Raw genomic sequence first — 72089 nt, 5'->3', positions numbered from 1 at the left:
CACAAGTGCAGCAGGTAATAGGGGAGACAAGTGGAATGTTGCCCCTTATTTTAAGGGGGTTGGAGTATAAAAAGTGAACAAGGCACCAGTGAGGCTGCATCCAGATACTTTGAAACATTTTAGCTCACCTACTGTATCTAGGGAAATATATATTTTATTGGAGATGATTCAGAGAAAATTCACCAGGATGATTCTGGGCATGGGAAGATTATCCTACATGGTACACAAGAAACAGATTGGGATTCTGCTCATCAAGTTTAGAAGAATGAGAGATGATCTCAGTGAACAGTATAAGATTTGTAGTGGCTAGACAGGGCAAATGCTGTGAGGATGTTTTTCTCTCATGGGAGGGTCCAGAATCCGAAGGCTCAAAATAAGGGGGCATGCATTTAAAACTGAGATGAGGAAGAATTTCTTCTGAGGGTCGTGAGTCGTTGGAACTCCTTGCCATAGAGAGTGAGCTGTTGGGGAAAAGCGTGGGCAGGATCCTTGAATAAGGCAGGAAAGTGGATTTGAAGAAGGTTGGAGCAGCCATAATCCTATTCAATGGCAGAGCAAGCTTGAGGGGCTGAGTGATCTATACCTGTTGCTGCTTCTTATGATCTAAGTGTTGTCCATGATATTGAATTTAGTGGATCTTACTTCAAATCTAATATCTCTCTTTCTATTTGCTCTGAAACTCAATCTGAACTTCACGAGTCCCAGAGCACTTACTAGGAAAAAAAACCTTTAACTCCAACTTTCTTCCATGTCACCGACAATTCCTCCAAACCCACACGGAGACCTAAGGATTTGTTTGCTCCAGACCTTCCTCTTCTTTCCCTCTCACTACTCACCTCACCACTAGGGGCATTTATTCAGGGTTCCCTTGACCCATCCACCATCCAAGTGATTCAAGTTTCTTCAGGCATCAGTATTTTAATTCATTGCTCACGCCATTGCCACATTACCAACTACCTCCCTCCCCCATCCACCCCTCACATATTGAAGGAGATAGAGAGCTTAGTAAAATGTGTCATCACAACAACCTTTCTCTCAATGTCAGCAGAACAAAAGAGCTGGTCATTGACTTCAGGATGGGCGGCGGTGCTCCTGTCTACATCAACAGTACTGAAGTCGGGAGGATTAAGAGTTTCAAGTTCCTAGGAGCGAACATCACCGATAGCCTTTCCTGGTCCAACACCTTAGACTCCATGGCTAAGAAAGCTCACCAGCACCTCTACTTCCTCAGGTGGCTAAAGAAATTTGGCATGTCCCCATCAACCCTCACCAATTTTTATCGATGCACCGGAGAAGGCATCCTATTTGGATGCATCGCAGCTTGGTGCAGGAACTGCTCTGCCCGTGACCGCAAGAAACTGCAGAGAGTTGTGGACACAGCTCAGCACATCATGGAAACCAGCCTCCCCTCCATGGACTCTGTCTATACTTCTCACTGCCTCAGTAAAGCAACCAGCATAATCAAAGACCCCACCCACTCTAGACATTCTCTCTTCTCCCCACTCCCATCGGGTAGGAGATATAAAAGCCTGAAGGCACATATAACCAGGCTCAAGGACAGTTTCTATCTCTCTGTTATAAGACTATTGAACGGTTTCCTAGTATGATAAAGTGGACTCTTGACCTCACAATCTATCTTGCTATGACCTTGCACCTTATTGTCTATCTGCACTGCACTTACTCTGTAGCTGTTACACTTTATTCTGCATTCAGTTTGTGTTTTACCTCGTACTACTTCAGTGCACTGTTGTAATGAATTGATCTGTATGAACAATATGCAAGACAAGTTTTTCACTGTACTTGGGTACAAGTGACAATAATAAACCAATTCCAATTCCAATCTGCCTTGCATTAAAATTGTGGACAGGGTCCCTGTAACAGTTAACCTGATATTTTTACAGATCTTGGTATCCCAACCTCTATACACTTCTAATTCATGAATAAGTACTGAGAAATCCAAAAAGCCCTAGCTTAATGGTTATTTTTACATGGTATATTCCTCTGGATTGAGGGAGGACTGTTATAATGAAACATAGATTTGTAAGTTGAAGATACCCACCTAAAGTGCGCATGGTGTTCTAGTGAAAATTTGCAGATCCAAATATGTATAGATGAATAATTTGCTTCAGTGTTCATGCAATAAACTTAGCCATGGTAGGATGCTGCCTTCCCCCAATGAATGGTGCAGAGGACTATTTAATCCATCTGAACAGAAAAGTGGGTTAATCTTTAAATCACCTCCCTGTTCATTCCTGGAGTAGATTTGGTGAAGTAATAAATGATATTGTTCAAGTCAGACTTTTCAAGTATGCTTTCTTTCAAAAAAAATTAAATATAGTTAAGATAAGATCTTTATTAGTCACATGTACATCGAAACACACAGTGAAATACATCTTTTGTGTAGTGATTTTGGGGGGCAGCCTGCAAGTGTCACCACGCTTCCGGCACCAACATAGCATGCCCATAACTTCCTAACCTGTACGTCTTTGGAATGTGGAAGGAAACCGGAGCACCCAGAGGAAACCCACACAGACACGGGAAGAACGTACAAACTCCTTACAGACAGTGGCCGGATTTGAAGCCGGGTGGCTGGCGCTGTAAAGCATTATGGTAACCACTATGCTACCGTGCCTGTATGGTATGTGGGCAGGCACGGTAGTGTAGCGGTTAGCGTAACGCTATTACAGCATGAGCTTCCCGGGTTCAATTCGGCTGCTGTTTGTAAGGAGTTTGTACGTTCTCCCCGTGTCGGCATGGGTTTCACCGGGTGCTCCGGTTTCCTTCCACATTCCAAAGACGTATGGGTTAGGAAGTTGTGGGCATGCTATGTTGGCACCAGAAGTGTGTTGACACTTGCGGGCTGCCCCCAGAACAATCTATGCAAAAGATCTATTTCACTGTGTGTTTCGATGTACATGTGACTAATAAGGAAATCTTATTTTATATCAGGGTCAAAATGTCTAATACTAGAGGACATGCATTTAAGGTGAGAGGGGGAAAGTTCAAAAGAGATGTGTGGGCAGGGCAAGTTTTTTTATATAGAGTGGTGGGTGCCAGGAACGTGCTGCCAAGGGTGGTTGGGGAGGCAGATACAATAGAGGGGTTTAAGAGGCACTTAGATAGGCACATGAATATGCAGTGAATGGAGGGAATATGGACCATGAGCAGGCAGAAGGGATTAGGTGTCATTAGCTTGGTTATTTTGGCACAACATCATGGGCTGAAGGGCTTATTCCTATGCTGCACTGTTCTGTGTTCTGTGTTCTATGTTCTAAGTCTACAGGACAGAAATATCTCATTTGGTATAAATGCTCTGTGTCTGTGCTTATGCTGCACGAGAAGATCACTCACTCTCCTTCGTCTAATGCTGTCAGAATATCCTTCTGTTCCTTCCTCTCTCATGTTTATCTAGATTTCCTTTTACATACAACTCAGAATGATTATTTATTGACAATTTACTTCTGGTGTTTCTGCAGAAAAATATTAGTATTTCTAGACCCTATTTGTAGCACTGAATTAAAAACAGGCTCTGTGTTATGCAGTGAGAAATTTGGGACATGGTGACTTGAGAGGTTTGTTTACTCAAGGAGATCCAGTTACAGGCAAAAGTATACACAGATGGTCAGTCAAGAGCTGTTTCACACTGAGTGCTTTCAGGCATTACTAAAGGTGGTTACAGAAATCTTGTAAAGTGGTGTGAGGGGATTAAAGGATCAAGTGGAAGGTCAAAGCATTTTGCGTGCTATTGTGTTCACACTGCTAATGGATGTCAGTCACAGTTAGAGAAGGTGTGAAAATACTTGTTACATGGACAGGACTGGTTGAACTGTTTCATTTGCAAGGGAGGGGTGTAACTAATGTTAAATTGGATATTCATCTCTAGATTTATGACCTCCTTTCCTGAGGGCACTGACTGGATCTGGGCTGTTATTCTGTCTGTGGTAATGGGCCAGATTGTACTGATTTTAGCTGCCAATTCCCTGGCCAACCCATTTGACCTGCTGCTCTGCTGTTGGACCAGGCATGGAGACAAAAGTCCCGAGCTGAGGATCAGACGCACTTCGCATCCGGCTTCTCAGCTTTATGCTGGGAATGCCTGGAAAATATATTATGGTCTCACTTTTTTGGATATGGTTGCTGATCTTATTTAAGTAATTGCAGGTAAGTGTTTTTTTATTGTATTTAATCTTAATTCTCTTAACTTATCTTTATCACTTAAGTGTTGTTAAGCACATTCATTTTTTAAAATTTATTTAAATCCATTTGGATGTTTAGAAATATTTAATTGTGTTGTGATCTGCTGCTCGAGACAACTGGCTCTGTTTCACAGGAGCCCAGCAGCAGCAGGTCAATCTGCAAAGCCAGAAAAGATAAGTGTGGCTTCAAGGACGTGTGGAAACATGGAATAGCTGCCTTGATGCAGGGTTTTGATCTGAAACATCAACAGTTTCTCTCCCACCCCCCCACTGATGCTACTTGACCCGCTGAGTTCCTCCAGCAGATAGTTTGTTGGTCCAGATTCCAGTATATGCAGTCTGTTGGAGGCACAAGAGACTGCAGATGCTGGAATCTGGAGTAAAAAAACAAAATGCAGGGGGAACTCAGCAGATCAGGCAGCATGTGTGGAGGGAAATGGATGGTCAATGTTTTGGGTTGAGAGCCTTCATCTGGACATTCTATTGTGTCTATATGGAATAAATGTTGGCCTTGCCTGTGATACCCTTGCACTATAAAATCTAAAGATACATAATAAAGTAGAATGTTCACATATCCCGCTCATAGCTCATTAATGAAACAACTTAGAAATCTGAAAGTTTGCTTTCCCTCTTCTCGTTCCTATCGTCAGGGAGGAGGCACAGGAACCTGAAGACCCAAACGCAACATTCAGAACAGCTTCTTCCCCTCCACCATCAGATTTCTGAGCGATTCATGAACACTACCTGATTATTCCTCCTTTTTGCACTATTTATTTATTTTTTATAACTTATAGATTTGTCTTTGTACTGTACTGCTGCCGCAGAACAGCAAATTTCATGTCACGTCAAGTTTCAAATGTCGGTGATAATAAATCTGATTCCGATAAGTTAGGTTTAGCATAAGGATGTGTACTACGCTCTTAGTTTTTCTAACACCCCTATAGGCAGCTCTTCATAGTCCAAAGGGGGCCTAATTTTATTTTTCCCCATTGAAAATTGATGAGAACTTTTTTCAGGTCTATTATGGAGGTACTAAATATTTGGATGGACCTGACCTAAGTACTTCTGGTCTACCTGAACCACAAAGGGAAACTAAAAAATTGTACACTGAGTTTCTATGGAAGACAGCTATGATTTAAGCCAGTGAGAGGATTTAAACCAGTTATCTGAGAGAGAGAACCAAGTTTAGTGAGACACCAAATAAATATCTTAGATACTATTACAGAGGCTGTTTACCAAGGAATCATTTTTTGGACGCTTCTGGTGGAACAAGAAAAACTTTCCTTATTGACCTGCATTTGGCTAAAGTTCGAAGACAAAAAGTGATGGTCCTACCTAAGGCATCATCAGGCATTGCTTCAACACTTTTGACAAGGGGGGAAACTGCACATTAGGCTTTTAAACTACCTTTCAATTTGACAAATGTGGAGACTCCAACATGTAACATTGGTCAGGGGACTGCAAAGGAAACAATTCTAAAAGATTGCAAACTTATTGTCTGGGATGAATGTACAATGGCTCACAAAGCAGCCATTGAAGCATTATATCAAATGTTGCAAGATCTTAGACACAATTATAAATTAATGGGAAGTGTACTTTAGTGGTTTGAGATTTTCATCAAATGCTCCCAGTAATTCCACGAGGTACCAAAGCAGATAAATTGAAAGCTTGTATTAAAGCATTATATATTTTGGAAAATGTTAAGCAATTACATTTGAAAATCAATAGAATCTGATCCATTTTTATTGGTAACTTCAGTTAAACTACATAATTTTACTCTCTTAATTGTATTATTCATGGATTAAATATATATTTGTAAGATTTTATTTCATTGACAAGGAATGTTATAAAACCCGATAGCATGGAAATAAATACAAACATTATGATTGCCAGCATAATAACCCGAGCGAGGCGGGGTATAGTAGCTAATATAAAATAATTTGCTCCATCAGTGACAACTGTGCCATTAGTTGCTTGGGCTTTTAGTTCTGGAATTCTTTCCTTGTGCTTCTGTTTGTCAGGCTCGCCACTTTTAAGGTGCTCTTAAAACCTTCCTCTTTGTCCAAGTTTTTGATCATCTATCCTAACATTTCACTATACAGCCTAGTATTGAATTTTGTTTGATTAGCACTCATGTTAACTGTCTTGAGGTGTTTTCAGTGTTAAAAATACTATATACATACAAATTGTTTGTGACCAATGATCTTTACAGAATTTGTCTTCATGGATGTGCACATTAAAATCATATGAGGCTTTATTTTTGGTTCAAATATAAGATAGCTTGAGATTTAACTAATTGGAGAATTTTGGTTGTTCAAGCGTTAAGTGTTTTTATATAACCTACTGATATGGCACTGTAAATTTGTAAATTCTGTGCAAGAAAATGAAAGAAACTAACAGGGCTTGAGAACATCTCAGCCACAATATTTGAATAAAGTGAGATTTTCAATATTTGGAATAGAGTGCATCTTCAAAAGGCTAATATGTAACTAAATTTTCAACTTGTTTCATTGCCCAGCTAATGCTCAACTAAAGTTGAATCTGTGGATATATGAGCATACAAACATATAAATTAGGAGCAGGAGTAGACCACTTAGTCCCTCAAGCTTGCACCACCTTTTATTTAAGATCATGGCTGAATTAACTTAACTCTGTCTTCTAGTCTACCTCGATAACTCCTTTGCTTATTAAATCTATAACTATCTCTGCCTTAAGATATTTAAAGAATTTGCTTCAAATACCCTTTGAGGAAGAGCATTCCAATGAATAATAACTTAGTGAGATAAAAAAAATTAATTTCCCCTCTGTCTTAGATTGGTGAACATTTCTTTTAACAATGACACTAGCTGTAAATTCTCCCACAAGAGGAAACATCCACCCTGTCAGACCCCTCAGGTTCTTATATATAATTCAATCAAATCCTCGTTCTCAAATGCAACTTAGCCTGTCCAACTCTTCTATGTTAGATATCCTGCCCATACCAATTATTAGTCCAGTAAACCCTTTCTGATATGTTTCTAAACTTTAACAACCTTTCTTTAAATAAGGATACCAATACCGTACACAGTACTCCTGATGTAGTCTCATCAGTTCCCTATACAACAGAGGCATCAAGTACCTATCTTTTAATCAATTCCCTTAGCAATAAATGGTAACATACTGTTAGCTTTCCTAATTAATTACAAACCTGCATACCAGCCTTTTGTGAATCATGCACCAGGACAGTTGGGTCCCTCTGCATGAAGAATTCTCAGTCTTTCACCTTTTTGATAATATGCTTGTTTCTTTAATTTTTCTGCCAAAATGGACAATTTCATATTGTCCCACATTAAACTCACTTTTCTCTCACTTGATCTATCTATATCCTTTATTGCCTCATAATGTCCTCTTTACAACTTTCTTTCCCAGCTATTGTGTCTTCAGTACACATAGCAACCATATCTTCATGCCCTCGTTCAAGTCATTCATATATTAAGTCCCCAGCATCAGTACCTGTGGAGCACCTTGCCTATTCTCTGTTACGCAGCCAATTTTCAATCCATGCCAATATTTTATCTCCTTCACCATGAGCTTATATATTTTCCTCAATAGCCTACAATGCAGCACCTTATCAAATGCCCTTTGAAAATGTAAGTCTACTACATCCACTGGATCCCCATTACCCACACCACATGTTACTTCTTCATGGAACTTCAATAAGTTAAACATGACTTTCCTTTCACAAAACCATGTTGAGTTTGCCTGAAAACTCCGGTTGTGCATCTTTAATTATAGTTTTGAACATTTTCCCTATGACTGATGTTGGGTTAACTGGCCAGTAGCTTCCTGCTTTTTGTTTCCCTCCCTTTTTGAATTCTATTTACCAATCTAAAGGAATGTTTACCGAATCTGTGGAATTTAGGAAAATTAAAACCAATGCATCAGCCAGCTCACTAGTCAATTTCTGTTTTCTGACTTATGGACGACCGTAAAAATGGAACTTGTTTGTTACCTGGGAATGGCCTGTATCTTTAAATTTTTTAATTAATGACAGATGGTGGGCCCTCTCCTTGGAATATTTTCTTTGTTGGAATGCACCTATTCTGTGTATTTTGAACAATCCCCTTGAATATCTGCCATTGCATCTCAAATGACCTATCCCTTGAGTGTTCAACCTTAGCTGGCTCAGCTTTAATGCCCTCATAATTGCCCTTATTTAAGTTTAAAATACTGGTCATGTACCCATACTTCTTGCTTTCATGATGAACACTTTACTTAGTGCTCTCTCATTGGCTCCAGAAGATGCTGCTCTAAGAATCCATCCTGAAAACACAGTATGAACACTTTTATCTCGGCAATCTATGCCCATTTGTTTTTCCCAGCCTATATGTAAATGGAGATACGACCTCTATAAAGCTATCAGAGATGCCAAGAGACAATACCAGTCCAAAATCAGGTCCCAGACCAGCTGTCAGTTGTGGCAAGGTTTACATGCTATAATGGCTACAAAATGAAGTTGGGCAGCATCATCGACAACAGCGCATCCCTTCACGGTGAGTTTAATGCATTCTATGCACAGTTTGAACAGAAAGGATTGGTATGTCACCACCTAGCCTGACAGACTCCAATGCACCCGAACCCATAGTCACTGTTGTGGATGTAAGGTTAGTCTTCTGAACCCCCAGAATCAGACCAGCAGATCAGCTGGCGGTCGTATTTGCAGATATTTTTAACATCTCCCTGCTTCAATCTGAGGTTCCCACCTGCTTTAAGAAGACCACTATCATCCCTGTACCCAAGAAAAAGAAGGCAACATGCCTTAATGACTCCAGCCCAGTGGCCCTGACATCCACCATCATGAACACTGCAAGAGAGTGGTCATGGTACACATTAACTCCAGCCTCTCAGGCAACCTCAACCCACTGCAATTTGCCTACCGTCGAAACAGGTCAACGGTGGATGCCATCTCCCTACACTCATCTCTGGAGCATCTGGACAGTAAAGGCATCTACATTAGACTATTGTTTATTGACTACAGCTCCGCCTTCAGTACTATAATTTCAAGCAAACTCATCACCAAGCTCCGAGACCTGGGACTCAACATCTCCCTCTGCAACTGGATCCTTGACTTTCTGACCAACAGACCACAATCAGTAAGGATAGGCAGCAACACCTCCACCATGATTATTCTCAACACTGGTGCCCCACAAGGCTGCATCCTGAGCCCTCTCCTCTATTATCTATGCACTCATGACAGCGTGGCTCTAACTCCATCTACAAGGTTGCGGATGATATCACCGTAGTGGGCCGTATCTGAAATAATGATGAGTCAGAATACAGGAAGGAGATAGAGAGCTTAGTAATATGGTGTTATGACAACAACCTTTCCCTCAATATCAGCAAAACAAAGGAGCTGGTCATTGACTTCAGGAAGGGGGACTGTGCTCCTGTCTACATCAGTGGTGCTGACATCAAGAGTTGAGAGCTTCAAGTTCCTAGGAGTGAACATCACCAATAGCCTGTCCTGGTCCAACCATATAGACACCATGGCCAAGAAAGCTCACCAGCACCTCTGCTTCCTCAGGATGTTAAAGAAATTTGGCATATCCCCGTCAACCCTCACCAATTTTTATTGATGAACCATTAGAAAGCATCCTATCTGGATGCATTATGGCTTGGTATGGCAACTGCTCTGCCTGTGACCACAAGAAATTGTGGAGAATTGTGGACACAGCTCAGCACATCACAGAAACCAGCCTCTCCTCCATGGACTCTGTCTATACTTCTCGCTGCCTCGATAAAGCAGCCAGCATAATCAAAGACCCCACCCGCCCCGGACATTCTCTCTTCTCCCCTCTCCCATCTGGAAAAAGATACATAAGCCAGAAAGCACGTACCACCAGGCTCAAGGACAGCTTGTATCCCGCTCTTATAAGACTATTGAACGGTTCCCTAGTATGACAAAATGGACTCTTGACCTCACAATCTACCTCGTTATGACCTTGCACCTTATTATCTACCTGCACTGCACTTACTCAGCAGCTGTGACACTTTACCCTGCTTTCTGTATTGTTTTACTTTGTATTACCTCAATGCACTGTGTAATGAATTGATCTGTACAAACAGTATGCAAGACAAGTTTTTCACTGTCCCTCGGTACATGTGACAATAATAAACCAATTCCAATTCCAAACTCCCCCATCATTATCCCTGCACTTTTCTTCCTTTATATCCTGTTGTACCACTTGGTTACTGTTCCAGGGCTTGCATACCATTCCCTAAAGTGACTTCTCGCCTTTGTCATGTTTTATCTTCACCCAGACCGCTTGTACGTTTTGGTTTCTTGAATTAAGATCACACCTCACTATTGTGCTAAGACTGCCAATTATTAACGGAGCCACTCCTACACTTTTTCCTAGCTTCCTGGCTGCTCTGAATGTCATGTATCCTTCATTACTTAACTAGTAACAGTGGAATCCTGCTGAGGAAGGACATTTTAGTGAAAGGATACAAAAGCAGCCTTCCTCACAACAGTAAACAATTGAGTACCTCAGAGTTCTAAAGCAAGATTTCCCAGTATCTCTGCACTAACAAATGGCGCAATGTGCCAATTAAGTTTAGGCTCTCTGTTTTACTGAAACACAATGTTCTATCTAAGCTGCCAGAACAGGATGAGTCACAGTTTGTTTAATGGGCTGGGCTGATTGGGTGTTGGAGTTGGTGATGTTATGAGGATGGGGGTGAATAGTGAGGAAGTGGGGAGGGGGTAGGTAAGACTCAAATTGTCAGTGCAGTGCAGTTGACTGAACTGAGCTGATGTTTCCACCAACTGGCTGCAGGGCATTTCAAAATCATTTCTGTTTCAGGCCTTCTGGGAATAGCTCAAAAGAGAATTGATGTCCCAGCAATGAAACTACCCTCATTAAATCGTTGTGCTGTGACTCGGATCAAGAGGATCTGGTAACTGGCTGAATGACAGCAACACTAATTAAATTACTGAACAGAATGGAGAAAAGTCATTTGAACAGCATTGGTTTTAATTAGGGGTAAAAATGAACTCTGATGAGTTTAGAATGGGCAAGCTCTACCTGAGGAACTGGATGAATTAATCACAATTAGTCATTTGTGTTATCTCTGTACTACTGGCTTTAGTTAAACTGCTGTAGTCATTCATCCTATATTAGATGATGGATGGTTTAACTTTCCAGTTCTGTGTTAAGAAGAATGGCTAATACTTAACACATACTGCGTTCTCTTCAAATGATACGTGCTACAGTTGTGTATTTTAACCCTGCAGTTCCTGATGTTGCTGACTCACTGCAAATGTTCTCACAAACCAACCTACAATCCTGGCCTCTTGATTTGTCCATTGACTACAGCTTTATTTTGGAACCTGACGCGAAGAGTAAATACAGCAACCATTGCTGACTCCACCTGACAGATTTTCTAACAGTCCCTGTAAGCAATTCAAACCCAAGAACACCACAGAAAACATTTCCTCCAGCTGCTACCATGGCAACATAAAACCTCAAATGTGCTACATATACTGTATATATACACATATGTATATACAAACATATACATGTAGGCTCACACACTCAAACAAATATGCATGCATACACACATACACACTCTCTTATACACAAACTATACAAACTCTCTAAGATCCACAGAAAGAGGGAAGACAAAACAAAGCCAAGATGGAGATAAATTTCCCACAGACATTGAACAATCACACCTTAGCACAGGAGGCAGAACAAAGACATCGTGACAGCTGCGTGGTAGCTGCAACAGGGGAACACAAAATCAACTTCAGTACAATAAGAATGCTAACAAAAATGACAGAACCTTTTTAGTAGTGATGGTTGGTTTTGGGAGGGGGTGGAAAGTAGTGGGGTTGAGGGCAAGGTGGGGGTGGGGTGCTGTGATTGTCTGTACGAGGGTGGACATGTTAAAACACTAATGATTACAACTGTAATGTAAATAACCAGGGTACAAAATGCAGCCACATTATAATGTGTACTGTATAGTTGCTGTATGATAATGCTTTTGACACTGTACACATATTTCTTTGGTTTGGGGCAGGGTGATTCCCGTGGTCCTTCTATCTTCATTTTGCCAGCTAGAATTTTTCTGAGATGACGTGACAAACTGTATAATCAGGTCAGGCTGCAGGCACCATTTGGTGGAAGGTGATGGCACAGTGGTTAATTTTCCGCACTAGTAATCCAGACTAACAATCCCGAGATGTGAGTTCAAATCCCACTGTGGTGGCTGCGCAAGTTAAATTCAGTTAATAAACTGGAATTCAACAAGAATTGTCATTAACAATGGAAACCATTGGATTCTTGTAAAAATCCACCAGGTTCACTGATGTTCTTTGGGAGGAAAGTCTACAATGCTCACCTGCTCTGGCCTGGATGTGACCAAGGCCCATCAATGCCCTTTGAAGTGGCCCAGCAATCCCATCCAGTTCATAGTCAAGTAACAATGGTCAATAAATGCTGACCTTGTCCTGAAAATGAATAAATAAACAAAGACATAAACTAAAACTGAGCAAAACTAAACAAGGAGGTAATGTAAGAAATGCAAAGGAGGAAAATTCATTAACTTCTTAAACGACACAGCACACTCAAAGGTACAGCATTGGCATAACAAAGTAGAAAACACACTTTCCCCATTCACAGCAGTAATGCATTACCACACAGAACTCAGCCCAAGAGAATGAAAAGGATACTTCCCACAAGTTAGCAAAAATTAGTTGAATGCGACGCTTATTAGGAAACATTTATACCTCTTGCACCAGCCATGTACTGCATTGTAACAAATCCAGGAACAACCTAAAAATGACTGCAAGTAACTTGGAACTTGAGTTCAAAAAAAATGTAACCGATGAGCTGTTGGATGACATTATACAAACAGTTTACAATAGGAACATGCTTCTCTCAATCCACACTTCATTCACTTTGACTCATAGCTGTGTTAACCTTTGACATTAAGAAATAACAGGAGCACCATGTGTACTGGGGGAAGGGGCATTTGACACAGATTCAATGTGGATTTGGAAGTATAGTCCCAATAGAAAAGAAATGCAATATACCCACCTATAAACAGTGATTGTGAAGTAAAATGATAAAATACAACTTCCAGAACCGATTAACCATATATTATATAGGAAATAGAGATGGTCTGTAAATATTAGCTCAGGATTTTCTGTCTTCATTCTGAAGGTAGACAGGTATTAACTTTAGGTAGAGTAATGATAAATGCTTTCTCTAAATTCATGTGTTCCTGTATCAAAATCAAACCTGCCATTTTGAAAAAAAACACAAGGGCAAAAGCTTAGAGTAAGTACCAAAGGCGTGAGATGTGGTAAAATTCATTTGGGGATACTGAACATAAGGAACAGGATCAGGAATAGGCTGGTAGGCCCTTGAGCTTACTCAGACATTCAGGAAAATCATGCCTGATCCAATCTCTCTCTAATACCCCTTGACTCCCTCGTAGTTGAAATGTCTGTCGAACTTTGCCTTGAATATACTCAATGACTCTGCCTCCACAGCTCTATGGGTAGGGAATTCCAAAGATTCATGATTCACTGAGAGAAATTCCTCCTCATTCTGACTGAAATGGATGCCCTTTTATGTTGGAGCTTATGCCCCACAGGGGGAAACGTCCTCTCAGCATCCAAACCATCCATCCCCCTGAGAATTGGATATTTTTCAATAGGATCACTTCTCATTCTTATATATTCTAATGAGTATGGGCCCAGTCTGCTCAACTTGTTTTCATACATCAACCTCTTCATCCCAAAACTTGAGTGAGTGAAGCTTCTCAGAACTGCTTCAAATGCAAATACGGCCTTCCTTAAAAATGGAGATTAAAACTATGCACAATTCTGAAGGTGCTGTCTCACCATGCCCTGTAAAGCTGCATCAAAACTTCTCTTCATCTTTGCGCCATACCCCTTGCAACAAAGACCAACGTGTTGTATCTGCATGCTAACTTTCTGTGTTTCATGTACTAGGACACCCAGGTCCCGTTGTATCACAACATTTTGTAATCTCACTCCATTTAAATATTAATTTGCTTTTTCATTTTTAACTCCAGAATGAATAGCCTCAGATTTTCCCACATTGTTCTTTATTTGCCAGCTTCTTGCCCACTCACTTCACCTATCTATGCCCCTTTGCAGATGCTTTGTATCTTCCTCACAACTTATTAACTCATCCATCTTTGTGTTCATTGTAAATTTGGCTACAGTACACTCTGTTCTTTCATCCATGTTATTAATATAGATTATTAATTGTTGAGGCTCCAGCACTGATTTCTCTGACACCCCACCAGTTACTGACTGTCTATCTGAGAATAATCCATTTATCCCCCCCCCCCAATTTCTCATTTCTTTTTCTTTTTTCCCTTTTCCTTGGAGCAGACTCGATGGGCCGAATGGCCTACTTCTGCTCCCTTGTCTTGTGATCTTGTGTTCTGTTAGTTAGCCATCACCCTCAGTTCTATGTGCTGTTATCTTGTGCAGTGACTTTTTATGTGGTACCCTATGGAATGCCTTCTGGAAATTCAAATACATTGACTGGTTCCTCATTATTACCCTGTTACATCTTCAGAGAACTCTAGAAAATTGATCAAACACTATTTCCCTTCCATGAAACTATATTGACTCTGCTTGATTGTCTACATTCCCTGCTATTATCTCCTTAATAATGGATTCCAGAATTTTCCATATGACAGATGTTAGGCTAACTGGCCTATAGTTTCCTTCTTTCTCTTTCCCTCCTTTCTTGAACAGTGGCTTTGCAGTTGTTGCTTCAAATCCTCTGGGACCCTTCCAGAATCTAGGATATTTTGGTAGATTACAACCAACATTATCACAGCAGGTTCTTCTTTTCAGATCCTAGGATGTAGGTCATCAAGTTTAGCAGACTTGTCGGACTTTACTACATTTTTTCTACAGATATGAAGACTGCCTTAAATTCTTGAAGCTTTGTTTCTCACGAACTTTTTATTTACTCTGGCAATAATCTCAATGATTAAGTGCAATGTAAATCAAGAGTACGGATGACAGTTTGGAAATATGAATGATCCTTTTGAAATGAGGATTGAAATGTCAATAGAATCTGATATATCCAAATTTTTGATAGCTTTCATTTGCATGCAGAAATGATAAGAAACTGTGGGACATAAGTTTCCACGGTAATATTTGGAGAATAGACTGTAAGCTCGGCAACTGGGTTGTTATATGGGACTGAATATGAATAGAAAGCTCTCCAACCCTACTATGGTTTACTGGTCACCTCAATGTGATTGGCACCAAATTTACTTGTCTATCAATAGCTCTTCCCAATTGCATGTGTAATTATGGATCGAGAATTGACGTGGCTGCATCTACGTCATGATAGGTGAGAAGAGGCAGAATCAGCAGTGCCTTCATAGTTAGCGTTCATTTCCACATTCATTGTTATTTAAATGCAAATCAGAATAAAAAAAATACAGGGTATACAACATTTCTGTAGGCATTATGATATACAGTGAATTTGCCCAGTCACTTAGATCCAAACTTTCATCACTTTTGACATGAATTTAAATAGTTCCTCCTTACAATTTTCCCATAGAATTTTTAATTTAGTTCAGTTGTTACGTCAGTGCCACCTTGTGGCAGCCTTGCAATTGCTTCAAGGATGGATCGATGTGCTGAAAGGATTCTGTCAGTTTGCACAATGTTTTTATGCACTTCCAGCGAGAACTTATCGGAAGCATTATTTCGTAATGCAATTCTGGACGTTTGTTTTGGATAGTAAGTGCATTAAGCTTCTCTGTGCACAGAGACCACGAGGCTTGCACAGTGATCTCAAAAGGCAGACAATTCTCATTGAGATATCACTCATGCAACATTGAATTTTATAAACAAAGTCTTTGCGCACTAAAGAAGGTCTTTACGGGAATGATGAGGGATATTTAGATTTTTAAAAAAATGGGTCTGATCTTACTTGGACCACTGCCAGGGAATCCAAAACATACAACTTCTTCCGGATAGCTCCCCATTCAAATATCATAGAATCACAGAGAGGCACAGCATGGAAATAGATCCTTCAGCCCATCAAGTCCGGGCTGACCATCAGCCACTCATTTACGCTAATCCCCTACATTCTTAACAACTCCCCCCAGATTCTGCCACTCATCTATTTACTCGGGATAATTTACAGTGGATAATTAAACCACCAACCTGCAGGTCTTTGGGATGTACAGGGAAACTGGAACATGTGGAGAAAACCCATGCAGCCACAGGGAGAATGTGCAAATTCGACGCAGACAGCACCCGAGCACTCTGGTGCTGCAAGGCAGAGGCTCTACTAGTTGCACCACTGTCACTTTTTATTGTTCACTCCCTTCTCTTTGCTGCCAATGTTCTCTGGTTCATTGTTTGTTTCCCTGACCGTCTACACCCTTCCCCCAATTCTCACCACAGTCAACTCTGTCCCTGATAATTCTCCAGTCACCTCAAGTTAATTGTTCTCCTAACTGTCCTGAACGCAGCGTGCAATCAGTTCCTCAATTATCTTCCCAATTGACCACACACTTACTGCTATCTCCTCCCCCACAATTGTCTATGTCCCCATGGATCTGCTGCTCAGCTCATTTCTTCCATGAGCTCCATTCTCCATGATGGCAGGACCCGTGGGGAAAGAAAACGTCCTTTTGCAAGGTTTGTTGTGCATCCTCTGCTCTGTTGCTTATGATGCTTGGGCCTTTGCTGGATAGAAGTTGTTGCTATGAAGCCTTGCACAAACTGTTGTAAGCCACCCAGCTTTAGTGCCCCTGTTAAGGTGCTTTGCAATTTCTAGCCTATTATTTTCTCAGATTAGAAAAACAATCAGTTTCAATTAATTTATTTTCTTCAGACGACAAACTGAATAAAGAAATATTCTTTATTTTATAAAATAGTCTTAAAATGGACTGAAGTAATTAGCAAATATGTTCAAATGAACACAGGTAGTGGTGATGCAACAAACTACAAAGATACAGCCATACTTTTGTTTTTATCGGAAATTTGTGCTGTAATTTTTTCTGGCTCTCTTTGCGCAGGAAGTATGGTGGCATTTTCTTACTTTCACTAACTTTTGGAAGGTTCTATTTAATTACACAATATGATTTTAGAGAAGTAGTTACAGAAATGTTTGTGGTGATAATCTTTATTAATGTATTCCTTCACTTGCATTATTTCCTTTCTCATATAGGCATGGGGATTGTATCAACCATGGACATTGTGAATATTAATCTTAAGAAGAAACTTAAAATTCAAAACCTCTGGCTAGTTGGTGAATAAACGTTGCCCAATCTGGATAACACATTTAAGTTGGCCTGCTCCTTTAAAGATTATTGGCACATGTAAGGGAATGTAAATACTCATTTTCATCTTAGACAGTCTTTCAGGCTGGTGACTTGCTTCCACTCCACATCTGTGGATTCTGAGGTGACTAATGAGGTGAGCTGCAGACCCTGCCATAGGTGATTGAGTGGGTGGGTTTTGTTTAAACTGTTGCAATATCCTTCCACAATCTGCACTCCCATTAGAGAGACTCGAAGTATTAGGTGCTATTCCAGATGTGAGTATAGCAGATTGAGTAATCTTAGGGTCCCATGAGTTAGTGATGATGTTCCAGTTTTTCATGGAGTTTTACATAACTTTGCTCCAGGACATCACTTGCTGTGATGGAGTTTAGAGTAGACCGCTTGCCTTAGGCATGTATAGGATGTGGCCTGCCAACTGGAGCTGGTTAAGTGTGATCAGAGGCTCAGTGCTGGGGTGTTGGCCTGGGAAATGACACTGCCATTAGTTGCTTGGGGTTTGATGCCTTGGTCTTCAAGCTTGCTTTCCTCTGGTGGTCAAAAGCTGAGCTGGCACACTGGAGATGATCGTGGACAGTGGTCCTATTTTTAATCACAGTGGACAATGCCCTCCTTCATGGTGAGGAGAAATCTGGTCACTTGAGGGCACAGAAAGAGCAAAGCTGTTCCTGACCTCCCACTGTGTGAAGATACTGCATACCCACCAGGATGTAGGTTTAAGTGAAAGAAACCTTTTGGATTCCATGATCATCAAACTGGATGCTGAGGATTGTTGGCACAAAACTGAATCTGCAGCATCAGTGTCCAACAAAATTTGGTCAAAGAGCCAACCACTGGAGTTCTTAGATGTACATCTACAATGTAAATATTGGTCTATGTCAGGTTGCTTTGGTACAGGACATGGAAGATCTGCCTAGTTAATGACTAAATAGGGCCTTGTAGATTTGAACATTGTACACAATGTGGTTCACTCGGTAAATTAACACTCCAAACTTCTGCTCTGAACTTGCACATCATAGAAAGACAGAAGCAAGCCCAGATGACATTAATTTTCCAACAAACCTCAACATAACAATGTAAATTTTACTTGCATCTTTTTTTATCATTGCTTATCCTAGTAATCAGCAAGAAGAACAGTGGATGACTTGTGGTTGAAACCAGAATAAAATGTTGATGTTACTTTAAAAAGAACGTGGTGTATGTTGTGTGTACGTGTACATGAGCATGTGTGCTTTGTAGTGGGGGAGGAGAGGAAATGTATCAATTCCTGGCAGCTCAGTAGACTGGACTGAAATTCCTGGCAGTCCAAGGGGGAAAGAGGTGGAGGTGGATGGCCTTCTCATTGCTAATATCTGGTTGTCTATAGTGATGGAGTGGTAGTTTCTAATCTTTATTGGTTTTCTGTCAGTGGTTAATCTTAGCCTTTCAACAACAGTGCTTGGAACTGAAGACAGTGGACTTTTTAGTCTGCCAAAAAGCTTTCAACATCACACAATTTAAACACTGATATCTGAGATTTGTAAAATGCTCCCAATATGAAGATTCCCTTTCTAATTGCTAATATTCTTTGCAATCAGTATCCAGCAAGTATACATTTAATTCATAGTAAGTCAACAGTGACTTAAGATAGGCCAAAAATTCCCACCCCTCCATGCCATGTAGAACCAAAAATTTTTACTCAACTTCTAAAACAGGCTGTGCATTTCAGGAAATGCTGGAGAAACTGCTCATGCAAATACAAAGAAGATGTGGTGGAAATTTAATTATCTGTTTCTTTCACTAAGCCCGTGTGATGTGAATGTCAATAGGACTTACAAGCCAAAACATAAGTATCAGCCACTATTCCACCAAATGTAGGTTTGTCCCTAACAGCTTTTGAAAGTGATAAATATCAGAATTATCACTTGAGCAAAACCCATTGACCAACCATTTAAGAATGCTGATAAACTCACATATTTCCTCATTGAAACATTTTTGTAGGGATAATGATGAAAACGCCAAACAAAATGACATTTTCTTAAAGGTCATGCTCTGGTTCACTGAATTACATCAAACCAACAGGATAAAGGTGGTACTGTTAAAGGTGAGGTTGCATCAATACATTTGTCACAGTTGTCTTACAAAACAAGGAAGGTTCAGGGTAAAGATTAGCAATTTGTAAGGAGCAAGGGACAGGAACGATCCTCTGTACACATGGGAATAGACTCCTCTGAGTACTTGCTGGGATGACATGTTCAAATTCATCTAAAGTTAAAGAGAACTCTATACGTGCATAATAGTTAAACAACTGTGAACAGAGGTGATTGCCTGTTCAGATGGGGACAGACTCTGAGCAATAGTCAGGGTGAGTGTGTTCCGAGTCAGAATCAGATACAAGTACATGTTAGTTGTTATAGTTAGGGGATGGAGTTGTGTAAGATCATTAGAGAACAGAGGTCAGATTAATAAAAGATGCTTTGTAACACGTTACATGATATCTTCTGTATCTTCAAATGTTATGTTTCATTATTCACAGCAATTATATTTAATATTGTTTTGGTGTTTGCTCAGTCTTGATACACTTTTAAGACATGTTTGTGTTATTTCTGCTCGATAAGCCTTGACAAGCTCTATCCCACTAGGACAGGTTCTGTCCAAACTCTGAGATGAGGTCTAAAGGACAAGTACTAATATTTTCCGATTCCCAGTCTGCATTCCAGATTTTCAAGTGTAGCTGTTACAAAGCAGATCATATATTGGAACTTATGGTGGGTCCTTATCCTTCAGCAGAGTCTAGGAGAATGTTAAAATAACACACATATATCTTATGTGATATGGATATTTGATATGAGAGCTTAGAGCCCTCTAGTGGTTCTTTGTCTTAAAACCATGAAAGTATTTCTCTTGCTTCAACCATTGACTTCTAACTCTATGTAAGGTTTAAAATACATAAGGCACAATTGACCTTTTTTCCTGCACTATTTAAGGTTGCTGCCATTTGACCGCAGATCTGATGGTGTACATGGCACTTGTGAAAATGAGCGAAGCTGTATATTAATGCCTCATGTCCTATTATGTTATTTAGACTGCTTACCACATTTTTTTAGTCAATAATAAGGCTGCTCTTATCTGAATCAAATCCAAGAATTGATATATAAGATAAGATAAGGTATCTTTATTAGTCACATGTACATTGAAACACACAGTGAAATGCATCTTGTGTGTCGAGTGTTCGGCGGCAGTGCGCAAGTGTCGCCACATTTCTGGCGCCAACATAGCATGCCCACAACTTCCTAACCCATATGCCTTTGGAATGTGGGATGAAACCGGAGCACCCAGAGGAAACCCACACAGACACGGGGAGGACATACAATCTCCTTACAGATAGCGGCCGGAATTGAACCCAGGTCGCTGGCGCTGTAATAGCGTTATGCTAACCGTTAAGGACTTGAATAGAGCCAAACTTTTCAGTTGAACTTACGTTCACTTTGAATTTATATTCAGACTGAGTAAGCAGATGTGCTAATTCTGTGTAAACAGTGGTGGCACTTTAGGATGTTTTATTATGTCAAAGGCCATGATATAAAAATTAAAGTCGCATTTGTTGCAATATTTCATGCATTTAAGAGTTTTCTTTTCATACAGTTACTTCAAGATTCTTCCATCAAAGTTCATCCACGGTATTTGATTTTTCTTTTACATCACCGCTTAGAAAAGATTGCTCATTTTATATTTTTCAATCAATTTCATTACAGCAACGTGGGAAATAAGGAGAATGTTTTGGAGCTGCAGGATTTGCCGGCCTTGAAGGCACTGACCACCCAGTTCTCTTCTCTGGCTCTTATTTCACTCTTTATGATTCACATTCACTTTTAGTCCTCACCCTTAAATGGTAAGTCCACAGGTTTTATTTTGCAGTGTGGAAAATATATTCCAATATTTCCAAATTAAGCTCATACCTTGAAAACTTTTATTCACATCTTTTTAACAATATTCCATAGATACATATTCATAATTCAGACAGCATGCAGCTACTCTGCACAAAACATACCATATTTTTGAAATCAAATTAATTCCATTTACCTTTATCAAAAATTGTGAATAAAGAACAGACTGCTATACTGAAAGACTGTTAATTTTTGCTTTATATTAGCAAGTTATATACAGATTGAAATGAAGATTATGAAGTTCATGCAACAATTATTAAGAGTTCAAGGAGTAAACTGAGCCTAAATTCATGGGCAAGCACAACCTTGAAATTAGAACTTTAAAGAATGCCAGTGCAGACAATGTGAACTCAATACTGTTTGGATTACATGTTTGAATTTTTGATATTTTCAATGTTCTGTTCCAAGACACATGGACTGTGCATCAACCTTCCAAACCAATTTTAAGGATTGTTTCCCAAGGTAGTTTCCCAATCATAAAATCCTACAGAGGAAGGCCATTTAGAAAGTGGTGATGGACCACTGGAAGATCTATCCATTTAGTTCTACTCCACTGCTCTGTCCACATATGCCCGCAGATATCTACTTTAATATATACATTATATACTGTTGCCTTTTGAAAGGTACTACTGAATCTGTTTCCACCATTCTTTCAGGGAGTGAGTTCCAAATCATAACAATGTCCTGCATTTGCAGAAAAATTCCTCTCATCCACCATTGTTTTTGTCAATAACCTTACCTGTGTCCTTTGTTTATTGACCCTCCCTCCAGTGGAAGCAGATTTCCCCCTACTCTATTCAAACCAGTCATGATTTTGAACATAGCTATTAAATTTTCCCTCTTTGGCCTTCTTCAATCTCAGTTTCTCCAATTTTCATACATATCTGAATCCTTTCAAAAATGGCAAATGGAACCTAACACAGGGAGCAGCATTGCCAGGGATTCAGGCTGAAAATAGCAAAATCCTCAGGCCTCCATAGTTTGCACACAACTAGTCAAAGACTGAGGTGTCTATTTGGCATGTACAGACATGCATAATGTGGGCAAAATGCAGATGCTTGCACATATCCTCTATATGATCTTCCTTATTTTTCCTTGCTGTCGAGACCAGCAGGCCAGGTACATTCACTTTTCTCAGTTCCCAGCAGACCTTTAGACAACTCAACACAGGCAGCTGTACATCACATCAGTCATTCCTTGTCCATTGTAGATGGGTTCAGACACTGACATTGTCAACTTATATTTCTTACAAGTGCTGCAGAATAGTGGTCAGAAACAGGATCTCTCACATAACTACTGAAGCCCAGTTTTGCATCCAAAATGTTGCCCTGGCTTTGGCCATTTAATTCAGTGCCAGTCAAGGCTAGTACTGGGGTCCTTGAGGTTTTGCACCTCAGCACCACACCAGCGGGCACCCATCAAGCCAATTTGAGCATTTATTTGAGGAAAGAGATTGGTTAAAGAATGTTATAGAGTCAGAGAGTCAGAGAGCACTACAGCACAGAAACAGGCCCTTTGGCCCATCTTTGCCGGCCTGGTTTTCTGCCTAGTCCCATCTACCTGCACCTGGACCATAGCCCTCCGTTCCTCTCTCATCCATGTACCTATCCAAACTTCTCTTAAACGTTACAATTGAACCTGCATCCACCACTTTCGCTGACAGCTCATTCCACACTCACACCACCCTCTGAGTGAAGAAGTTCCCCTTCAGATTCCCCTTATATATTTCACCTTTCACCCTAAACCTATGACCTCCAGTTTTAGTCTTACCCAACCTGAGGGGAAAAAACCTGCATGCATTCACCCTATCTATACCCCTCATAATTTTGTATACCTCTGTGACATCTCTCCTCATTCTCCTACACTCCAGGGAATAAAGCCCTAACCTATTCAACCCTGTAACCCTGTAACTCAGGTCCTCAAGTCCAGGCAACATACGTGTAAATTTTCTCTGCACTCTTTCAAGTTTGATCGGGTTGAAAGGGTTGATCAACCCGCAGGTCAATAGGGTTGCCAAGAAGGCGCATGGTGTGTTGGACCCCATTAGTCAGGGCGTTGAGTTCAAGAGCCGTGTTGTTGAAGCAGTGTCAATAAAGTCTCCATAAGGCAATTGAATAATCATTTGAAAGTAGACAAAAAGAAAAAGGTATATGAGCCTAAGAATGATATTTGACTGGATTGTATATTAAATGATATGTGTACTATTCAAGGCTTTTGATATCAGGCTTTAAATTCCAATATGCTTTATCAAACATGTATATATGGACTGAGATGACCAGTAGATTGCATAGCGTATAGGCAAGGAGGTGCTAATCTATTGCGCACAATATAAAGCATGGCCAGCACTGAGATTTTGTTTCATGCTACTTGAGGAAGAATAGACGATGGAGGCCTGCAAGAACTGATCAGAAGGTTAACAGGGAGGGAATGAACCAAACAGTATCTTACTCCTCAGAATAAAAACTTGGATTTCACTGCAGAAAGATATAGCACAGGACATTGTAATAAGGAGGAAATTTGGTTCACTAATATCCTTCAGGGAAAGAAGTTTGCAGACCCATCAACGTGATCAACTTTTAATTGCCTCTTCAGTTCAAAGGCGATTAGGCACAGGTGGTAAATGTCAGCTGTGACAGCTACGTCCAAGTCCCATGAACTCATAAACAAATAGAAAAGAAAGGTGTATTGGTGCAAAGGGAAGGTTAGGATGGAGAACTGAAGGCATAGTTGTAGAGGAGTGATTTGAAGAGGTTTGGAAAATGTAGAGTGGGAATAGGTTGAGATAACAACAGCAGGTGGGAGAATTGGGGCCAAACAACTGGCTGCTAAGAATACAGACGAGGGAAGAGGGAACGGCAAAATGAAGTGTATGGTGCAGAAGAGGGGAGAGAATATTCAGAGGTATAAAGCAGAAATTGGGCTCATAACCATGTAAAAGATTAAAAACTGGGAGAAAAACATTTGAATAAATTATACTGGGACATGGAGAGCCAGTAAAACAGGATATATCAGGGTAACATAAGCATGGGACTGCCACTGGTTCTGATTAGTTCATCCTTGCTCTTTAAAGCATACACCTTGTTAAAGAAATGAGCCAAGATACTGTACAGTCAGTGGTTTCAGTTATATCTTAAAAACTGGTTATTCATAGAGATTGCATCCCATCCACTTGGGTAATTAGAGTGTAATGAAGAACGCTGTACCTTCTGCCTTCCTGGTCATGAGGAGAAGTTGGAAACCAAGAATTACTTATTGGCTTGGATGAAATGGAAATACTACGCTGTGTACGCATTCAGATTTTGAATGGATCTGTAGGATTGCATATCTGTATTCAGACAAAATAGAGTTGATTCTATGAGGCCACAGCTATTAGCTGTCCGGTTTTGAAAAAGGGAGACAATAAATAGGTTAAACAGAAGTTCACCGTAGGGTTTAGCTGTGATCAATTTTGAATGTATTCATTTTATGCTCTGCCATAGTTGGAAATTAAAAATTGTTTGAACCTAAGTCTCACAAAAGTCTCAGTGCAGCCACAGGCATCTATAATAAGCTTGGTTTCAACTGGCCAACTTATGATCTGAGCAAGCTGAAGTTAGCCTGAAGGTCTAGATTATTAGTGCAGCATTGTGCAGACTTGTGGCACTTGAAAGTTGCGAGGCTATATTTTCTGTCTTTTTGGGGAATGCTCAGTTCCAAGGGATAAAAATGCAGAACAATTGTGCTGGGATTTTTATGGCCTCTCAAAACAGAGGCAATACTTGTCTTTGCCACCAAAGGTGGAGAAGTTGAAGATTATTAGTATTACAATGAGATCTAGCAGGGCAGCACCGAATGCAATAAACCATGTAGCTCAAATAAATTTTCCCCATTCAGCTGCCAAATGATCCATTTGCTTCCCTCTTCTCTGTTCCTCCTATTTGGGCTTCTAATAAGCACAGAATTACTGCTGGAAATGGATGACAGAAGTGAAATTCAGAGACTTCAGTCAGCCTTTCTGCTTCCATGGCAAATCTAAGGCAGGAAATTATAAACCAATTAGCCTGATCTTATTAGTTGGTTAGATTTTAGAGTTCATTATTAAGGATGGAATTTCGGAGTACTTGGAAGTAAGTGATAAAATAGGCAAAGTCAACACTGTTTCTTTAAGGAGAGATCTTGCCTGACAAAGCTGTTAGAATTCTTTAAGGAGGTAACAAGCAGGATAGACAGTCAGTGGAAGTTATTTACTTGGATTTTCAGAAGGCCTTTGACAAGGTGCCGCACACGAGGCTGCTACACAAGGTAAGAGCCCATGGTGTTAGAGGCAAGGTACTAACATGAAAAGGAGATTGGCTGACTGGCAGAAGGCAGAGGATGGGGATAAAGGGGTCTTCAGGATAGCTGCCTGTCCTGAAAAGGAAGTAACTAGTGGAGTTCTGCAGGGGTCAGTGCTGGGACCACAACTTTTCACTTTATACGGTAATGATCTGGATGAAGGAACTGATGACATTGTGGCCAGTTTTGCAGACAATATCAAGATAGGTGGAGGGACAGGTAGTATTACAGAGGCAGGGAGTTTGCAGAAGGACTTAGACAGGTTGGGAGAGTGGGCAAAAAAGTCACAGATGGAATACAGCAGAGGGAAGTGTAAGGCTATGCAGTTTGGCTGGAAGAATAAAGGTGAAGACTATTTTCTAAATGGGGAAAGAATTCAGAAATCAGAGATGCAAAGGAACTTTGTTCAGGATTCCCTTAAGGTTAACTTGCAGGTTGATTCAGTAGTAAGGAAGCCAAATACAATGTTAGCATTTATTTCGAGAGGACTAGAATACAAAAGCAAAGATGTACTGCTGAGGCTTTATAAGGAGTTGGTCAGACTGCATTTGGAATATTGTGAACAATTTTGGACCCCGTATCTAAGGAAAGATATGCTGGCCTGGAGAGGGAGAAGGTTCACAAGAATGATCCCAGGAATGAAAGGCTTAAAGTATGAGGAGCATTTGATGGCTCTGGGCCTGTACTTGATGGAGTTCAGAAGGATGAGGGGGGATTTCATTAAAACCTACCCAATATTGAAAGGCCTGAATTGAGTGGATTTGGAGAGAATGTTTCCATTAGTAGGAGAGTCTAGGATCCAAGGGCACATCCTTAGAATAAAGGGGCATCCCTATAAAACTGACATGAGGAGAAATTTCTTCAGCCAGAGGGTGGTGAATCTGTGGAATTCTTTGCCACAAGTGACTGTGGAGGCCAAGTCATTGGGAGTATTTAAGGCAGAGATTGATGGGTTCCTGAATGGTAAAGAGGTTAAGTGTGATGGTGAGAAGGTGGGAGAATGGGGATGAGAAAATAGTCAGCGTTGATCGAATGGTAGAGCAGACTCAATGGGCCAAATGGCTTAATTTTGCTCCTCTATCTTATGGTTGTGGTCTTAGTTGCTGTATGTGTTCTTAATAATCTCATTCATGCTACTATCATCGAAACAAACAAATCAAAACAGACCCTACACCAATGTCTAAGGTCTGTTGAGATAATTGCACATAGATTCAAGTTCAAATTTAAGTTCAAGTTTATTGTCATGGGCAAACATTCCCAGGGTATGTCTACCATGAAAATTAGCTTTTTGCAGCAGCAGCACAGTACATTGCGAACTTGACAAACATAAATTACATACAATTAAATTAACATAAATTGTACCTAACTTACACAACACAATAAACAAAAACAACATTAATGCACGTTGAGGGAATATAGTCCAAAGTTGAATTACGGATTTTCAGGTCAGTTTAAGAACCTGAAGGAAGTGGGGAAGAAGCTATAGTTGAACCTTGAGGTGTGGGTCTTTAGCCTTCTTTACCTCCTGCCTGATGGCAGCAATGAGAAGAGGGCATGGCCCGGACGGTGGGGACCGACAATGATAACTGTATGCTGTATTGTATCATCTGGGAAATTGTTATTGCCATTTGAAGCTCATTGCCTAGAAATTTATCCTACATTGGCAGCAATAAGCTTGCAATATAGCAATGTCAGCCTGTTTTACTCTGTCTTTGAAGTTTATTCCATTGAACTCATTTGGTGCTGCTGATAGGTTGAATTTCCAGGAAAGTATGTTTACCCACCAGAAACCAATCAGCCTGAGTGATGTCCCAGCAAAAGATTCAGATCATATTGTCAGTCTTATTTAATTAGATATCAGCGGCATCATGGGAGTGATTGTGAAAGAAACTTTGAATGCTGAAGACTCAATTATTATTGTGGTCACAGCTGGGTACCTCTTTTTAGAGCAACCACTAGGTGTAGTCGTAGAGCTTTCGGACTCATTCCACTGATTTATAAAACCACCACCGTGAAATTTTTTGAAAAAAACATGAAGATTTTCTGAAGCGGAGATTGCAATTAATCTTTTGAATTTTTAATTAAATTATATTTTGCTTTCAATTATTTTAAGTTCTATTTAAAAGCACAAAAATGAAGGATTATTATCAAGTTTGTGCTCCTGTCACATCTGTATTGGGGGGAGGGGCAGTGGGCAGGTGGAAGATTGGAAATTTATGGATAAGCTGTTCAGCATCTCAGGGATGTATTCCCAAAAATCACATGGATTGGATCAGATCCTATTAGACCTGAATTTCCACCCATAATCCTCACATGGCTGCACTTACCTGGTCCAGAAGCCATGGACTATTTGCATTGGGATTCAGGCAGAGAGGCACAGAGAGTGATTGGGCCTCAAATGACACAATGCCTAGACAATGCCTCTGTTTGCCCTGGACAGGAGGCTTTGACATTCAGGAACATTTAAAACCTATTAAAATTGATGTAAATAATTAACAAGTAAAATTATTTAAAACATATTTAAATTTAAAAAGTTAATTAAGAACATATAAAACATCTGCAAGTAATTAAAACATTAAATTAAAGCATGATTAAAAAATACTTGCCTTCGCTTTTATCTCTCAATCAACAGGCCTGAAATCTCCAGTGAACTTGGTGTGGTCTCAGAGCCTGCACCAAACAGGCCTGGTGCAGTACCTGAGAGATGGTTTCACCAGGATAGTGTCAAGCATCCCACTGTTGAACTCTACTTGGATTTACTTCCATTTGAATAATTGCACATTAGCCACAGCCACAGAGGTTCAGTGGATTAATAAAGAGTAAGGAAATTGTGCGAGCCCAGAATAATTCAGTAAACAAAAACAATTGAAGTGATGTGCAACATGCATTTTATTTTATGCAGGATCAATGTTCTTTTTGCTTCACCAGCCTTCCCAACAATAACCACAATCTCCCAAACATGATTCTATTGAGCAGGACCTTTTATTATTCTATTGGTTCACATTAATCCATCCACATCTCAACTGAAAGTACTATTGGACAGTGACAGTCAATTGCTACTGTAAACATGAGAAGTGTGATTTTTCACCCTGGGGTTTGGTGGTGGGGGTGGACGTGGAGTCTGACCCTGTCCCCACTTAATGTTCATCCAAGGATGCTCCCAGGGAATTACTGGACAGTAATGGGGAATGGAAACCAAGTCTTCTTATAATGCCCAGCTGTAGCATCTTTGCTCCAAAACAATCAGCAGATGGGGCACATACCGAATGATTACCTCACTCTCCGCTGCTCAACTGCACTATTTTGAGACACTGAAGGAATTGGGAATGTGCTTCACCATCCTTGATAACCATGGCTAATTTTCCCAGGCTAATTATTAGCAGGCGTCAAATGACAATGTCGAGCGCAGAAGTAAAGAAATCAGCTAAATCAGCGACAAGTGGGAAGATTAAAGAAAACATGTAGTGAGAGAAAATGGCGGGAAGCAGAAAAAAAATTTGCTGGGTGTTGAGAAATTGCAAGTCACAGGAGATGGGAAATCCAACATTAGGAATGTAAACGAGATAAAATTAATGTTAAAAATGCATTGTTGTGGAATTGCATTGAAGAGATTCATTCAGGTGAACACTGATCTTGGCACTTAATAGTTTAATTGCTTCTTCGCCATTCTTCAGTACATGTAAAGCAGTGCAAGAACATGATCCCAAAATAAGAAAGAGTCAGGAAATGAGCTCTGTTTGGTGGGAAACAAAGTCTGTTATGACTAAAAGTAACACTGATGGAAGAACAGACTGTATGTTATAATAAGCTCCGTGCATGAGTTCATTGATAACATGGTTGGGTGTCTGTCGGCACATTTAGCTGGTATGTGTTGACTAGTTCTTATTAATAAAACATTACCTAAATGCCTTGTTAGAAAAAAATCAAATTTATCTTTATTAGTTATGGTTTCAGATTCCAGTGCATTTGTATGTTTTATTTAGAGTTCTATTTATCACAGGTATTTTTGCACTTTGCCTTGAGAAATGTATGAGGCCAGGGCATGACCATGTGAAATCAATCAATCTGGCATGCTAAAAGTGCTGTTGAAAAGGGAATGTCCACAGGGAGTGCAGTGCCTGGAAGACCTAAAGAGACAGATGGTAGTTACTGTCTGTAAGAGAAAAAAATAAGCCAGATGGATTGTTACTCACAAGGTTTACTAATGGGCAGACTTTTCCTGCTTGTTTTAATTTGTAAAGCATTGCTTAAGCAGTGCTGGCATACTAGATGTCACTATGGCCTTTAGAAATATCAACAGTGATGTCAACTGATAGTGACAGGGATGCCTTTCCCTTCCTATTTTAAGAGCAAAGCTGTTCCTAAAATAGGCCACTAAACAGTGTTTACAAAGAATAATTCTTGTAACACTGCAAAACAGTGTGGCATTTGCTATACAATTGTAATTGGACTTCAGAGACAATAATGAGCACAATTTTATCTTAATCAGCTGGCAGAATGAACATGATTTTGTGGCCAATGGTGGAAAGCTGAAAACAAATCTGGTACCTCATCACGTTCCATATCCTTCTATGCCTTGCTCATTCAAGTACCTTTCCAGATGCCTTTTGAATGTTGTTACTGTTCCTGCCTCCCCCACCTCCTCTTGCAGCTCATTTTAGATACCAACTACCCTTTGTGTGAAACATCAATCCCTCAGATCCCCTTTAAACCTTCTCACTCTCACATTAAACCCATGCCTTCATGTTTTAGACACTCCTACCATGGGAAACAGACACCAGCTATCTACCCTATCTATGCCTATCCCAATCAGCCTCCTTCGCTTCAGGGAAAACTGACCAGCCTATCCAATCTCTCCTTACTACACAAGCCCTCCAATCCTGGCAACATCCTTGTGAAACAACACACACAAAATGCTGGAGGAACGTAGCAGGTCAGGCAACATCTTTGTGAACATCCATGTGAATCTCTTCTGTACCCTCCCTAGCTGAATCACATTCTTCCCATAATGCAGAGACCAGAACTCCACACAATAAGATAAGATAAGATATCTTTATTAGTCACATGTACATCGAAACACACAGTGAAATACATCCTTTGCGTAGAGTGTTCTGGCGGCAGCCCGCAAGTGTCGCCACGCTTCCGGCACCAACATAGCATTCCCACAACTTCCTAACCCTTACATCTTTGGAATGTGGGAGGAAACTGGAGCACCTGGAGGAAACCCATGCAGACACGGGGAGAACGTGCAAATTCCTTACAGACAGTGGCCGGAATTGAACCAGGGTCGTTGGTGCTGTAGCTAACCACTACACTACCCTGACAGCCCATGTGACAATAGTCCATGTGACAGACAATAATCCAGTACCTCTTTACAATTAAGAAGCAAGGGAATGTGTGAAAATAAGTCTGTGTTTATTGGTCTGTGTTTATCTGTGTTTCCTTAATCTCACTAACATTAGCTCTGGTGAAATGACTTTTAAAAGAGAATTGTTTGTTTGAGGACAAACAAATGCGATTTCAGTTTGGAATATTAGTGTGTTCCAGGCACACTGTGAGTGCTTGTGAAGTAATATTTGTCTTTAGATCTGCTAAAATTCCATTCTAGAATAACAAGATTAAGATCCACCAGAATCTCTAATGTCAATTACCCTCCATTTAGGGTTCTGTTTTAGGATTCACAACAGCAGATGTAAAGTCTGCTGGTTCTCAGAAATTCACCATCAGCAGAAGAAACAAACTGAAAGCAATTCAAATTTAAACAGATCACAGAAGTGCAGAGTGCTGCAAGTAGGGGGACAAAAACTGTCATCGCTTTTGGAGAGCATGCCACAGTATCTCAACTCCTTAACAATCTTCTTCAAAGTTGAAGGGCCACGATATGTTACAGTTCTCTCAGAAATAAAAACAGAAAATGCTGGAAATACTCAGCAGGTCAGGCTGCATTAAAGAGTTCTGATGAAGGGTCTTCAACCTGAAATGTTAACTCTGTCTTGCCACAGATGCAGCAGGACCTGCTGAATATTCATTTTCTGTTTTAATCTAAAAATTAAACTTTTCCCTCCTAGACCCTAGTTATTAAGATTTGTAATTGCTTGTAGACATTGATGATGCTGGTGCTCCAAAGTTGCATTGAGGCGTGGAAGGAACTGCATGGTGTTGGACTGAAATTACTTGTGGGCAGAGCAGGAAAAGATTTTTTGGCTTTTTTTCACTGAAATTTGGTTTAACTTCAGCAATAATACTTGTAACTGGTTTTGCTTCTAATTTTGGTTAGAACTGGTTCAAAGCTCTGGGCACCCATCTTAATCAAAATAAGAAATGGAATTTGAAATTTTAAATCAAAATAGAAAATGCTTGGTGAAAGGTCATCGATCTGAGAAGTTATTCCTATTTTTCTCTCCACAGATACTGCCTGACCTGTTAAGCACATGCACCATTTCCAGTTTTTATTTCAGATTTCTGACATCAGCAGTATTATACTTTTGAAATGTTAAATGTATTGTCAATGCTACTTGGTTAATCTTTCGTATAAATCTTTTAACTACTTTGAATTATTTCAATTTATATTTTCAGTATATGTGGAACCATAATATTTATGTGTGTGCTTGTGTGTATACATACACATATGCATTGTGTATACATATATGCATATGTTTGTATACACATGCATGTATTTGTGCATATGCATGTACGCAAACAAGTATATGTACCCATCTGTGTGCGTGTGTATGCATGTGTGGTTGTGTGTGCATGCGTGTGTGTGAGAGTGAGAGAGAGAGAGAGAAAGAGAGAGAGAAATCTGGTTGAATCTTGCTGGCTAGGGTTGACAGTTCTAATCAGAATTGCTTGTGTTCATCTCTTTCAGCTTGAGTCTTATTGAAAGACAGATGGTGCCACACCTTTCACTGTGCTTCTTAGTTGGAATGGAGCCCAATCACGCAGGAGGATCACCACACATATCCTATAGGTTATGAAGCACCATTAACTTCAATGGAGATTCTCGGCTTGCGACGAGAGGAGGTATGTTTTTCTAAATTATACTTTAGTTTTATGGTTTAATTATTTCCAAGTATTTTTGTGTTTTAATAAATGTTCTACTTAATTTTTGAATTAGTTATTTCTGTTGTAATAGTTTTTAAATGTCTTTGAAAGTCAGGGACATTTAAAGATGTTAATGTTATTGACAACTTTGGCAAACAACAAAGCTCTGCCCCTGAGCACAGCTGACTATCAGAGGCACTTCACAGGCAGGGCTATTTCCAAGTTGTTATACATCATTTAGAAAGTTCAGCTGGCCACTTCTGGTCCAAGTCATCCCAACACTCCAACGTGGTTTCTGCATCAAGGCCACATGAGATGTTATCATTCCCATGTAATGGTCTTTTTGGAACATTGCAAGAAACTTGGACAATGGAGGACTGGGACACCCATCTCCAGGTGCTCACAGGATAACACAACCCTACTCTCATAGCACCAACCTGAGAGGTAAGTCAAGTATTCAGCTCTGGCCTTGGGATTTCCACATCCAACTTCCCTAACTTACCAACCCACCCTTCATCCTTCCCCCTGTGGTACACAACCCATAATAATATGTAACCCTCAGTTCCTCAACTGTCTGTGGTCCTTTCTCCCCAGGAGTCATCTGGTCTTTCCTCCTCCAATCCCTTGAGAGTCTGCTGGTCTTTCCAATCCAGCCAACCTTCTGGTCCATCTTCCCCCAACCGTCCAGCCGCCTTTCCTTCCTACTCATCCAATTGTAGAAAGATCATTCCTTCCCACTCTTGCCAATTGTCTGTTGGTCCATAACAGTCCACTGAATCCCCAACAGTCCACTGATCCATCATTCCTCAAGCCCGCTACAACATGCTGAACTTTCCTCACCCAATCTAATTTCTGGACAACTTTTTTTGTTTCAAGATTACTCTGATAACCGCTCTGTTTTGTAATAGTTTGCTGACTTCTGTTAAACTTCTGTCAAAGCTGTGCTTCTCAGTGACTAGCCTCATGTTTGGAACTATAAGGACAGATAAATTCACATGCTTAGATGAAGCTGCATCAGATACAAACCAGGAGCATTATTGTAAATAAAAGATAAGAGCTGTAGGATATTTTCTCCTTGGGCAGAGAAATGTGAAAGCTTGAGAGGTGAAATGTATTATAAGTACCCTGTTTTCCAAAATAACATATGGCTGCATATTTGACTAAGGGTATCATTAAAGGAAGGATATAACTTACTCTTGGGGTGTCTAGTTGTAATCTCTGCATGGTTTGAAGAAGCAGTTAATATGGGTTGTTCCTTTTTGATCCATGTTAGCAACCTTGCTAATGAAGCCGCTGCATGTAAACCTCTGGGTAACTTTATTGTTGCTTGTGTGTTAGCTATTTGAGAAATATCTAACAAAAATAACTATTGGGCAGGCTTTCCAATGGATAGGTAATCTACTCTCTCAGTTTGTTGCCCAATGTTGAAGATGTCTATTGCACAGATAATAAAAATAGATTCAGTGAAATAAAGTTCATCAAAATAGATAACTTTAGAAGCAAGAACAGTATTCACATATATTCATTCCGATAATTCTGTCTGAAACTCTGCCGAGATTGAATGGAAATATCTAACATCTAGTTCACATGATGTTTCTGCTTTCCTGTTGTGAATGTGGAAATTGAATGATATCCTGGTAACGTTTTGTTTTTGTTACATTTGTTTACTTTTTGATCAGCAATAAAAAGGAATTTTCTGACATGAACTAAATATGTTTCATAAAAACTGGGCCCAATTTTACTGCATTATTAATAATTTTTTCATTTATCCTGATGCAAATATGTTTTGCTTCTTAATACAAACAAAATAATGCCACATCTGTTCTGTAAAAAGCTCTTGCAACCAAGGATTGATCAGAACTGGCTGCTTTATATCAGGTGTATGCCAAGTTAGCAAAGGAAATGATGATCTTGTAGCAACTCACCATCCGAGCAAGTGAACCGGCTCGGCGGTCAGGTTGCGTGTCGTCGGAGTGGCGAGGCCCAAGATGGCATTGGGCCTTCGTCTTCCCTGAGCGACGGGGAGAACCCGCGCACGGGAAAAGTTTGATGATGTAGCGCATACGTCATTTCCGTTTTCGGTGGGCGAGAACCATTCCTCTTAAAAGGCCCATGAAAGGTGGGAAAATAAATCAGTTTTTGTTCTGCAGCCCACTGACTAGTGTCTTGCTTTCACATCGAGGTAGCAGCCACTACATTGGTGACCATGACGGTCCAAACAGATTATGGACCCGCACAATTGACGACAACGCAGTAGTCAAAGCAGTGGCACTCAAGCTGCCCACCTTTTGGACGCTTCGGCCCAGCATCTGGTTCGACCAGGCTGAAGCACAATTCCAACTTCGGCAGATCACCTCCTACTCCACAAGGTACTACCATGTGGTCAGCTCTCTGGACCAGGAGACAGCCGCCCAGGTCGGAGACTTCATCCAGTCCCCTCCGGAGGAGGATAAGTACTCAGCTTTCAAAGACCTTCTTATTCTGACCTTTGGCCTCTCCCGTCGTGAGCGGGCAGCCCACCTGCTTCATCTCGACGGCCTGGGGTCAGATCCCCATCGGCCCTAATGAACAAGACGCTGGCTTGGCTGAGGGACACAAGCCTTGCCTAATGTTCAAACAGACCTTCCTCGAACAACTACCTGATGACATTCACCTGCTGTTGGCCGATGCCGATTTCAGCAACCCACGTGAGGTAGCTGCCCAGGCAGATGTCCTGTGGAAGTCCAAACGCAAGAGCAGGTCATCCATCGGCCAAATCACCAGGCTGCGAGCCCAACGCCTACCTAAACCAGTCCCAGCAACCGAGCGACCACACCCCAGAAATACAGACGACGACACTGGTGACCAGCTGTGTTTCCACCATCAGAGGTGGGGCGCGGAGGCCCGTTGATGCCACCCACCCTGCAAGTTTCAGGGAAACGTCAGGGCCAGCCGCCGCTGATGGCTACGACAGCTGGCCGCCAACACAGCCTCCTATTCGTCCGGGACAAGCAGTCTGGGCGTCATTTCCTTGTCGATACTGGAGCAGAGGTCAATATTTTGCCCCCGACCGGCCATGACACTCGTAACAGGCAACAGGGTCCTGTACTCAATGCCACAAACGGCACAACGATACGGACTTTCAGTACCCGTAAAGTTCGATTACAATTCGGCAACAGCTGTTTTACCTGGAACTTTACCCTTACAGCCGTCGCCCGGCCACTCCTGGGAGCCGATTTCCTTTGGGCCCACAGCCTGTTAGTCGACCTGCGAGGGAAGCGGCTAGTGCACTCCAGAACTTTCCAAACCTACCCCCCGGGAGAAGCCAGACTACCAGCCCCGCGCCTGGACTCCGTTTCCCTGTCTGGCAACGAGTTCACCAAGCTCCTAGCTGAGCTCCCATCGGTTTTGGCACCTCAGTTTACAAATTCGATGCCCAAACACGGGGTGCAGCACCACATCATTACCACAGGGCCACCCCTTCATGCCTGAGCATGACGACTACCTCTGGACAAGATCCGCCTGGCAAAGGAAGAGTTCCGCCGCATGGAGGAGCTGGGGATCACTCGCAGGTCAGACAGCCCCTGGGCCTCCCCCCTGCACATGGTCCCCAAAGCCACCGGCGGGTGAAGGCCCTGTGGCGACTACCACAGGCTGAATGACACCACCACCCTGGACCGCTACCCCATCCCTCACATCCAGGACTTCGCGGCGAACCTACACGGGGCCCACACCTTCTCCAAGGTGAACCTCGTCCGGGGATACCACCAAATCCCAGTCCACCCTGACAACATCCCCAAAACTGCGCTTAACACTCCATTCAGGCCAGGACTTGTCCACACTGCCAGGCATCAAAAATCCAACGACACACCAAGGTCCCGCCACAGCAGTTCGAGCCTACCCGTAGAAGGTTCGACCACATCCACGTCGACCTCGTTGGTCCTCTGCCAGTTTCAAGAGGAGCCCGGTACCTCCTTACCATCGTGGACCGGTTCACGAGGTGGCCAGAGGCAACCCCTCTATTCGACATCATGACTGATTCCTGCACCTGGGCATTGCTCACAACTTGGATCTCACGTTTTGGTGTTCCGCCCCACATCACTTCAGACAGGGGCACCCAGTTTACCTCCAGCCTCTGGTCTGCATTAGCGAACATGCTAGGGACGCTGCTGCACACCACCACGGCCTACCACCCTCAATCAAACGGGTTGGTGGAACGTTTCCACCGGCATCTAAAATCAGCCCTGATGGCCCACCTGAAAGATCCTAACTGGGTCGACGAACTGCCTTGGGTCCTGCTCGGCATACGCACTGCCCCCGAGGAAGATCTCCACGCTTCGTCAGCTGAACTCGTGTACGGTGCGCCCCTGGTCATCCCAGGGGATTTGATACCCACCCTGCGGGGCCAAGAAGAACAACCCACGGCAGTCCTAGAAAGACTGCACAAGAGGCTTGGCAGCTTGGCACCGATTCCCACTTCGCGGCATGGTCAAGCCCCATCCTGTGAGTCCAAGGAACTATGAGACTGTAAGTTCGTTTTCGTTTGCAGGGGCACACCCCAGGCACTGTTGCAATGACCATATGAGGGGCCATTCCAGGTCATCAGGAATAATGGGTCCACCCTTATTTTGGACATTGGGGGCAAGGAAGAGGTCTTCATGATGGACTGCCCCAAACCGACCCATTTAGATCTACAACAACTGGTCGAGGTCCCAACACTGCGACGCAGAGGCCGACCTCCTAAGCAACCGCTAGCACAGCCCGCGAACCTTAGGGACCGTATCGCCGGTTCTGGGGGGGCGGGGGGGGGGGGGTTGTGTAACGACTCACTGTCCGAGGAAGCGAACCAGCTCAGCGGTCGGGTCGCACGTCGTCAGAGCCGGGAGGCCCAAGATGGCGTTGGGCCTTCGTCTTCCCCGAGCAACAGGGAGAACCCGCGAGCGGGAAAAGTTTGAGGATGTAGCGCATATGTCATTTCCGTTTTCGGTGGGTGGGAACGGTTCCTCTTAAAAGGCCCGCGCAAGGCGGGAAAATAAATCAGTTTTTGTTTTGCAGACCAACGACTAGTGTCTTGCTTTCACATCGCGGTAGCAGCCGCTACAATCTGAGATATAAATGAATTCTCATTTCAATTGAACTTTATCAAGCCCTGATTGTGGAATACTTTGCCCAGGTCTTTGAAATTTTCTGATCTCAAGTGTGAGAGGCAACAGTTACTTAACATTCTTCTATTTTGGCAGAATTAAGTTATTTACAGCAGTAGACTGTTGAATTGATACAAAATATGAAAATGAAATGGGCTTATTATGTTTGTGCAACCTTAGCTCAATTTTGAAATAAGTGGAGTACAATGGTAAAGTATTTCTGAATAGTTGTCTAATCCCAGAGAAATAGTTGCACTACTGATCTGTTCCGATTTGTGTGTGCTGAACTGCTATGATTGTCAGCAATACTGTGCTCCAAAGAACAGATGTCTTTGCTTCAGTCACAGAGCAAGTTACTCAGCCACAGAATTTTGATGTGTGCCATTATTCAAATTCTTCAGAATGTTAGACCACCTTTATTTGTACCTCCAAGAGGTTTTTCTTTCCAATGATATTAACGGATCTATTGCTAACATTTCTTTTGAGGTGGTGGGGAGGGGGGTGAGGGGGTGCAATGTCACATAGCCTGGATGTTTTGTATAATCATGGAATCACACAACACAGAACAAGAACATTTCAGATTGATGAAGAGTCATTGACCTGAAACATTAATTTTGTTTCTTCCTCCACAGCTGCTGCCTGACTGGCTGAGTACACCCACCACTTTCTGTTTTTATTTCAGACTTCCAGTATCTGCTGTTTTTTGCTTTTCAATCACAAAAATACAGACATTTGATCCATCCAATTAGTGTACTTCCCCTTTCTCTCCCTTTAGCCTTGAAAAATGTATCTTTTGAAAAATGCCATTTTGAAAATATTCAATGTGTTTTTACCACCTTCACCAGATCACAACAATTTGCTGTGTAGGAAGGTTCTCCTCGTTGCTTGCTATGGATGTCAGTACATCTGGCAAGATTTTGTTTACATAATCTTTTCTCTTTTTCCCTTAAAGTTTTATGTTGTTTCCATATCAACCAAATAGAGTGACAGTTTTATCCATGACTGACAGTTTTATCCATGACTGACAGGTTTATCCATGACTGACTAACTGCTGTATGCATGTGCTACCAAGTTATACTCATGCTGGACTATATGGTCAAATGATGAAATTTACCCTTGACAAAATGCAAGTGAAATTCAGTCTTGGATTGAAAGTTAAGGCCATCAGTTTTGGAGATAAAAATCTGAAATTAGAATTGCAGGGCAGCAGTAAGTTAAGCAGAAAGTTTGAATTTTTTAGGTTAGAAATGAAACACAAATGAAATCATTGCCACTACATTAGGTAAAATTGGTAGACAGTCCAATGTACATACCAATGCTTCCAGGCGCAAGAACAAAAGCAGATTTTCCATTCTACTAGTGGATAGTGTTTCTGGAATATGAGCCTTCCTGTCAGTAATATCCTCACTTTCCCTCTTAATTCATCAAGAAAACTTAGTTTTTTTTTGTTGATTTTAGTCTTATCATTTATCAACAGTAAAAACCTGAAACATTGCACTGGGTTTCATTATATTCCCCCTCCTCCATTTTCCACATATCCTTTCCAGGGGTTTAGATTTATTCCCTGTGCTACCATGAAACACATTAAATACCAACTGACAAAGGTGGGGGAGACTTTAAGCTCAAAGTTAATTTTAAGAGTGGTTAGACTTGCATTGTTTTTCATTGAGAAACATAAGAATTGGAGGCAGGGGTAGGCTCCACCATATAATAAGGGCATGGCTGATCTTATACTTCAGTGCCATGTTCCTAGATTAAATCCACATCACTTGACTCCTTTAATATGTTAAAGAATGGACAGACCTAAGCTTTTTCAACTTGGATTTGAGGCAACTGACAGATAATCTCATAAGCATATAATCTTATAAATGCTTGAAAAATGATTAGAATTAAATTATGGAATAGAACCAGATGCAAAGTAGCAAAAAGTAATTTCAGAATTGATATTGGGAAATTCTTCATCACACTCAGCATGATTAATGTGTATAATTTCCAGATATGGTATTGGAGACAAAAATACTTTATTTTCAATATTTCTTCCATCTAAACTTTCATGAAGAAAACTGATCTTGTTTGTGTTTATACAGTACGGACACCAACATCCCTCCACTTATAACCCTAGGGCACATTCTGCAGATGCTAGTGCCAATTATGGGTGGCATTAAAACAAATCGCAATTCTATGAGCAGCTGATGTTCACGAAAGCACACTCCAGCTGGGAGTATTTAATAGTGATCAGGGACCTTAGCTGATCTTTTTTAACCTACTTCTCCCCTGTTTATCAGAACAAGGCTAATTGTGATTATCATATTACCATCCAAGACTTGATCAACCAACTCACATCAGGCTGTGGATCAAAGCTGAAATCTTTCATTTCAGGATGATTCAATGCTACAGCTGAGAAATGTATTGGAGTGATTTTTATTCCACTAATAATACTGAATGTTCCAACTGAGTCATTAACACTTTCATTAATTGAATAGAAATTATATCATAGCTTTCATGTTTTTTTCTCACTATCATCACTAGACTTATTTTTAACTTGAAACTTATATTTGTAGATTTGCCCTTTATGTTGCCTGAACAAGAAAGCAACAAGTGACTTCTGTCAATAGCAGAACAGGAAGGATGACATCAAACAAGAGCCTATGTGATTCATGCAGTCCAGCATCTAGGTTTAGGCACAATATCCAGCTTACACATCATCTGGTGTTAACTGCAATGTCCTTTGTGTCTTACCTTCAATAAGATTCACTTTCTAAATGTATTATAACATCATAATATGTGATGGCATAGTCACACAATGGGAATAGATTTGGTGACTTTTAATCATAAAATATTTTTTTAATTAAAGGTTGTTGATATGGGAATATGGCAGCTGCACCTGATGATTGGACTAATAAACTCCCAGATGGTGATGATCCTGATAGGGTGAACACATTGCAGAAGCTGTGAAGCAGAAATACCTCATAGTTGTGGTTCTACCAAAGAAGCACATACACTATCTAACAACAATGAATTTACTTATCTATCGATGAGTTTTAAACAATGCTCTTGAGAGGATAATTATTATATTTCTCTTTGGGAATTAGATATTTTAAACACATTTGCATTTCTTTAAGCTGTTCAGTGGTAGTGCTTATAAAAGGTTAATTAGTACAATTTTTTTCCTGCCCAAAATACCCTAGCAGACCAAAACATGTTGAAGGATTTCAACCTGAAACATTAACACTGTTTTTCTTTCCTCAGATGCTGCCCGAGTCTTAAAAGCATTTTCTGTTTTTAGACCAAAATATGGAATTGTTGCTTTAAAGCTTCTGCCTATACAACTTCCAAAAATATAGGATATTTCATATAGTTAAACATCATGAAAGATCCTGGGATAGGAGCAATTGCCCTCCTCAACTCCTTCAATTATTTTATTAAAAAACAGTCATGTTAGCCAAACATATATCTGTCTTTACAAATCCAAGCTGCCTTTCATTTGCCAATGTTTAGTTTTTCAAATGCTACTAATTAACTTTCTCACAGATTAGTTGATAGAAATTAGAACAAAACTGTTTGTGCTGATTAGAGAAGGTAGACACCTTCTATCACCATTCACCCTGATGCTGGTGCCATTTTTTTGCTGTATTTTATGTACATGATGACATCATCAAACTGCAATATGCTGATCCTGACTTACTGAGCAAACAGTCGTGAACTTTGCCCTTCGTTGTTAAAACAAGGAGCACCACAGGCATTTAGGGGCTTTTCTACTTTGTGCAAGATTAAACACTTAAGTACTTCAATTTTATTCAGTTATATTTGTAATTTCGAGCAATTTTATGTCTTTGCACTGTACTGCTGCCACAAAACAAGAAATGTCACATCATCGAAGTCAGTGATAATAATTCTGATTCTGAGTTATTTCCTACCTAATTTTTCTACAGACCCCTCCTTCACTGAGACCTGAGCAGCACTTTCGTCCTCAGTAAAGAATAAATCAAAGATACAAAAAAAGGTTGGCTTAGAAACTCAGGTGTAGTAGATGTTTTTTTCTGTGTTGCAATCCTTAATTGAAGTATAACATTCTTGGCTAAATGTGATTGAGACTTATAAAGTGCCTTGTATGTATGTTGGGACTTTAGTTCATATGCTTCTATGTGGATAACATGCAGGTGCCTGAATGACTCTGGACAAGCAGCTGAATTGTCAGCCATCACACTTTATAAGATATTGCGCAAAAAGCACAAATAATAACTGCACAAAAAAGCCTCCTTGCAAACACAATTCCCTTAAATAGTTTTAAATAGTCATGTATTCTTTCTAACGTGTGATTTCTTTCTAGACTATTGAATACCAAAGAGGTTATCTTGGAATAATTGAAATACCTGCTGTTGCTGTAACAGTTTTTCTGTGAGTTTCTGGTATCCACCTTGAGATGAGCAATGTGATGCAGAGGTCACATCATAGCTTGTTCAATACTGTTGGGGTCTTACTGAACGTAATAATGCTGCTCCAGGTGCAGCAAGGCATGAATGTGGCAGAGCTGGGATCCCTACCTTGGAGTTTTTGTAATCAATGAGTTCCCATTAATTTCTTTTGCTGCACAAAAGAATCAAATCTGTTGGCATACATTTTTCTGTCATGTGAAATAGACAACTTCCTTTGATGCATTTTGCAACCTTGAAAAGAATTCTCAAAGTATTTTGAAAATGTTTAATGCCTTTACCAGAAATGTGTGCCTATTTTTGTTGGGAGAAGTGGTGGCAGTGTGGGGATTAGGAGGGGAGGTGTCATTAGCTGGATGCAGTGAGCCTATGGAAGTTGAGGGGAAGGGGAGTGGTAGTGCAGGGACATTAGTAGAAACGCAGTGAATTTTACATCAGACCTTTGTTTGGATTATCTTTTTGTTTTCTGGGTAAATCAATTTGTGAGTCATCTGTGGTCTCTCACAATTCACCTTGTTTTCCCCACATGATTGCTTATTGTGGTGCATCTGATATTCTTGAGTTAAATAAGTGCTGTTGGAAAGATGCTGCCTGTGTTCTGAATAGATGATATGAAGAACATTACAGTGTGATTGAATCAGAATATATATGTGAGTACATCACTTGTCAGTGATCCATTCAGCCTTGGTTCAGCTTTCTGTTGTCCCCGTGTATTGTTGTACCAGGAGATACAGTTAAATTCTGTGGTGAATCATGAAAAAGTAGCTCTATCCTTAAGAATGCAAATTTTTTTTTCTTTTATGCTTTTTTGTTTACAACTTCCTCAGGTGCAGGTTGTGTAAAGCATTTTATTGCTTGAATGAAATGAGTGCTGACTGAACATCAGAGGACGTCGAAGCTAAATGAATACGATCTCATGTAATGTTTGTACAGGCAGCATTGTTGGATGATGATTAGAACCAGGAAACTCTTCCCTACATCATATGCCAATTGTAACATCTTGCTGGCAACTTATTGATCCGTGGTTGGTATAACAGCAGCTGCATGCTCCACTCTGCTTCACTCCACTGAGACTGACCATTAATTCAGCGCAGGCATAGATTTCAAGCCAGCATCTCCCTAATTTGTGCCGCTCAATATCCCATCATAGCTTGGTCAGATGGTAGGTATTTATGAGGCCTCCAATGACAGATGAAAGAGTTTGAAAGAAGTAGAGGTTTAATGAAGAAATCCCAGAGTTTAAACCCAAGCAAGATAAAATTATGGCCATTAATGGCGGACTTAAAGCCAAGGCTGCTTGAGATAACAGTGTGGAAGAAGTGGAACAATGGTAAGGCTGCAGAATGTTACAGATTGGGAGGCTGAGATTGTGGAGAATCATAAGGATGCATGAGAATTTTAAAATTAAACAAGTGCACAATCATTATTTTGCAGGATTCTGAGTACCAGCAAAAGTCCTTGATGACATGACAATATAATTGTGCAGCCTCTGACTGGCCCAAGTACCTTCCATTATAGAACTGATATATTCTACCCTATAACTCAATTTTTGAGCTCTAACTTCACCAAGATTGTTCTTGGAGATATAGACTGATGTTACTCAGAGAATACATTTGAAAATATCAAGTTGGGCTTGCCTAAAGATTTAATAATAGGCCAAACTAGGCCCAAGCAACTGAGAACAAAATAACAAATAGGAAAAGACGAGTAAATGTCTACTACAACTTGGAGGCTGGAAGATATTATAATTTTCATCTTTATCTGAATGTAGTGGAGGTTGTGCTATTCCACTGCTTGCATTAAAAATCTTATTGGAGAATTGTTTTGTATCTTTGAGCAATTGGCAAGGCTTTGCAGAACTATTGGCCAATGAAGTCTATAAATGACATTCAGGTACATTTGTGCAACTTTATTCTTGCTGACTGGCTATTATGAAGTCTAATGAACAGCAACTCGATGTATGGGTACAGAAGAGCTGGTGGCCCTTGGCCTGACTAGTACTGGGGATGGAGGTGGCATGAGGGAATGTAGAAATCAATCATGGTCTGCTGTTTGGAACAATTGCTGCCGAGGTTGGGGGGGTGGGGGAAGGTAATATCAGGCCGGATTGGGACTTTGGGGGGAGGATGTGTGTGGAATTTGTGAGGTCTTGGCTTGGCTTGGATTGGATGTCAGGCTATGGGGGGGAGTGGTGGAGGGGGAGTGGTGGAGATTGGGGCCACCATTAGGGTTGGGGAGGATTGGACAAGCCATTGGGAATTGGGAGGATTAGAAGAAGTTACTGAGGGATTGGTTTTAAGGGTCAAATATCCTCCACAGTACTTCAAAAGGAGTGTTGCATGGGGTGTAATGGAACTGATGTGTATGGAAGGTGTTGGAACTGATTCATAGCAAGGAACTGCCTGGTTGAACACTAGGGAGAGGCAGAGAGACCCAGAAATGGTCAAATTGTATTTCAATCCAAGAATGGTTAATTCTCAATTGCATAATGCTTAAAAAAAGTGTTACACGATTGAATTTCTAGGCAGACTGATGATAATTTACTATTGCAGCTCTTGAAGCAGCATTGACACTCGTGAATGTTTTTGCTCTTGTGCCTTAAGAAGCCTTCAGAGTTAAGAAAGAAAGGAGTTGAAATTGTGAAATGCCTTACATAGCCTCAGGATGCCCTGCAGTGCTTTAAAACTGATTAAATCTTTTTTGCAGTATAGTGGATGTTGTAATTAAGGAAACGTAGTAGCTTTTTTATGCATATTAGGTTTCCACAAAGAGCAATGTGAAAATGAGCAGATAATATGTTTTAATGTTTTTCATTGAGGAATAAATATTGAGCAAATTCTTCCTCTTAATCTGGCATAGAAAGTTCTTCGGTTTAATGTCTGACTCTGACAGTGTAGCGCCCTCAGTACTACATTGGCATGTCAAGCAGGATTTAGTTGGTGCCCTGATGAGTCAGGGGTGATAGTGATGCCCACAGAGCTACAATTTGTTGTTTAGTTTACAACTCATTCAGCACAGAATTTTGACATAAAATTGAAATTTAACCTCGGCTATTGGTTATATACCCCATTTAACTTTCAGTCTGTCCTGCACTTCTGTTAAATTTGTGTATCACCCCAAAGGACTCTCCAATCAGTTTCTTAAGTTTTGGATGAAGGGATTAAAGAAGAATGTAACCTCAAGCATAGCAATATTTGTCTCCATAATCTAAGAAGGCATCAAGGAACTGCTTGTTGGGCTTCGTTCCCTTCCATTGTAAGGGAATGTTGAAGTGTTTGACTTCTGCCACCTTCCTGTTGCATTCTTCAGCGACATTCCACTGGGGAATTCAACATATTAGCACATATGAATATGAACCCAGGTCTTTTTTAACCATATTTATTTCAAAGACTTGCCTTTTTATTGCCCAATCTATATGACATATTCAATCAAAAGGATGAGCAGAAAACCATTCTCTAGAACTCTACCTCCTATTGTCAACCATCATGTGTCAAGGGGACTTCTCAATAAGATTTCCTCCTCTAATCTTAACACCTTTTTGATATGTGATACACCTCTGCTATCCACCAAAACTGATCAAGTCTGGACATATTTTGAACCTAATTCTGCTTTTGCTACTGTGACACAATTGCAAACCTTGCATTACTGCAATCCCATGACTGCAGGAAGTTAGAACAATATAATTTTAAAGAAAATGGGAAACCTTTTTGATCTTTCGATGTAAATATAATTGGGAACTGCTGTGTGTGTTGGGAGTTGAACTGGATTGAAAGCTCTAGGCTTTTCCTGTAATTTGAGTCCTGTTTCCCATGAATGTGACAGCTTCAGATGGTATGGAAATCTGATAGTTTCCGAAGCAAAATTTTAATTTTAAATATGAGTGCTGCTGTCATCTTCTTAAATTTTTCTAAATTACCAATTAAAATAACATTAGCCAGCAAAGTGCAAGTCTTCCACAGATCATGTGGATGCACATAAAAAAAAGTCCATTTACAAACATTAAGCATAAAACCAAATCTGTGGAAAATCCATTGGAGAGAGTACAACCAGGGAAAAGAATTGTGCTGGAGGTAGGGAAAAGGATTGGGGTTATTTTGTTGTTGATGTACATTTGATAATTAATTAAGGTGGAAATGTGATTCTGTAAAGTATTCTGTTTGGTAGCTGTTTTGATGCTTTTCAATGTGCATGTAGGAGGTATTTGCCTCCAGCAATAACACGTATATTTGCTAATTGGCTCACACTTCGATCATTTCAGACAAATAACTTGAATTATGTGCAATGTAGGATGTAATTTTGTCAAAACCTTCAGAAAAATGTAACAACTGAACAAAGCTATGCCTCAACATTGATTACAAAGTTTGCAGGAAAACTTATTTTTCAACTTCTTTTTATATAAAGCAGTTGATCAAATTGAACAGAGGGCAGAAGTGGACATGGTGTGATGGAGAAACTGGAAAAGTTGGGAGTTACAATGGAGTGAGGTTTTATCCATTCCATTCCACCCCAGTCTGGCCCACAGTAATTTTAAAAGCCTGGCATCCAGGTCTCTGACCCCAAGCCAATGAGGTCTCTTTAATCATGTAGATTGGACTCTGATTGGTTCCATCACCAAAACCTGGTCAACTATTTTAACCCAAGATCTGAGCAAGAACCTTACATTCTGGGAATAGTAGTCAGGTCCAGAAAAGGCACAACAAGGATTAGCTACAGAACATTCCTTGTGGGTCACGATGAGCGGGAATGCTCCTCTGGACTCCTCAAGAATACGTGGATCTTTCTTGCACAAAGCTTAGGCCCATCTTTCCCTGATTGAGATTACATCCCAGCCACATAACTCCTGCTGTGAACCATTTCTATGGTGTGTCAGCAGCAGCCTATGAGATGCACAACTTCTGACAACTGACCAGCTACTACCTGGCTCTTTGGTTGGGTTGTTCACAAGCTGCAGGCTGATGAGGTTTAAAACTGTCTGAACTGTTTTTTTTTGTCACTCTTGCACAGGCCAGGTGGCTACTGGGCTGTGCTCCTACCTGGGAATTAAAATTGACCCAAAGGAACAGCTTGTTTTAAATTGTAGGGATTGGTATTTAGATGTGAGGTTTTTCAGTTCTTTTATCACATACCTTCATACTTCCAGACTTAAAGTATGTCAACAAAAAACAGTTAGAGATGCAGATGTTTACATAACACTAGTCTTTATTTTAATTTTCCATTTTACGATGGCATACTAATTACATTATATTTTGTGCTGGATGGTACTTTAGTAAGTGGTCTGACCAGCTTCTGTCCTGTTGCATATTAATCCTTGAACATGCTACTGATACAAAACTTATCACATTATTTAGAAGGAAGTTGATTCAGGTTAATGACTAATCTATGTTGTGAGTGAGAAAACAGATTTGCTGGGTCTCAAAAACAAGGACTCTGAATACAGTCTGGCAGTAAATGATTTTATTTACAAAAGACGATCCTGGGTAAATGGTAACAGGAATAACGCACACACGGGCACAGTTTATAGTGAGCATGGGAAAATCACACCAGGGATAAAATACACACACACACACACACACACACACACACACACACACACACACACAATGAACTAGGTACATACAATCAAGGAAAAACAATACGATACCCACCACCCCTTGACTCAGTGCAGGCACATCTCTATGCTCCTAGGAACACTAACTAAAATGCTCCCAACCCTTTAACAGTGCACGCCTCACCAAAGATTTCTCCAGTGCCGTTCCACAATACTTGGCCTGGAGTGAAGCAGGGTGGTCCTTCGAAGATGGCAAAGAGAGTGAGCCGAGCACATGTGGCTCCTTTTATAGTGCTGGAGGGCTGGTGGGGGGGGTGTCCAGCCCAGGTAATTTACAGGGGGCCAATGGTCAGGTGTGTGCTGATGGGTGGGGCGGGGACAAACCTTGATTGGCAGTGGTGTGTCTTCTGACCAGATAGTGAGCAGTGCTGTCACGTGACAGCCACGACCCTCCACAATACACCCTAACACTGTCTTTCAAGGCAAAACCATTATCTACCAAGGCAATCAACATTACAACATATTTTATTCTCCATTATGACATCACTATTCACTGGATGTTTTCCTTCAAGCAAAGGTATATTTATTCATGATGCAGGGTCTTGACCAGAAATGTCCACAATTCCTTTCTCCCTGGAGAAGCTGTTTGACTAATACACAAAATGCTGGAGGAACTCAGCAGGTCAGGCAGCATCCATGGAAGGAAATAAACAGTCGACGTTTCAGGCCGAGACCCTTCATCAGGACTGGAAAGGAAGAGGGCAGAAGCCAGAATAAGAAGGTGGGAAGAAGGGGAAGAGTCCTGATGAAGGGTCTTGGCCCAAAACGTCGACTGTTTATTTCCCTCCATGGATGCTGCCTGACCTGCTGAGTTCCTCCAGCACTTATTGTGTATTGCTCCAGATATATCCATCATCTGCAGAATTTCTTGTGTCTCTGTGATGCTGTTTGACGAGTTGCGTTCCTCCAGCAGATTATTTGTTGTTCCAGATTCTAGCATCTGCAGTCTCTTCTGTCTCCATATATATATATTCATGTTTATCATAAAGTGAAGTCCTCCAGATACTTGCTCAGAGGATAGTGCAAGGGACAGCAAAATAATTCCACATCAGGTTTATAACTGCAAGTATAGGGGTGCAACGCAAAAGAAAGTTTGACATCCCCTTGTGGTCAAGGTTATTGCAGGCACTTACAGTTTCCTTATGGTGCTAGCTGCACTTCTGACCTCTGCCACAACACCATGCTTTTCTACCAGCAACCTCCATTGATTAGGACTCATACCTAACATTCACGTGCTTCAGGAAACCCTCGCACACCACCACCTTTGTAACTCATAACCTCTACACACTGACAGCTCTGCAAATATGACTGTCACATCACCCACACAAATTGCGCAAAAGTCACTGGCACATTCTCCAGGAGGAAAAGGTGGCACAGATCAGGAGACAGCTGGTAGGATGAGCCATGCCTACATGTCTTCTCCTTCATGAGAGGATGATGTTTGCAACTATGGAAGGCTCATTGGAAAGGATCTGATCAGTGATAAGATGGAGGGTGTTGTAACTGAGCGTATTCACATTCCTACTCTTCTCGTCATACTACTATCCTACTAAATAAACTCTCAAGAAAGGAACAACTGATGGCGTGTACATGCACTTCTTAATTTCTCCTCTCCCCATACTACAACCTTGCCCTTATCCTCTTCCATTTCATGTATTCCAGACTGTAACCTACTGAGCAATGGAAGAAGAGTATGAAGGCAGTGATACTGAAGGTCCAGCAGCATTTAGTTTCACTGATATCGCCACCAGTTTCAGATACTGATGCATCATGTCATTTGAAGGCAGCTATCACCATGATGAGATCCCTTGTGTGTGCATTCCAGCCAAGCCGTGGGAAAGAATGGTGCAGATGCTACCTCAATGCAGAATTCATGAGCAACTTGGCCCTCCAGTGAGGTAGCACCTCACTAGAGGGCCAAGTGCATGCTTGGATTTCTTGTGCACTGGATGGTATGCAAAAAAATGCAAGAATTCCCAGCACATTACCAAGGATCACAGAGGAACCTGACACCAACTTGATGCCATACTTTGTACAGGAATTGAAAACCATTCAGGTATGGGACCTGTGGAGCCCATCATGAAATAGCCTCTGATGGATGAGGTTTTATTGTAGTACCACCAACATCTGCCCAAACCTTTGACTACTGCAGTGGAAGTTCAGGCTGTTGCCATTCAATCACAAATGGAAGCCCAGAATCCTCACTTGATGCCTCTGTAGAGCAAAGAATCTTCCAAGACCTTCCATCAGTCTCACAATCAGCTCCCCAGCAGATGTGCTCTCTCTAGATCCTGTTCAGATACAGTTTATTATCCAAAATCCTGATGCCTCCAAACCCAGTTTGCCTTGTATCAAGTTATTTCATAACTAGATACAAGGGCTTTTGTGATACTGTGTTTCCTACATTGCAACGTTGACCCTAACTTCAAAAGGATAGTATTTCATTGGATGTAAAGCACTTATAAACCCCCAAGCTCATGAAATACTCTATAAAGCGCATTCACTCTTTCTTTCTGTTTTTTCCCATTGACTTAATCAATAGATGAAAGACAAAAGATGTGAAAATAAATCCATCAGTCTCTGTAACAACAAATTTCACGACATATGTCACTGATAATAAACCTGATTCTGATTCTGAGTGCCAGTCTTCTTTCTTAATTACATTGCTGAAATGTTGAAATTGAGAATTGTGATGTTTTTAGACTGGAAGAGTATAGATCAGAATCAGGTTTATCATCACTGAGATATGTCGTAAGATTCATTGTTTTGTGGCAGCAGTACAGTGCAAGACATAAAAATTACTATAAGTTGCCAATAAATAAATAGATAGATAGCGCAAAAGAGGAATAATGAGGTAGTGTTCATGGGTTCATGGACTGTACAGAAATCTGATGGCGGAGGGGAAGAAGCTGTTTCTAAAATGTTGAGTGTGGGTCTTCAGGCTCCTGTACCTCCTCCCTCATGGTAGTAGTGAGAAGAGGGCATGTCCCAGGTGATGAGGTTCCTTAATGATGGATGCCTCCTTCCTGAGGCACCGCCTCTTGAAGATATCCTCGAAGGTGGGAAGGGTTGTGCCCGTGATGGAGCTGGCTGAGTCTACAACCCTCCGCAGCCCCTTTTGATCCTGCACATTGGACCCTCCATACCAGGTGGTGATACAATCAGTCAGAATGCTCTCCACTGTACATCTGTAGAAATTTGCAGGAGTCTTTGGTGACATACCAAATCTCCTCAAACTCATAATGAAGTAGAGCCACTGGCATGCCTTCTCCAATTGCATCAATGTGTTGGCTCCAGGTTAGATCCTCCGAGATGTTGACGCCCAGGAATTTGAAGCTGCTCACCCTTTCCACCGCTGACCCCTCAATGAGGACTAGTGTGTGTTCTCCCAACTTCCCCTTACTGAAGTCCACAATCAATTCCTTGGTCTTGCTGATATTGAGTGCGAGGTTGTTGTTACAACAGCACTCAACCAGCAGACCTATCTCACCCCTGTACTCCTCCTCATCGCCATCTGAGATTCTGCCAACAATAGTGGTGTCATTGGCAAATTTATAAATGGCGCTTGAAATGTGCCTAGCCACATAGTCATGAGTGTAGGGAGAATAGAGCAGTGGGCTAAACACGCATCCTTGAGGTGCATCTGTGTTGGTTGTCAGCAAGGAAATGTTATTACTGATCCGCAGTGACTGTGGTGGGAGTCACAGTGAGAATCAAGGGGTTGTAAATATCAGCCTGCAGAAAATGCAACTGTGAAATGGCCCCATCTGAATAGATCTTGAGGATGTTTAATTTAAATAACTGAGAGACTGCAAGATAAGATTTTAAATGGGTTAATTGAAATAGTGTGTATAAAGTGATCCCCACACATTTCATGTGAAGCTCTCTGCTCTCAGTCAGATACTTTGTCTCGGCTGACATTTCAGTGCAGCACTGCACTATCAGAAGTGCCATATTTATGATGGGATATTAACTATAGCCATCATCTGCCTCTCCAGGTGGTTGTAAAAAATCACATAACAACTTTAGCTAAAAGCAGGTGATTTTTCCCAGTGATGAACGTAACACATATTTCTCAAGTGACCTTTAAAGCTGATGGGTTTGTAGGGAACTATTGGCTATCTGTGTTGAACATGTCTGTGTGTTCTAGACTTCCATGCCTGTACATTGCAGTCTGGAGGTAAAGAATTTACTGGAGGTTAGATCCAGGGATATAGCTGGTGAAAATGGTATGGCCTCATTCATTGGCATTGGGCCACTGGGATTTTCTTTTACTTTATTCTAAGTAATATTAGTTATTTATTTAAGTTACATCAGTTATTTTTTTAGGTGAATTATTATTTCTTAATTTATTAATAATTTCTAATTTTAAAAAATATTTAAACATTTTTCAACTGTTTCTAAATGTCTTGGTGTCAGTTTGTGTTATCTGAGACCCAGCCAATGCTCAGAGCCCACTTCATTTCACGGAACAGTGCTGACAGGAAGACCTCAAGATCACTGGGAGCCAACCACCGTACAAGATCGATATAGTGTGGGGTAGGGTGGAGAGGTGCCAAGTCCAGCCAAATCCAGCCTATGATGTCATTTATCTGATTGCTGTTCATGGGGTCATATGGCATGCAAATTACTTCTGCAATGTCCTACGATACTAGATTTAAAAATAGTTAAGTTGGTATGAAATGCTTTGTCATTCTACCATATCAACTCCTGCCAAGATGGATCTCAGCACACCAAAGAATCTTGTAGAGTCCTAGAGTCATACAGTATGGAAGGAGGCCCTTCAGCCCAACTTGTCCTTGCTGAGCAAGATACCCACCTAAGCTAGTCCCATTTACCCATGTTTGGCCCATATCCCTCTGAGCATCCACATTAACCTTTTAAAAATCTGTTTTGATTCTTACTCAAATTCATATACAAAATTTTCTGAGGATATCATCGACCTTTCTCTTTTCACTCTAACCTACTGATCTATGGTTGTCATTTCGACTCAAGGGGATTATTATTCCGAGTGAAAATCTTAGCAACCATTTTGTCCCTCAACTTCAATAATAACCTTGCCACTTAAAAAATTAGATAACTTTTTTTTTACATTCCTTTTTGTGCAAGTCTGATGCTACAGCTGAGGCTTGAAAAAATTAATATTTTAGAAAGATGAAAGGATTTGGTGACAAATGATTTCAGATTCTGTAAATTAATCACATTGATTTGCAGAAAGAAAATTCAGCAGATATTCACAATTATTTTGTTTCACAGAGAGAATGCCAGCTTAATTATTCAATTAGAACTCTTGTGTTTAGCTATGTCATAAATCCCTTATGCATTGCCACTTGTGTAATTAATAATTAACCTGTTGGTGCAGCACACAAATAATGTCAATGTGTGTTTGTTTGTAACTGTTCTGCACCATATTGAGTTTTTGTTAGTTTGTCACCAGATCCCAGTAATCTTAGCATTGCTTGTAAAAATGTGAGCTTAAATGTCTTGAAATGTTTGATTATACCATGCAATTAGTTTACTGTATTTATGCTTGGGCAGATGTTATTTACATAGATTTTTCTTCTTCTGCTGTGGTTGTTACAATCATCTGAATTTGTGTCAAAGTTAATAAATGAGTGACAGCATTATTTTATGTGATTCAGTTTTCTACCTTTACACACTCTTAGCCAGACCATCTGGCTTAAGTGTACCTGGAAGTGTACCTCGCAACTTTTGATCTAGACCACTATCTAGCATGCCACATCATTATAAATAATTCAGACTTGATGGATGGGACTATGAATGATCTTAGACTGAATCACAGCAACTTTGTCACCTGCATGAAATCTAATAGAGTGAAAATGGATCCCACTGGAGAATGTGCTCTGAGATGATGCTCAATTATGCCTTGACCATCTGTCCCAGCACATGATAAATGCAAAATTTGCCTTAGCAATTATTCACGCTATCTAATTTCTAATTTTGTGAATGGAATTATGCTTCAATGAGAATTTGATTTTCTTTCTTTCTTACCTTCGTATGGTAAATATGGAGCAATAACTACAAATCCAGCTTGTTAGTTAAACAGCGCCATTGAGGAAAGGAATAACACCATCATAGATCACCATCAATAAATGTGATCTATTGTTTGATTAGAGTTCTGCTGATGAAGTCGCCATTTAATTATCATCCTCTGTCACCCTTGGGAGAAGCTTCTTGAGATATTGCAGTCTGAAGTTACTGAACCCCTGCACATGTTGCTTTTGGCCCATGGAGAGGAAGATGAATTCATTTTCCCTCAAGTGAAGAGACTCCATCAATATCCACAGGCAGTAGCACTCTGCACATTATTAATGTTGCTCGCACTAGCCTGGAGTAATTCTGAGGCAAAGAAATTGAGGTCCGTTGTCTCCTCCATAGCCATGGGCAAAGTAAGCCTTGCATGCCCCTGAAGATGTGGTTGCAGAAGACCTTGGACATTAGCACATTGTTGAGGCTGAGTTTCCATAGTTATTGCTCCTCACAGGTGCAGAAAGGAAAATTGCTCTTCAATGATTCCCTCATGTAATATCAACTAACTTACCCCCAATAAGGACTCTTCTTCCCTTCTTCTCCTCCCTCTACTCTTCAGGCTGGTTGTCCTGCTTTATCTGCCCTTTCCTGATCCTCCCTCTCATGTTGGAGAACTGGAGAAATGGCAATCAATCAATCATCTTTGGTAGGAAAGGTAACATCTGAAGATACTAGATAAGTATATAAAACCCTCTACAGTTTCCTCAGCTAATCAAATTTTACCTCTTCTCTCAACTCTACCTGCAAAATAAATCATCAACAAAACTGCAAATTACTAACTTCCCATTAAACTCTGTGTGTGCCTAGGATAAGGAAGTTGCTGGCAAGGTCCGGGGTCATTTATTTCGCTTATTATACATATTGCCTCTTCTTTCAAATCTAATCTGACAACCAGTCCAGTTATCTAATGTACTTCAGCTCATCTCATTAGTCTTTACCTGACAACATTAATAGGTCACTCTCCCTCTTAATCTGCCAAGTCGTGTTTTATTTCAGTGCTGTAATCCTACTGGTAGTCATTTTCTGCACAAATTACATTCAATGTACTGATATTCCTCAGTGATTTACTGAATGTACTTTCAGTGAACTTACTGAACCTTTCTTTCTTTTGTCCCCTTCTGGAAACTCCTTCCTCTTTGCCAATCTTTTAGTTGAATCCAATCACTGGGTGGATTTTGGACAGTTTGAGTACAGCTCCAAACCTCCTGATCCCCAATTCTATGAAAATTAAATCAGTTTTATTATCTAATCTTAACTTTATTCTCATCAGCTGTTTGTTCCCATTCATTTCAATGAGACAAGTCAACCTCAGAGCTGGAAAATCCATGCTGTCCGATTGAACCTTGGAAGGAGTTCATCAGCACAGCATTTGTGTCCCAGGGTCAGCACTTAACAGGAACAGAAGACTGCGCTTCAGCCTGTACTCACGACTGAGCTTCCACACACTTAAGAGCTTAGAAGCTGAAAGATCTGAGTGGATCTGTGGGCTTGTAATTGCATGATCTGCCCTAATACTTTACATGTAAAGTTATGTACATCTACAAGGGAAAATCTCTTCCTACAGGATATTTCTAAGTATATATTTTCAATTCTTTAGTTTTTCATACAAATCAGATATTATTTCTCATTGTCATTAAAAGGAACTTATATTTTTTCCAGATAGTTAAATTATTCTTATACAATCATATAGATTGTTCTTTGGTCAAAATTACCCAGCTCTGTTTCTCAAAATATTAACCTTTGTCTTTGTAGCATCCATGATAGCAATACAGTAATTTAAAATGAATGTTTTCCTTCATCAGGTTTCTAACTTTGGTTCTATATTTAGGTAGCCCTTTAAAATTGCTCAATTTAATTAATATCTGCATTTTACCAAAATGTATAAATTTACATTTCCACATGTGTCTCTGGTCTGACCATTTCAGAAGCCTATCTATCGCCTGGAAGTCTCTTCATCATTCATAACATTTCTGTTTTGTTCATTTACCAGCTTTGAAATCATGCCATCTATTTCCAATCAAAAACTGTTCTCGATAATCCTTGCTTTCATCCCTTGGCCAGTTTGTTTACACATAATCACTTTCTCTTTAATTCCATGTGCTTTAATTTTGAGTACAAGATTATAATACAAAATGTTGTCTGAACCCAGAATCAGAATCAGGTTTACTATCACTGATTTATGTTGTGAAATTTGTTGTTTTGTGGCAGCAGTACGGTACAAGACATAAAGACATAAAAATGACTACAAGGTACAAAAATCAATAAATAGTGTAAAAGAGGAGGTAGTGTTCATGGGTTCATGGACCATTCAGCAATCTAATGGTGGAGGGGAAGAAGCTGTTCCTGAAACATTGAGTGTGGGTCTTCAGGCCTGTACCTCCTCCCGGATGGTAGTAACATGAAGAGGGCATGAAGAGGTGGTGAGGGTCCTTAATGATGGATTCTGCCTTCTTGAGGCACCACCTCTTGAAGATGTCCTCGATGGTTGGGGAGGGTTGTGCCCACGATGGATCTGGCTGAGTCTATAACCCTGTACAGCATGTTGGAGCCTCCATACCAGGCAGTGATGCAACCAGTCATCTGTAGAAATTTGTAAGAGTCTTTGGTGACACACCAAATCTCCTTAAACTCCTAATGAAGTAGAGCCGCTGGCATACCTTCTTCATGATTGCATCAATGTGTTGGGGCCCAAGATAGACCCCCTGAGATGTTGATGCCCAGGAACTTGATGCTGCTCACCCTTTTCACTGCTGACTTCTCAATAAGGACTGATGTGTGTTCTCCTGACTTCCTGAAGTCCACAATCAATTCCTTGGTCTTGCTGATACTGAGTGTGAGGTTGTTGTTGTGACATCACTCAACCAGCTGATTTATCTCTCTCCTATATGCCTCCTTACCACCATCTGAGATTCTGCTAACAACAATGGTGTCATTAGTGAATTTATACACATCGTAAAAACCCAGATTGTTGTCAAACACATCCTAAAACCCACCCCAGACATTCTCCCTCCTCCCTTCTCCCATTGGGCAGAAGATACAAAAGTCTGAAAGCACGTACCACCAGGATCAAGGACAGCTTCTATCCCACTGTTATAAGGCTATTGAACAGTTCCCTAGTACCATAAAATGGACTCTTGACCTCACAATTAGCTCGTTATGGCCTAACACCTTGTTGTCTACCCACTCTGCACTTTATTTTGCATTCTGTTATTGTTCTACGTTGTATTACCTCTATGCACTGTATAATGAATTGATCTGTATGAACGGTATGCAAGACACATTTTCACTGTACCTCAGTACATGTGACAATAATATTCCAATTCCAATTCCAATTCCAATTCCAATTCCAATTCCAGATATACAACATCAACTGTGTACTCCTTTCATGAACACTCCGTGCATTTACATTTACTGACTTTCAAAATATTGAGGTAAGATTGAATAGTACAGCAATGTTGTCAGACAGTTGGCAAGGTGATGCAGCAGTTTGCATTGCTGAAAATGAATCAAGAGGGGAGTTGATGTACATGTGCGTGAGAGAAAAGTTTCAGGGCACAGGGTAATAATAGTGGGAATGCGGTTGATGGGATTATTCTGCTGAGAGCTGACACGGACCCGAAGGGTTGTGGCCTCCTTCTGTGCCTGCATGAGTTTCCTCCAGGTGCTCCGGTTTCCTCCCACATTCCAAAAAGACGTACAGGTTAGGAGCTGTGGGTATGCTATGTTGGTGCTGGAAGAGTGGTGACACTTGCGGGCTGCCCCCAGCACATTCTCAGTAAGGCAAAAGACACTTTCACTGTGTGTTTCGATGTACATGTGACTAATAAATAAATATCTAAAAATATTTAAAAACATAAAATGAGATAACTGTTGTTGCAGTATTGTAATATTTAAGTGCAATGTATATTGTGAAATGAAGAAAGTTATTACATTTCATGTTCATAGAATAAACATTTAATATTTGATTAACTCGACTTTGATGATTCACTGTTGTTGAAACTTATAGATAATGCCTTCATGGGTGACCCGACAAGTTTATTTGGATTGCTACATATTTGTGCTTAAAGTGAGGTGCAAGGCTTCAATTAATGTAGGTAAGTGCAAGATCTGGGTACCGTCTGTACAGATAAAACAACAAAAAAGACATTTCTATAAAGAAAGGGCATGTTTGTGTTTTGTTGGCTCACATATTGACCTTTTCTATTCTCTTTATGGATATCTATTTATAATTACGGTATTTTCTGTGTTCTTTTAATGCATGCATTTTATTACAATGGAAAAAAATGATTCATGATAATTACAGATGGTGCTTAAAAGTAAACTGCATCTTAGAATTAAGGAGTTATTCTGCATTACTAATTGATTTGAAGGGTTATAATGACATTGCCAACAGACTTCAACTACTTGCATAAACTGAGGCAATAGATAATACATATGGGCTAAATTGATTGTTTTGGGTGCTTTGTTGCAAATATTGAATGATTAATGTTTCACAGCAAAGTTTGTTCACAAGATTGGTGTTAATGAACAAAGAGGTGTAAATTTATTATGTGTTTAGCCTACCATAGACTCTTTAGGAAGTGACAAATGCTGAAGACTCTGGTGTGTAAAGAAATAAGCTGAAGAAAAATCTCTGAAATTATTGTCACTTCTTTGGTCACCTTTCAGTATCTTTAGGTATTTCGCCCTCATTCAAACCATTCGCCAGTTTCTAAGTGATATGATACGCAAGCAGCATTGTCCCTACTTTGCCTGTAAACCATTTTTAAGAAAGTTCTCCAGAAGTGAACAAGTTGATGTATATTGGCCTTTTTTTCTGACTTTAGTTCTCTCTCCTTTGTTTTGTGCCATGAATATTTAAAGCTTACCTTTCTGAGCTGTGAGCATGAAGGTATTTTTCTCCTTGTAAGTTCCCTGCAGTACTGTGGATTATGAACATTGGGAAGGCCTGAGGTTCATTGAAGATATGTGTTACTAGTTACTTGAAGCCTCTTTTTCCCTTGTTTGCAGTCCAGCTCAATGCTAACAAATTACATAACAGGCATAACAGTTGGTTTAAACATGGATGAAGGTCAGTACCCAAATAATTTCCAACAGAGCGAAAATGTGCGTGGCTTTGAGTCCATCATCAATATAAGCTTCCAAATTTTAGTCTCGATTTTTCCCTTGAAATACAACAGCCTTTGGGGGTAACCAAAGGGAAATGTTCAGAAATTCTTCTAGAACTGCTCTGCCTGTTCCTTGTTTTCCCGAGACCAGGTAGAATCTTGAATCTTATGAGGAGTCTATTCAGCCCATTTTACTTGCACCAGTTCATTGTTAGCCCTCTCCCCTGCTCACTCCACAAACCCTGAAAGTATCGTGTACCATTTCAGAATATATTCACTTTTTTTTAAGTCTTGTCATGTTTTCTTCCATTACCTCTTCCAACATTTTCTTTTGCAAGTGCTAATGGGCATGTAGTACTACACAAAATCTGGGCATATTGGTGAAGGATACTTGTGGAAATATGGCTAACAATATAATGTGGGAGAACACAAATTTTAAATCCCAAAGAAGATTAAGTTGATTTCCACTCTTCTTTATGGCATACAAGGAAGTTACTTCAGCCCATCAAGTCTATGCCTGCTCATAGATCAATCCCATTCCCTCATTAATTCTTCCTGTAACTGATTCTCCCCTCATTTCTATCAGTTCCTTCCAGATTCTATTCCTAACTCACACAACAGAGACAATTTACAATGGTATTGATATTGGTTTAGTATTTTCACTTATACCGAGGTACAATGCAAAACTTGTCTTGCATACCATTCGTACAGATCAATTAATTACACAGCGTATTGAGGTAGTACAGGGTAAAAACAACAACAGAGTACAGAGTAAAGTATCACAGCTACACTGAAGTACTTTGCAGGTAGACAATAAGGTGCAAGGTCAAACAAGCTACAAGGTAGATTGTGAGGTCAAGAGTCCATCTCATCGTATAAGGGAACCGTTCAAGAGTATTATCACAGTGGGATAGAAGTTGTCCTTGTTGAATTACCATGTAACCTACAACTTTACATCATTGGGATGTGGGAGGAAACCAGAGAGCCCAGGAGAAACAAAGAGGTCACAGTAAGAACATGCAAACTGCACACATACAGCATCAGAGATCAGAATTGAACCCGGGTTGCTGGATCTGTGAGGCAGCAGCTCTACTGACCGCACCACTGTGTTGTCCATTGAGCATGTGAGCACATTTGATTAACATCTATAGCCTCATGACTTGTATAAACGTTTTAAAATGATGATTCTATAGGTTGTGCCAAAGCCATCTTTACCATGTCATAGCCATTCTATATAGCCAGCCCTAGGTGGGTATCCATAATACGGTCAAAGAAACTACCGAAATTACTGCAATGAACCCAACCCCAGACGCCTGATGCGGGTTGAGGGTGAACATTGAAGCCCACTGTTGTCTTGTCAACGTTATGGCCACGTGTGGGATTCACTCTTAGTTTTCCAGTCAGTAGTTCACTGGGTATAAATGGACAACCACATAGAAATCAGGACAAAGGACATAATTGATATAAATTAGGTGGCTGCTTTTAAAATGAGTCAGCTTATGATAGTTGCATTGTGAATGGCAATTTTCTTCCCCTGGAGAACACAGCAATAATTTGGAAATTTATACAATAAACATTTTAAAAGTTACAACTAGTGATAGTACAGATATCAATTTCATGGTGAAAGCACCAACTCTCTTTTGATAATAAAAATGATGGAATTGCTTTTGCTGGCTGGGTTTTCTTATAAAGAACCTACTGCTCTCTCTATGAACTCTTCTTTCTGATCTCCCAGATGACATACTTGGCTTCATTCCAAAGCCATCTCCCTTTCTTCCTAATTGTAGTTCAGGATGTTAACAATCGGATGACTGCACAGGACTAGCAATTAGAAATATAGTCACCTCTTCAACACAGCACTGATGCTGTCCTGCTACATGTGACCTAGTCTTTGGATTTGGCTTGGTACATTGTGTTCACTTTGAATATAATTGGTTGGTTACTGTGAGAAATTCCACCCTTCACCCTTTCATATTCTATCTGTTAACACGTGGTGCATACGAACCTGTGTTGTAATAAGTAAATTATATTGAATAACTTCCAGAATCTGAGTAGGAAAGACTTCATCCTGAAATTCAGGTTCAGTTGATAGCTGTATAAGGAGACCTTCTGAGAAATAGATATAATTTGATCTCCAAATTTTAAATTATTATTTCTTAGCTGACTTTACTGACAGTAATTAGCTTCATTTTGGTGGAATGTGTGTCAACTCCAGATGTAATGGTTCTGACTAATACGAACAAAATTCATGTGAATAAACTTTGTGAGACTATGCCCACTTTGTTAGGTAGCAGTTTTCCATGGAGTGATTTGCGGCCTGATGATACCATGCTGCTGACAACCTGAACCTACATTTGCTTATTTAGATTATGACAGCTGAGTCCCAGATTTAGTATCATTCACTCATGTGAGGCCTGTACTCAGTTAGGCACATTACAGTCTTTGGAGCTCAAAACTGAGATTCAATGTTTTCGGGTCTTAACCATTCCTCCCATCTATTTCTTACAGCAGTTGTTAATTCTGTTATTTCCATTGATGCCTATTCCAGACCCAGATTTTTATTTTTACTGCCCCTTTACCATCTCCTTGCACTCTCAAACTATTCACCACTCAGCCTTCCATATAAACAGAAAGACGCAGAGAAAAAGTAGCAAACTGATCTGTAGTCTTGCGCTGTTTACCTAAGTCTGTTTTAAACCTTCACTGCCTTTGTTTTATAAAAGGTTACAAATCTTAGGTGTAAAATTAGCAGCTGAACCAATATCAGTTGTTGTTTTCATGAGAGAACTTCAAACTCCCAATACCTGGTGTCATCTAAGTTCACTCCTGGAAGATCTGTCTTAAACTACTCTAGCTCTTGACTCTCAAAGAGGTGAAAATTTTCTTTCCATTTGCTTCAATCTTCCCAAGGTGCAGTACTGAAAACTGTTCACTGGGTATGGTTTAACATATAGCTATAGAATGAATTGTTTCCATTTGTATGATGGGACCAGCATTTAATTAGTGTTTTCTGATTATTTTTGCACCTGTCCAAGCCTGTCGTCCTTCACCACAGAGCCTTTATGGTGGCAGCATTGAACTTCAGTGTGCCCCTCAGCACGTTCTCCTGCACTTTGGAATGCGCCAGTTGGCAGTTATGCTTTCAATCATCTTGCACTAGCAAGCCAGGTTGATGACCACCAAGTTGATGACCTTCCAGCAACAATTGATGTTTGTCTCATTATGTGTCATTGGGAACAGACCATAGTTCAAAGACTCCTGTGTTATGTAACTGCTTGGGACACACCTCATCAAGGACCATTGCATCCCTTTCCAGACCTTCTTGGCAAATGTACAATGCACAAGGAGGTAGACAATCATTTCATCCACACCACAGCCATTTTGAGGGCAGCATGTGATGGGAGTCAGACACTGTGAATGAAGGATCTGCCAAAGAGTTCTTCTCTCATTACCAGCAAAACACGGTACTGGAGCTTGCTGGTGAGTTCTAGCAATGAAGCATTCTGCCAAATAGCTTTGATAATCTGCTCAGGGACCTGTCCCATGGGATTCACAATGTCCCTCTCCTGCAGGGTCTGCAGGACAATCCACGCTGACCACTGCTTGATGGACTGTGTTTGAGGGTATTTTTCTATAGGAATTTTTCTGCAAAGGACAGATCGTGCAGCAAGGTCCAACTGAAAGAACCATTGTGCAGCAACAGGACCAGTCCCGTCCTTTGCAGCACAGGGGACACTTGGTGTTTGCATACTCCAGCTCTACACACAGCTTAATGCAGCCACACACAAAGATGGCCATCAGGATGAGGGCTACATTGGGTGTGCATTCCCCCCATCTCTGGAGACCTGTACATCATAGTCTGACGGACTGAATCCATTTTGGATCTCCAGATGAAATGGAAGTTGGCTCGGGTGACTGGTGCAGGAGAGGGATATGGTCACACCTGCCAATTCAGTAGAAAAGTCCTAACCTACCCACCTGTTCTTTATCTATGCATGTAAGAAGCTAACCCCTTTAAAGGGATGTCTGAAAAATACAGACAGCAGAGATTGATTTTCCCCACAGAATTTTAACAACCTTTGTTATTCCTCTCCTTTGGTGATTAAAGTGTTAATACTCCATCATATCTGAGATTCAGCAGGCTATTTAATTGCAGGGGTATTTGGTTTAAACACAATGCACCCTATCTTGAATGCATAACCATGCTTTCCTTTAAGAGTAAGTAGTGCCAGTCAATGGCTGTCTTAGCTCAGAGGTGCCAAATAACCTGGTAACACGCCAGTATCCAGATGAGATGGGAGAAAATCATCACACGCAGGAGCGACCACACATAATTTAAGGCTAAACCTCATATGTTTCCTCCAGATGCTCCAGTTTGGTCCACATCCCAAAAACCTGTGGGTTGGTAGCTTAATTGGCCACTGTAAATTGCCCCCAGTGGGTGGTAGAATCTGGGGAAAGTTGATGGGAATGTGGGGAAAATAAAGTGGGTTAGGGTAGGATTCATGTAAAAATGAGTGCTTAATTGTTGGCATGGAACTGGTGGGCAGATGGGCTTGTTTCTGTGCTGTATCTCTCTATGACTCTAAGCAAAGGACAGACACATCAGCTCAACAGTTAGGGGAACTCTAATTGATTGATGTAGCATGGAAGTAAACCCTTCGGTCTATCAAGTCTGCGCTGACCATCAAGTACCCATTGTTACACTAATGCTACCCTATCCCATTTTATTCTCCACATGTTCCCATCAGCACTCCCCAGATTCTATCACACACCTAATGCCTGGAGCAGTTCACAGCAGCCAATTAACCTATACACCCACACATTTTTAGAATATGGGAGGAAACTGGAGCACCCAAATCTAGCCCACACAATCACAGGGAGAACGTCCAAAAGCCACGCAGACAGCACTGGAGGTCAAGATTGAACCCAGGTTGCTGGAGTTGTAAGGCAGTGGCTCGACCAGCCACACTATTGTGCCACCCAAGATTATTCAATTCACTAAATTACTGTCATAAGAACCAAACTTGGAAGGTTGAATGAATGACAATCCAAATAACAACCAGTCATTTGGGTTACAGCAGACAAATAAGAGCTAAAATAGTCTGCTGCTGATGAATTCAATTAATGGCTACAAATAAAACTTTGTGATCACAGGTGAATTATGCAAGACTCCAATTAATTACTTTGTCTTATTAATACCATCTGTTTTTGAATGAATGGGAATTAAAACTTAAAAGGAGACCAAGGAACCTAAACATCAGATATGGGAAACTCCCACACCTTTTTCTTCAGGGGGAATACGTTTCTTCTTACCTCAGCTCTGAACAGCCAGCCTCTTGTTTTGAGGTAGTTGTTCCTGATCCCAGGCACCCCAGCAAGGCAACCTACGCTGTAAATCCCTGTGTAAAAAAAAGTTTGATTGTTGCAATGGGGTCACTCTTCATTCTTCTGAACTCTAGAGAATATAGACCGAGTCTGCTTATTCTCTGCTCATACATTTGAGAATAGGAACAAAACAGGTTGAAAGTAAATATTGATCTGATAGACCATGTAATATATGTGTCATTTGTAATATTGGTTTGTGGACCATAATTGGTGTTTTAATTCTGTTACTCCTTTAAGGATTGTGTCACATGACTAATTGCTCTGTTTCATGGTGAAAATCCCACGGGGATTTGGTATTGAAGAAAGACACAGTAAGTGATGTTGAGTGATGCAGAAAGGTCTTTTATTTAATAAAATTCTTTTGTTGTTAGTTTGAATTACTATTTCCCAGTACCTGTCCAAATAAATGAAAGAGTATCAAAATATGTTGAAACAGAATACCGAGCTCCAGCAGACTCCCCACCCCCCCACCCATCCCAAGTTGAGATAGATAGGGTAGATAGTCAGACTCTTTTTCCTGTGGTAGGGATATCAAAAACAAGAGAGCACAGGTTTAAGGCGAGAGGAAGGAGTTTGAAAGGAGATCTGAAGGAGGAGGTATTTTAGCAGGGAATAATGGATATCTGGAACACGCTGCCAGGGGAGGTGGTGAAGTCATATACAATCATTGTGTTTAAGAGACATTTAGGCAGTCACTTAAATAGACAAGACATAGAAGGATATGGACTTAATGCCAGCAAATGGGGTTAGTGTAGATGGGCACAATGGTTGGCATGGAGATGATGGGCCAAAGAGTTAATTTCTGTGTTGTACAACTCTATAACTCCAGAACACATGGACAGGCACTGAGAAACAGCGAGCTGTGTGATTCAGTTGAGGTATTACTCAGTGGAACAAAGATGTGAACTACTGGATTTCTGGGCAAGCATCTCACCTAACCATTGGGCAAAATGGAATGAAGAGATTGCATTGTCTATTGAGCCGACTATGGCAGATAACCCAGAGTCGGCAGAAGTAAAGATGTTGCAGTATCCCATTGGTCACAAGGGAAGAGAATTGTACCATAGCATAAAGCTTAAATGAGTTTGTGGAGAATGGTTTACATTTCAAGTATACTGAAACCCACCCAGAAATCAAACTGTTGACAGTCAACTCCAAGGTAAGGAGTAGAGAGAATCCTTTGATATTTTCTTAACTGACCTCAGATTATCAATAGATATTTGCAGTTACATTGATTTGAAGAACTCACATATCAGTGATCAGGTTATCTTTGGAACCTAGGAGTGAATCAAAGGAGCAGCTACTATGCATGTCAGAGTTAACTTGGAAAGGTACATACAGGAGTACAAAGGTGCAAAGCTATGCAAAGCCAGGCTGGAAAGGTCGGATGGCCGAGAACAGGAATACATCTAGTGAAGTGTGAGACAAAAGGCAGAACAAGGAAAGTACAGCCAGGATGACGTTCACATTGGAAGTGTTGTGGGCAGTAATGTGATTGCTCAAAAAGCAATGCCCTGCCTATGGGAAAGAATTTGCACAATATGGATTGGAAAATCATTTCTATGAACAGTGCACGATGAAGTAAACATCTGAAGCCAATTGAGTGGATGAAACGAACGGCCACAGGGCACATTGCTGAGTCCAGTGATGGACTAGGGCTTTATCATGTAAAGTTCCTTTAAACATGGCTTTGGATAGGATAATGTGTTATTATGTCATGTGAAACCAAGCATTTGGCCAATTTATTTGCAGATTGGAGAATACCTCATGGGCAAAGGTCAGGATATGCACTGGTTGTGCATGAATTGTGTTCATCTCGTCCTCTTTCCACGGGGTAACTGGGCATCACTATGACAGGTGCAAAATGGTGCAGATGCCCTCGGTGTTATGTACATGAACAGAATCCTCCAGTTCAGTGAACCTTTGGTGGTCAGTGCCACAACTTTCTCATGGCTGTACGTGGGATGGTCAGACAGGAGATTTTCAGTACCTTCTCTTTAATGATCAATCAGTTGGTCAAAGGTCTTAAAATATATGTGATTAGTTTCTTATTTCAGTACATGTAAAATCTGAGCCCATGAAAATGTCTAACACATACCAGATGTAAATGGATTACTGTGTGAGAGAGAGACTGTCAGCATTTTCCAAAAGATTTTATTAATCGGCAATTGTCTTTACCATTTTTAACAGAACAGAGAGATTCCCTCTTATTTAACAAATTCCACCTCACCTCTTTGTTCTTTTCTTTCCTCACCCACCTTTCCACCCACCTCCATAAGTGCTGTTTCTCCTTATGTATGAGCTCTCTATTGCCCAATGCTTAAAAGGGCAAATTGTTTCCTCCTCAGCCCCTGAATATCCATGAAATCTCTCTGAATTCAATGTCTTTAATTGTTGTCCACTGAGACAATGCTGTTACAATAACATGACACCTTCTAGCAATAAAATCTAATGAGATTTAAGTAATAAACGTTCCTAATGGATAATGAAAGCACTGTCTTTGAAATGTGACTAGTGGTTATGCTTGTATTCCTACTAGGGATAAAAGCTTGCATAAATTCCCTTTATATTCCTGAAAATAAAATAAAACTGCAGATGCTGGAAAACTGAAGTAGAAAATGCTGGGAACACGCAACAGGTCACTCAAAATCTGTAGAAAGAGAAAGAGAGTTAACATTTCAGATCGAAGACCAGTCATCAGTATCAGAGCTGGGAAAGAGGATAAACAAGTTGGTTTTAAGTTGCCAAGAGGATGTGGGGATGGATAAAACAAAGGGAATATCTCTGATAGGGCGAGGCTAAGATTGCCATGGGGATAAGCTGTAAATGAGATCTCAGGAAAGACACGACTATGGAAGTGAGTTTTGGTCAACACCTTCAACTTTTACAGTATTTTCTGTTTTTATTTATGAGCATACATTTGTTTGTGGTCCTGAGGCTTCCCTAATTATGTTTTGCATTTGATTTATTAGAATGGGCCACTGCATTCTCTTTGACCATTGAATGAAAAGCATTGTTCACATTAGCCATTGATTTTAATGGGATAGTGCAGTCATGATAATTAAATGTTCAACATTGTTAGCAATAACCTCTATGGAACAATGTAACAGTCCCAGCAAGCTATGGCACTGTTAGTTAATGACATGTCAATCACATTAACATTTCCTAAGATATCTGCACCACAATGACGGAATATGGAATAGAAGCATTATTTTATGGTGCAACACTTCATCAAATTCTGGCCTCTTAATAACTTCTTCAAATTTTATGAAGGTAAGAAAAAAATGAAATGATATAAATGGATATTAATGTAACTGAATTAATATTAATGTAGAAGAGGAAAGTTTGCATTTATATTCAATCAGATGGAATTTAAATATTTAGTTTTCTAAATTATCACTACATGTGAAGGATTATATTAAATCAAAGGATTAAACTTTGAATCTTCACCAAACAGAAGTACACAAAGAAAATTGTCAGGTTATACAGTATAAGTCCCCACGTGTGAGTTTCTTAATTTTTGAAGTCAAGGGTAGCACATTAGCCCAGTATGCCACAAATCCTGTTTTAATGGGCTTAAATTAATCAATCATTTCACTATGTGCTGAATTAAAGGTATCCTGCATGGCAGTGTGGATGAGCATACTATATGTTCTAAATCATTACAAAGAGAACATCTATTATTTATGTTAGAGCAAACAAAGTTAATTCAAGCAAAATCCATACGTTCATCTTAATTTTCAAATATGTATCATCACTGACAACAACAAAAATAAAATTTGGATTTGAATTAAATTGAAAGTTTAAATAAAATTACTTTAGATATTTATCTGATAATGTTACTAATTACTCAGGTAAATTAAGGGATGTAGATCTGCAACTTGAATTTAGGGAGCCAGGTAGCAGATTAAAAAGCAAGACCTCAAAGGTTGCAATCTTTGGATTACTTCCAGTGCCACATGCTAGTGCCTGTAGGAATGGAAGAATAGCTTAGGGCAACACAGTTGCACAGCTAGTAGAGCTGCTTCCTCACAGCAACATAGACATGGGTTCAGTCCTGACCACAGGTGGACTCTGTGTGGACCTGTTTCTGTGCTGTATCCCTCTATGACTTTATGAATGCATGACTTAAGTGATGGTGCAGGAGGGAGGGTTTTAGATTTTGAGATCACTGAGATTACTACTGGGAAAGATAGGGCCTATACAAGGCAAATGGATAGAACTGGTCCAACATCCTTGAAGTTTTTCACTATACCTCGGTACATATGACAATAGTAAAGCAATTTACCAATTGTGGTGATTTGCTAGAGCTGTTGGGGAGGGTTTAAACTAATTTGGCATGGGAACGGGGCAGAAAGTAGGAGTATCGTAGGGGGTGGGGAACAGATAAGTATAGAAGGAAAACTAATTTTCCAGGCACATCGAAGGACTGTAGACCAGACTGCATCTATTTTAAAGCAAGGAGTCTAAAGTAAAGCCAATGAATTGAGGGTGGTGATTTACTTATAGGAATATGCTATTATTTCTATCATAGAAATATGGTTGAAATTATAGACAGGACTAGAAACTCAGGGTACAGGTCCTTCCCAGGTGATGAATGCCGAAATTTTGGACAGCCTGTACATACGAATGAGCATTTGGAAGACTGGAGGGACGGATTTGCCAGCTGCTGCAGGGCTGCAGGCATCTTCTGCCAGCTGGTAATGGGATATTTCCACATGTCTTATCTCCCCAGTATTAACTGATTGCTTTAGAGTTGTTGGATCCGGTTATTTTCGAATCCGCAGGTTCTTTCAGGAGTCCAAGAATGAGTTGAAAACAACTTGGTGCTTTACAAAGTTTTATTGGAAGAGTTTAAAACAAAGAAACAGTCACAGAGCACATGGCAATAGCTTTACTACTAGGAGATGAGCCAAGACAAAAGGAACTAAAGATGAGCTAGGGCCAGAGGGGAAAGAGAGCAAGAGAGCGATTAACAAAAAACAACACATTTTATGCCGGAGATTAGCTAACAATTGTCCATTCAGGAAACCTATTAGATACCTGTGGCCAAACCAACCAATGAAAAAACACATATTCACCTGACGGACGAACCAATAAGCCAGGAGGTGACCATTCCTTGTGCAGCCACTTGAGGTGTATTAAACACTATACATGTTAAAAAAAACTATTTAAAACATTCGAATCCATCAGAGTGTAAGGCTTAGGGAGTGAAAGTTTTATGGTGCAATCAGAAGAATTTTTGAGTCGGTAAATAGATAATTCCACTAGGGAAGGACAATACTTTGGGAATGTGCCCACAAGTGGAGGGAGGGTTAATACAGAACATTTCAGAGCTAGTGACCGTAACTCTGTAAAGTTTTAAAGTTTTGTTGCAGAGAAGGACAAGGATAAACTTGCAATTAAGCTACTGAATTTGGAGAAGGCGGATATCATTAAGACAGGAACTGGCAAAAGTGGACTGGGAGCAGCCAATTACAGATTAGTCAGTGGGAGGCATTCAAAAATGAAACAGAGAGAGTTCAGGGCCAGCATGATCCCATAATGGTGAAGAGTAAGATCAACAAGTCAAAGGAACCTATATGCCAAGGGACATTGAGTGTTGGACAAAGATTTGGCAAACTGAATCTGAAATTGGCTTGATGAGAGATGTCAGAGGATGATAATTGGGATTATTTTTTCAGTTTGAAGCCTGTGACCAGGGGTATACCTTAAGGATCATTGCTGGACCTCTCCTGTTTGTGATATTTATTGATAATTTGGTTGTGAATATTGGAGGTATGATTAGTAAGTCCACAGATGTCACGAATTTTGGTGGCATTGCTAACAGTGAGAAGGACAGTATTTTGCTACAGAATGATATTGGTCAGTTGGTAAAATGTGTTGCAAAATGACAGATGGAATTCAGTGCTGAAAAAGGTGAGGCCATGCATTTTGGAAGAGTGAACAAGGCAAGGATATAGGCAATGAATGGTAGGACTCTCGGAATTATTGAGGAGCAAAGGGACCTTGGTGTAAATGTCCTGAAGGCAGCAGGGCAGATAGATAAGGTGGATAAGAATGTTTATGGGATACATGCCTTTTTCAATGGAGGCACAGAATATAAGAGCAGGGAGGTTGTGATATTACAGTATAAAATATTGGTTAGGCCACAGCTGGAGTACTATCTGGAGTTCCGGTTGCCACACTAAAGGAAGGATGTTGTTGTACTGGAGAGGGTGCAGAGGAGATTCACCAGAACATTGCCTGGGATGGAACATTTCAGCTGAAAGAAAGAACTGGATCAGCTGGTTTGTTTTCCTTGGAGCACAGGAGGCTGAGGAGAGACCTGATTGAGGTATATACAATTATGGGGGACATAGATAGGGTGGGTAGTGAGAAACCTTTCCATTAATTGGAAGCGCCAAAGACCAGAGGGCATAGGCTTAAGGGAAGGGCTATGAGATTTAGAGAAGCTTTGATAAAGAATCTTTTCACGCATAGGTGGTTGAAATCTGGAACTCACAGCCTGAGGTGATGGCGGAGGCAGGTACACTCACAACATTTCAGTATTTGGATGTACATTTGAATTGTCATGGCAGAAAATACTATGGGCTGAGTACTGGGATCTGGAAATAAAAAAGATAATGAAAGGGAAAGAACTGGAAGTTCTTCATACCAGATTATTTGCTAGAAATGCAAAAGGACGGGCATCAGAAATTAATGGAGTGTTAGAGATCCCTGTTTTAGGTAAAGTGGAGATGGGGATCTCCCAGTTACCTGATGACTGCACAAACTATACAGCACTCAATCAAATTGACATGGTTTCAATGACAAGAGAAATATGATTGCCTTCACAATGATAACATGATCTTTACTTGCCAGACCTTCACTATGACTTTTGTGTCCAACCTATACAGCAGGGGTTGTTGAAGGTGATGATTCATTTTGAGGATGTGCAGTCACCAGGTGCAAGCAGACCATGCACCATCTGAGGTCCTTGGCACTTCAGTGGGCCCAGTAAGACTCTTAGATGATATTTTCACCTCGTGGCCCATGCTTCACAAGTGAACAAGAGCTGACATTGATGGTAGGAGGAGCAGCAACAGTGTGCAACCTCTCCAAATCCTGTTGCACCGTGGGAAGCTTCAAAGAGAAGGGAAATCATTGAGAAGTAGCAGAAGATAATGTGTGCTGCATAGACAGGCTTTGAAAGTAGACTCACCATGATAGCGGAGAAATGGAAGTGTCCACTTTAAGCATGAGGGACTGGTAATGTATGAAATCTTAGAAACGTAGAAAAACTACAGCACAATTCAGGCCCTTCAGCCCACAAAGCTGTGCTTCTTCCCCTTCTTCCAGGGGAAAGATTAATCAGCCCTGTGAAACATCAAACACTCCAATCAAACGAGCAGTCATAAAGAACAGCTGCAACCACGTGATCTGGACTCTGGCTAATTTCAGGCCTGCCCCTTAGATAGAATGATAGGTACCTTAGCCTTTGCCTTAAAGAGCCATGTGGATCTGCACCAGGCTGTTTTCCAGCAGAGGTTTGGAAAGAGTGTTGGTCCTGAC

At 40.6% G+C, this 72089-nt stretch overlaps 1 long non-coding RNA gene across 1 annotated transcript; it reads left to right on the top strand.

Moving 5' to 3' along the window:
- The first annotated feature begins 21286 nt into the window (after positions 1–21286).
- On the top strand, positions 21287–58116 carry LOC127572141 (uncharacterized). The gene is made up of 3 exons (XR_007956578.1): positions 21287–21411; positions 32649–32803; positions 58046–58116. It is a non-coding gene; the product is annotated as an uncharacterized LOC127572141 (long non-coding RNA).
- The last annotated feature ends 13973 nt before the right edge of the window (positions 58117–72089 follow it).

Source organism: Pristis pectinata, chromosome 6 (assembly GCF_009764475.1).
Source record: "Pristis pectinata isolate sPriPec2 chromosome 6, sPriPec2.1.pri, whole genome shotgun sequence".
NCBI classification, from domain to species: domain Eukaryota; kingdom Metazoa; phylum Chordata; class Chondrichthyes; order Rhinopristiformes; family Pristidae; genus Pristis; species Pristis pectinata.
Note: the sequence above shows the minus strand (reverse complement) of the source record. Positions and strands in the feature narration are given on the sequence as shown.